This window comes from Silene latifolia, chromosome 8 (assembly GCF_048544455.1).
Source record: "Silene latifolia isolate original U9 population chromosome 8, ASM4854445v1, whole genome shotgun sequence".
NCBI lineage: Eukaryota > Viridiplantae > Streptophyta > Magnoliopsida > Caryophyllales > Caryophyllaceae > Silene > Silene latifolia.
In genome coordinates this window covers 18,299,581-18,371,669 of record NC_133533.1, presented here as the reverse complement: position 1 = coordinate 18,371,669, position 72,089 = coordinate 18,299,581, and the positions used below count along the sequence as shown (strand labels likewise).

Below are 72,089 nucleotides of genomic sequence, written 5' to 3'. Positions count from 1 at the left end.
TAATTGTTTGCTAATTACGTGTTTACCGACTTAGTATTAATTCTCACATGCTAGGATTAAGACTTGGATGTTGCATTGCATGCATATAGCCGACGATATATCAAGTACGAATAACTTCCCTAATCATTAGTAGAGGCCGCTATCGAGGCGGGCGGGATTAGGTGTTCGATCAAAAGAGCTTCCTAATACGTACCCTCACCCCTTACTCCAGATATCTGTGAACACCCGTGTTCATTGGCATCCACGAGAGTCATTCTAGACATAGAATGCTAAGGGTAACGATTGCTTAGTGTTCATGTCTTTACTTTGTGCCTTGACATGACACGAGGTACTCGAACGGTTCCAATTTCCCATAAAAATTGGTGGCGACTCCATACAAAATGCAAACGCTTGTTTCCCAAGCGCCCCCGTGGCCCCCGCTGTCCACATAATCAAGCATGGATTAAGAAGTGTTGAAGTTGTTAATCATCTCATTGTAGTGAGTCTTAGTGTCATCTAATGTACAAGCGAGAAAGTAGAGTATCTTAGAGTAATAGAAACAGATCAAGTCATTCGTTGCTTTAATTAGTAAATTTGCTTGGATTGTTGCCACAATTAATAACACTTGAAGTTTTTTATCTTTCAAAAATCTCTTCACGTGACTCTTATTTTTCAAAGATAAACTTCAGATTTTTATTAGGAGTTGGCCTTCAATAAAGAGTGGTTTGAATTATTATTATTTTCAAAATATTTCCTCTTTATGCAAATTCAACCCTTTGGTTCTTTAAGAAAACAAAAAATGCTTTTTGCCACTTTAGTGTTAACTTGTCATCATGTGACTTGTCTTTTCTCTCTTTGTTTTCTGAATTTGCATGAGCTTTTAAGGATATCTTTCAAACACTCTTTCTCTATTCTTGCCTTTGCAAAAGAGCCCTCTTTGGTGCAAGTTTTGGGTGGTTACAAATGTCCTTCACATGTGTGGTCTTTGACCCTTCAAAACCCTAGCAACCCCTTCACTCACCTCCTCTATATAAGACGTGTCATCCTCCTCATAAAATCTTAAGACTTTTCTGAAATAATTTTTCCAACTTTGCAAATTGTTTTTTAAAGCTTAAAAATCGTGTGTCTTTGCAAAAGCCTTTAAAAGTCTTCAAGTTGTTACAATCGTAGCTCTTTTTTACTTTATAATACTAAACTCTCTTGCTTAAGAATTGTTGATCTTGTAAAAATTGTCCATCTCTATTCTTTGCTAAGAATATGTTAGTGGAAACTTGATCCTATAACATTCTAAGTGTGTTAGTAGAGTTTAGGACGGAGCAGTCTTTAACTCTTGGCAACCGGAGTAGGTTGCGAGTTAGCTTGTCATAAGAACAGAGTAGTTCTTGTACTAGCTTTACATCCGGAGTAGGTTGGTGTCCTTTATTGTAAGGGTCTTCTAGTTGTCGGAGTAGATCACTAAAAGAAAGCAATAAAAAGGTAGATTGGACGTAGGCACTTGAGTTTCTTGCCGAACCAATTCAAAAATCTCGTGTTCCGTTGTCTTACTTTATTTCCGCTGGAATTTATGTTGTTTGTTTATCATGCTTTGCTTAAACCTTCGAAGTAACAGTTCATCATACTGTCACATTTGGTCTGCAGTCCGTATTCCACAAACTGAGACAAATAGCTACAGTCAGAACGATTGTTACTTTCATACTTCAGCAAACATTCATCGTGATACTTGTTTAGTCTTTCAATATTATTCAAAGTATCTTCTCATCTCTTTTGTCCTCGTAACTCACTTTAATTCAATAAAGTTGAAGTTATAAATTTTTAAATAGTACCTAATTCACCCCCTCCCCCTCTTAGGTACTTGAATCCATAAACTCAACTGTAATTTTACTTAGTATGGCCTTAGTTTTTAATTGGTATTTCCCGAAATGTATGGGAATATCGATTCGGTTGTAATTTTATTGTGATCTCGTATCACCGTTTTGTAATTTAATAGATTTATTTTATTTTAGTTACAAATGTATAATAGGAAATTATGTAATTTGCTATGTAATTTATTTTATTTCGGAGTTCCCAAAGACGGATTCCTTCAAGATGGCGATATATAAAGACGGTGTTACCTCGAGATGCGTGCCACAACCGAAGTTTAAGGGACCAATGGAGTTGGTTTCCGAATATGTAAATGTTAAATAGTTTTTCTATTTTAGGAAAGGCCATACTAGGATTTATTTATTTTATGCTTGCATTTTATTTTATGTCACATGCATCGCTAAATCACCATAACTAAAACATGCATCTTCTTTCATCGAGTTTAATCGACCGTGTCAATTAGAATTATCGTAGTTCACCGCTTTAGTTCACTTAAAACGTGATAGATAATAAATTGACATGACCTCTCGCTAAAGCAATTAATTGAGACATAGCCTTACCAAATAGTAGAAACCATGAAAACCTATTTCGCGAGGAGTGCACTCGGCCCTCTACCGGGTACAAACCTTGTTACGTAGGGGAAGTGGGTGATGAATGTTAATCCACCGAGTTCATGTTAATGAGGGTTTCATCGGCCATACCGTGCTTAAATTGATATGGATTTGGATCATGGACACATTTATTCGAAATTTGGATTGAACTCAACAAAAGTTTTTCGATAAGGGTTTCATCGGCCATACCGTGCCCTTGTCGGATGTGTTTTGGGCTATAGATAATTATTAGAGTAATTTTATCGACCAAGAGTTCTAAAAGTAGAATCGATTAAAACGTTAATCCACCGAGTTATATTGATAAAGGTTTCATCGGCCATACCGTGCCTAAGTCGATATGAATTTGGGTCTTGGAATCATTTATCTAGTTGGGTAGAGGTCACTAGAAAAATGCATAAAACTTGTTTAAATCATACATTTTTACGAGTATTATTAAAACGACATTTGTTTTACTCCTTCTACTTTGTTTTATAGACCACTTCTTTTTCTTATAACAAATGGGAACATCAACCCCTAACGCCACGCCTCTCGCTAGTTCATCATGGCTCCGATCCTTCATGGATCGATGTAAACTTGAAAAGAATGGGTCAAATTTCTCCGATTGGGATGCCCAACTCAAATTGGCCGCCCAAGGTCACGACAAGCTTCGTTACCTTACCGAGGCCTCTCCACCCGAACCTACTACTAGGTCGACCGCCGCCACTAGGGAAGCATATGAGGCTTACCAAAAGGAGTCCACCGCAATGAAAAATGTCTTGATATTTGCAATGGAGGCGGACCTCCAAAGGAGAGCCTTTAAAATGGGCAATGCTAATGAGATTTACTCCAAGCTTGTGACAATGTTTTCACAAACTCCGCGGATCGTCCAATATGAGGCGACGCATGCATTCTTTGATCTCGACTTCAAAGAGGGCCAAAAGGTTAGCCCTCATGTGCTCAAACTTATGGAGCTTGTCGAGACCTTGAAGATTCAAAAGGTTGAAATCCCCAAAGAACTTGTTGTAGATAGGATTCTACACTCCTTGTCCAAAGTCAAAGCATATGTTCAATTCCGGGTGAATTTTAACATGCAAGACAAGGATGTGTCTCTTGAAGAATTGCACAAGTTACTTGTGCAAGCCGAAAGGGACATGGGGTTAAATGTGAACCCACCCAAGGATGTGCTTAACATAAGCACTAAGAGTAAGGGGAAGTTCAAGAAGAATGGGAGGAAGGGTAAGAAACAAGCTCCCACATTCACCAAAGCTACGACTTGTGAAGCTAGCACTTCAAAAATCAAGAAGGGTCCTCTTGATAAATGCCATTATTGTAATGGTATGGGACATTGGAAAAGAAATTGTGCCAAATACCTTGGTGATATTAAGGCTGGAAAGATTACTCCAGTAGGTAAATGACTATCCTTTCTTTTATGTTTCTAATTCAACTATGGTGTTATGATACAAAGTTGTGATAATGTATCTCCCTTTTTATTGTAAATAGGGCCTCCACCAAGCAAAGATAAGGGAAAGGAAAAGCAAGCATAAGAAACCATCAAGGAGCTAGGAATAGCTTTCATGGAGCTTCGCTTTTTATTATCTTATTTTATTCATGTTTTGAATTTTAGAACCTTAAGTTTCCGTGTTCGACATGGAAAGGTATTTTGGATAATGGGTTGTATTTTGGATAATGGTGACTTGGTTTGCAACCCAAGTCACCCGTTTTATCATTTTATCCTTTTGTTCTAAAATTCATGTTTAAATGCTTGTTCTTAGAAACATATAACTTAAAGTGATCTAATAGACAAATATAATGACGGGTTTCATTATATGTCCACATGCTTAAGGCTTGTGTATGATCATTTACAAAGTTACCTTGAGTCTACGAAGTCTCTTAAAGGTATGTCAATCACCAAGTACACATATGAAATCTAAAACCATTAGTCAATCTATGAGATATTTCTCCTTATAACTTCAACATCATTATTTGTGTCTCATATGCTATCTTTGAATCTATAGTGTATTTATTCTAAAGATAGAGTGGGAGAAAAATGAGGACACAACACACGAGAAATTTGTGTACTTGTGTAAATGAGATCTACGCAAGGTAGAATGATTTGAATGAAGGGTATATCTATTCACATAGTATACCAAATAGATGAGATCTGTGGTCTCAAGTAAGTTCTATATGACTAAAGAGACCAAGTGAAGTAATCATAAGAGTATATTCTCAAGATAACTACACGAGGAGACCAAAAGAAAGTTTTGGAACAAAATGACTAATGTAAAGTCTTAACAAGGTTTTGACTAGTTTGTGATAAATTATGACCAATAGTTTCAACCTTGAGATTTACTTAAGAGTCTAAATGAATCAATGTAACATCCTAGTAATAAGCGATATTTATGACTAGAGGTTGCAAGGATTGATATACCGATATCTTCAATAGCCAAAGTTTTAAACCACGCAGATGTCATTACTTAACCTCATTATGAAAATGAATTGGTTAAAACCTCCTTCTAAAAGGGATATTTTGAAGGATGTGTATTAGATATTACTTATATTTAATAAATGACATTGCCACACATCATTATGACATGAGTGTGTTAAAGATTTAAAATCTCTTTCCATAAGGTTAAAATGAGACCTCTTCGAAATAGGAATTTTGAAAGGATATGATGGGAACATATATGGTTTCATCTTAATAACTTTGCAAAGCAACATACATTCCAACTTTTGAAATGTGTTCAATTGAGTAATCAATTTCGAAACATGTGGAATTAAGTGGGAGCATTAGAAATTATCATGTGAAGACATGGAATTTAGTGGGAGCTATCATCCTTTGAATGTTTACAACTCATTACTCATTAGGAATGACGAGCTAATATCTTCTTTCACAAAGAAGTATTTGAGTTTTCAATTCTGGATGAATTTGGACCATGATGAATCCAATTACGGCAAGAAATATTGGATTAGTATTAAGAGATACACATCATATCAACATACACATAGGTTATTCATGTAGATGAAAATGGAATTGCCATTAGCAGTCATGGTCGTTCATTGAACCTATGAACGGTTGATCTCATGATTATTAGTAACTAATGTTTCCGCCATTAGAATAATCATGCACATGTCCAATGGTGAATCATGTGCATAAGAGCATGATGATTCATTGGTAAGCCATAATAGAAACGTCATGAATTCTCAAGTAGAGTCCGATGAGTGATTTCCATGTTTGACGGAATGCTCTATTATGTGTCAAGAGATTGCACATATTATAGAATATCCGAGCACATGCAAGGATTTATGAGAATCCTAATCCTTCCAAGCTAGAAAGAGAAATAAGAAGTTTTGGAAAGATACTTAGTTGAATAAGAAGTTACTCAAAACTAATCTTTCCTAACTATGCTAGGACTTGTAAGAAGTGCTAGGCTGATCATCTTGACAAATTGTTGCAAGACTCTACAAAACATGTACCTAGTACATTGTGTGTGGATGGAGTACTTATTCAGTACAAGTTATATCATTCACCACAAATTCGTTCGTTATGTGATAATAGATAAGGAAGTTCTTTCAAGATAAAGAACCAAAACCGAGGTCGGGAACCTTGATGTGTACTTGGTAAGATTCATGCTATGAGAAAGAACATGAATGTAAAGGAAAATGCAAGTAAAAGAAGTTTGAACACATGGACACATGGCATGTTAAACTTCTATTGCAATCAATAAGTGTTTACACTTACGATATGTATCACAAGGTTGTAATATGGTATTGACTATCCGAGTGTGATGTCGACATTTGTCGTTTGAGTTATTATTAACTCACCTTGTACTTTGTTACATCCAAACGGGTTGTGGAGACAATTGAACCCCGTTAAAGTGAACACGGATTAACATTGTATTTGCCCATAGTTACTTGTATGAGGTGACGTCTCGAAGTGACTAGAGTGTGATGCGATTGATGGCAAGTTCAAGTGCCATAGAGTCATGTGAGATGACTAGTCGATCACATAGGCATACTGTTAGGAACATTTTGTCGGGCCTAATGACCGCTTATAAAGTTCTGGCAAATTTATGTAGCCTGGTCGTGGCGAGAGCTGCTATAGTATTCTAATGAGTCGATTCTTTTTACTAAAGACTATTCGCCTAAGATGGCACAATTTCAGATTAACTTTGATTTATGTTACTACGACCTTCGTAAATGGGGTCAAATGGGCATATTTTGGGTTATGATGGCTGTGGCTAGTCGAAGGGAATGAGTGCGATAGGAATTGTCCACCCCTAGTCAGGGTTATAACAATATCTCAGGGCCACTCGAGGAGTAATGAACTGGAAATGCGTGGCCACGCTCGGAATGTATCCATGGTGGATAAATCCGGTCAATCAGTTATTCTCCAGATCGAGGAAACCACTCTCGATATGATCACTTGCAAGTACGACCTGAAAGACACCTTGCATTGAGTGGGAGATAGTAGTAGGACAAGAGAATTGGCGACGCACACTTGTCGAGGACAAGTGGGAGATTGTTGGAATATGTGTCCTTCGACAATAATGCGATCACGACTGTTGATTATGATGATCACATGTTTAAGTCTCATTATAAAGAATACAATTGGGAAGTAATTTTTACTGTCAACTGGTCAACATATATCGGTAATGATTGGCTGACTAGAGTTTGGCATTACTGTCGTGCGACGGTGGTGATCAGTTGACCCCCTAGGTCATACCTATAGGGCAACACTCTTAATTGATCATTTAATTAATCGTATAGCGTTACGAGTTAATTAAATTACTTGAAAAATTGACGTACGATTTTGGAAGTAAAATTTACGTATCTCATTGAAATTTGATTAAATGAGATACGGTCTGAGTAATTGAATTGTATCATTACTCAGATGAAATTATTGTTTAAAGAAACAATTAAATTTGAATGAATTATTATAAATACAATTTATTGTGATTTGTAAATTGGTAAAATATTTTGGTACAAGTAATTATGAATTACTAAGTCGATTTTTGTATATGACGTATTTTTATTAATACGTTGATTTTTAATATGTTAAAAATACATAACAAATTTATGTAACATTTGACATGTGACATAAGACAAAATTGACAAAAATAAAATGGATTCCATTTTATGTATGTACCGAAATTAAGGGGAAGTATTAGGCTAATGTTGTGTTGTTTAAGTTAGTGGAAAACATAATCATTCACTAATAGCCTAGCCATGCAACCCTAGTTTGCATTGTTAAGAACAACACACTCATGCATTGGCCCTAAGAACCTCCCCCCTTACCCGGTTTTGGCAAAAGAAAAGACCAAGGGTTTTCTCTATAATTTGTCCAACACATTACTTGTTTTTGTGTGCATTAGAAATTATTCATTCATCTTATCAAATAATTTTTAGAGAGATAAAAATTATTTTCTCCTTCCTTTCCTTTCTCCTACCCGGTTTTAGGAGCTAAGACCAAAATTATTTTGGGTCATTTTTCTTTACAAAATTAATATTGTACTAGTATTTATAATATTAATTTTAATTAAGAGTAAGCTTTGGGTATAAATCCTTGGGAGAGATCCTACACTTGGGTCTTTGTTCATCCAAAAGGAAAGCTCAAGAACAAGAGAGAAAGGTGATCTCTCTTGTGCCCTATAAACCGAAAATCACAATGTAAGAACAATGTTTCTTCCTTATTTTGTTTTAATGTTTGCATGCATAAGATCAATCATTAATTTTATGAAAAATTAAATTATAACATATATGAATATGTAAGTATATAGATCTACTTTTCTTTCATTTAGGACGTCTCCCAAGCCTTTGCATTAGCTCCTACAACCTTTACCCCGGGTTCATTTTAATTGACTCCCTATATTCATTAGTGTAATACTACGTATTTATGAGTCTTGGGGTACTCTATCGAGTAGGCCTTACTCTGTCGAGTAAGGGCGTGTTGCTAATTAAAATAGTTTCTGACCTGTTGGGTACTCGATCGAGTAACATGGGTACTCGATCGAGTAAGGGGGCACTCGATCGAGTACCTTAGCTACTCGATCGAGTAGCCGGTTTACGGGGGCTGTTTTCTCGGGTTTTGTTAATAATGCGATTAGAGTATATAATACTTCCGTCATTGTTCCTAAATCAGTTTTCAAAACCTAATCACTGTGAGAAGAGAAAGCAAACTACGTCATTAGCTTTAATCGCATTGTTGGCAAATCCCGGAGCTTGGAAGGTCGGATTTCACTTTCCTTTATACCGTAGTGATCCTTGCGTCGAGGGTAAGACCTATATACCATTTTTATGATGTTTCTTTAAAGTTGGTTAAACCCTAGTTTGGGGATTTGGGGGTTTTGTTGTTTGTATGCTTGGTAGTGATTATGTGTTTGTATATTAGGAGGAGGATTCGTAGAGGAAGCTTTTTGATATCAGCTGTGAGATCGTCTGATTGTTGTGCTTTCCAGGTAGGGTTTCCCTACTCAGTATTACCTACATAATGTGTGGTGATTGTGCTGTAGTTAGTGTGGTTGATTGATTCAGACGGTTGTGATTATACATTGTTGATAGATTCAGACGGTTGTTGATATTGTGATTGAGATTGTTTGTCTATGGTTCTAGAGATGCGTTCTCGGCTGAGTGGAGTCACTTGCGGGAGTGGCTTCACTCCCTAGTTTCGCCCTTCGTGGAACCCACCACGGAAGGGGATGTGCACATTAATGGGACAGGGTTATCGCTCCGTATGATGAGCGGGGATTTGGTAGGTACGGCTGCGGTCCCCCACCGGCGGTCTGGTCCGGTGGACGATCGGTGACGGAGATAGAGTGAAGTGGATGATTGTGTATGATTGTATGAGCCGTATTGTTTCTTTCTATTGGTTATATAATTTATGTAAATAAATCTTGACCCGATTATTGTTTTAAAACTGCGGTGATCCATTCGGGGATGGTGAGCAGAATCTTGAGCGGTATGAGTTGAGTCTTGGGATAGGCGGGATGTGCCACGATCTGATGGTAGAAGTCTTCCGCCGTAGCTTAGTAGTTTTTATAAACATTTCGATTAGATCGATGAAATGATCGGTTTGAGAATATGTATTTGTACTTTTGGTTTTGGTTTTGAGATTGTAACCTTTCACTAAGTTTTTCTATTTAAACGTTGTTTCATTATTGTTTATTTGATTATCATTGCCTCGGGTAACCGAGATGGTAACATCCTTATACCTGGGTGGTCCTGGTAAGGCACTTGGAGTATGGGGGTGTTACAAAATGGTATCAGAGCGACGATCCTGAAACCTGTAACCAATGAACCCAATGAATATAGGGAGTCAATTAAAATGAACTCGGGGTAAAGGTTGTAGGAGCTAATGCAAAGACTTGGGAGACGTTCTAAAGTCGCGAAATCGCCCTACAATTTTGAACCGGTCACATGGGGGTGTATGTCAAGTCGTATGTGTTGTTTGTTAGCTTGTGTATGGATGTGATGAAGTATGTCGTAATTGTTGGATGTTTGGAGTAGGAGGTTGAGTTTATGAATGAAAGATTGGTGAAGTATATACAACTGTTGTTGGAATAGAAAAGCATGTTGGGTGATTACTATGTGGCGTTTGATAATATGACATAACTGTTTCGTTGATTATATGAAAAGCTTGGTAGAAATTGCATGCCTAGCTATATCACATGTTGTGTTTATAATGTTGCTTAGTATGTTGGGAGATGTGAGATAACATGCGGGTAGTTATGCGAGTCATCGTGACTCGATCGAGTAGGGGGGGGGGGGTGGGGGGGTACTCGATCGAGTAGGTGAGATACTCGGTCGAGTGGGTATTTGACGATTTTGAATCCAGAATTGTGTTTTTGGGCACTCGATCGAGTACCTCGGGCACTCGATCGAGTAGGGGGTCACTCGATCGAGTAGCCGGGCTACTCGGTCAAGTATGTTAGAGGTCAGAAGGTCTGTTTGGGTTCTGGAGTCGAGGCACTCGATCGAGTATGTTGGGCACTCTATCGAGTAGACTCTTACTCGGTCGAGTAGGTTTGGGTACTCGATCGAGTGTGTTCTGGGCAGCCTGTTTTTGTGTTTTGAGGTTTTAGTGCGTGTGTTTATGTCTACCTTTTCTTATATAGTTTCAAGATGCCGCCCAAGAGAAACGCGTATTATGCGAGAGCTGAGACCATGAATATGGATGATATTGTTAAGATGTTGGAGCACAAGATGCTCTTACCGAGGCCTTAAAGAAAGTGAATAAGGATAAGGAGGTTGATCACTCTAAGATCAGTCTCTATATAGCGAGGTTTAGCCCAAAAGAGTACACGGGAACCGGGGAACCAAACCTTCTTGACAACTGGCATTGTGAGATGGAGAACATTCTGGACCTGGTTCATTGTCCTGATGAGATGGGAGTAAAACAAGTTGCGTTCTACCTGAGGGACGCAGCTGACAAATGGTGGGATACGGTGAAGGTGAGTGCTAGGGAGATGTATGCGAACCAGGGCTTACCTGCTATACCTTGGGACGAGTTTCGGAGAGCTATGAGCTAGGAAGGAGTTTGTACCGGAACATGTGAGGAGTAAGCTGGGAGAGGAGTTTGATGGGTTTAAGATGACATCTGATATGTCAGTTGCCGAGTATTACAAGCAGTTTAATGAGAAGTCTAGGTATGCTGAGGATATGGGTCTGAGTGAGGAGAACCTGGCGCTGAGGTTTGAGAGAGGGTTGACACCCAAGATTATGGATAAGTTTCCCGTGGGAGTCCTTACCGATGTTAAGGAAGCTTATGAGAGGGCTGGGAGAGCTGAGAGGCTAGTTGAGATGGCTCAGGAGAGAGTGAGTGAGAAAAGAAAGGCTGAGAGTGAGGGTGGAGGCCAATCTAGTCACAAGAAAGGCAACCACAATCAAACTAGAGGGTTTTCTTCTGGGTCAGGATTCAGTGCTGGGGCTTCCTTTGGGCGTGGTCGTGTGAGTGGTAGTGGTAGTTGAGGAATGACTTGTTATGGCTGTGGCGGTGTAGGCCACACGAGACATGAGTGCACGAGTGCACCGGGAGCTTTTCAGGGGCCGGCTCGGGGGAGCTATTCTCAGGGACCTGCACAGAGTTATGCGAGCAACAGACCAGGTGGGTCATGGTCTAACCGGGGAAGTCGAGCTATCGGGGTGGTGGTAACCGCAATGGCGGTAATTCTTATCAGAAACCAGCTACGAACAACAACAACAATCAGGGGTCGGGTGCTAAGCGACCCACATCGGCAATCTTGTCCAGGGAGGTGGACAGAAGACCAGTGGATGATGGACAAGAAAGCAGCTGAGGAGGATGCACATGTTATCACTGGTACCTTTCTTGTTAACGGTATTCATACCTTTGTTTTGTTTGATTCGGGGGCGTCTCAGTCGTTTGTATCTTCGAGTCATGTTAAACGGTTGGGTTTGAGAGTATATGAGTCTGTAAGTGAGAAAGTTTTTATACCTTCGGGTGAGTCTGTATCATGTGGGAGGTTGTTCAGAGATGTATCTATGATAGTTGGGCAAGTTGATCTGCCTGTAGACTTGCTAGAGTTTCCTTTTGATGGTTTTGAGATGATAGTCGGGATGGATTGGTTAGGAAAGTATAAAGCTAAGATAGACTGTCATCAAAAGAAAGTGTCTTTGAGAGGGCCTAAGGGTGTTAGTGTGTCTTATCGTGGGTTTCTAGTCAAACCCAAAGTTAAGTTGATTGCAGCTGTCACCTTGAAGTCTTATCTGAGGAAGGGGTGCCCTTTGATCTTGTGCCATGTGAGAGATGACCGGATAGAGAGTCCGACGATTGATCGATACCGATGGTGGGAGAGTTTACAGATGTTTTTCCAGAGGAGATTCCGGGGTTACCACCGAAGAGGGAGATAGATTTCACCGTTGAGTTGAAACCGGGGACGGGGCCAATCTCTAAGGCACCATACCGGATGGGTCCTAAAGAGATGGAGGAGCTCAGGATACAGTTAGATGATCTGATAGAAAAGGGATACATTAGACCTAGTGTATCGCCGTGGGGAGCACCAGTTCTTTTCGTGAAGAAGAAAGATGGGAGTTTGAGGTTGTGCATAGATTACAAAGAGCTGAACCGAGTGACAGTGAAGAATAAGTATCCTTTGCCAAGGATAGATGACCTGTTTGATCAGTTGAGTGGTGCATCAGTCTTTTCCAAGATTGATTTGAGGTCGGGATACCATCATGTGAAGATTAGAGAGATGGACATACCAAAGACAGCTTTCACGTCGAGATATGGTCATTATGAGTATGTGGTGATGCCGTTTGGGTTATCTAATGCACCGGCTGTGTTTATGGATTTGATGAACAGAATCTTCAGACGGTTTTTGGACAAGTTTGTGGTAGTGTTTATCGATGACATCTTAGTCTACTCTAAGACTAAGGAGGAGCATGAGGAGCATATGAAGATTGTGTTGCAGACTCTGAGGGAGCATGAGTTATATGCTAAGCTGTCCAAGTGTGAGTTCTGGTTAGAGAAAGTTGCTTTTCTGGGGCATGTGATTTCTAAGGAGGGAGTAGCTGTGGATCCGGCGAAGATTGAGGCAGTGACAAAGTGGGAAGCACCAAAGAATGTTGCTGAGATTAGGAGTTTCTTGGGTTTAGCTGGATATTACAGACGGTTCGTGAAAGATTTCTCCAAGATAACTAGACCTATGACAGCTTTGATGAGGAAAGAGAACAGGTTTCGTTGAGATGAGAGTTGTGAGAAGGCGTTCCAAACATTAAAGGAGTGTTTGACCACAACTCCTATCTTGGCATTGCCTGAAGGGATTGAGAACTTTGAGGTTTATACAGATGCCTCAAAGAATGGGTTGGGATGTGTGTTGATGCAGAACGGTAAGGTGATTGCCTATGCTTCTAGGCAATTGAAGCCGTATGAGGAGAATTATCCTACACATGATCTAGAGTTGGGTGCAGTGGTGTTTGCTCTCAAGATTTGGAGACATTACCTTTATGGGGCGACCTTTAAGGTATTTTCAGATCACAAGAGTCTCAAGTACATCTTCACTCAAAAGGAGTTGAACATGAGACAGAGGAGGTGGATGTAGCTGATTGGCGATTATGACATGGATATTATCTACCATGAAGGGAAAGCCAATGTTGTTGCGGATGCTTTGAGTAGGAAGAGTGTACATTCCTTGTGTACAACTCTATCTTTGATAAGGTTGAGAGATGAGGTGGGGAAGTTTGGTATACATATGATGCAGAGAGGAGATGCTGTGGGAGATTTGACAGTACAGCCTGATCTTTATGAGGATATTCGTGGTAAACAGGCTTTGGATCCTAAGATGGTTGAGTGGAGAGCTGGAGTAGAGAAAGGGAAAGTGTCTCGATTCTCCATTCATACAGATGGTAGTTTGAGGTTCGATGGTAGGTGGTGTGTCCCTAATGATGAGGAGCTGAAAAAGACAATCATGACAGAGGCACATTGTACACCGTATTCAGTACATCCAGGTGGTGACAAGCTATACAAGGATTTGACGAACACGTTTTGGTGGCCTGGGATGAAGAAAGAAACAACGGAGTTTGTGGCCCGTTGTTTGACATGCCAGAGAGTTAAAGGGGAACAACGACGATCACAAGGTAAGATTCAGTCTTTAGACGTACCTGAGTGGAAGTGGGAATCCATTTCTATGGATTTTATCGTGGGTTTGCCAAAGAGTCAATAGGGTAACAACATGATATGGGTAATAGTGGATCGACTTACCAAGTCAGCTCATTTTGTGCCAATAAAAGATACATGGACTAAAGCACAATTAGTTATGGCCTACAGGAAGAATGTGCTTAAGTTACATGGAGTCCCTAAGGACATAGTGTCTGACAGAGATGCGAGATTTATCTCAAGGTTTTGGAAAAAGTTGCAGGAATCTTTGGGAACAACTTTGAAGATGAGTACAACTTTCCATCCTGCGACAGACGGTCAGACAGAGAGAACAATCAAAACTCTTGAGGATATGTTACGAGCTTATGTGATGGACTTTGGTGGTAGCTGGGAATAGAGGTTGGATTTGATAGAGTTTTCTTACAACAACAGCAATTACACTAGTATTGGCATGGCACCGTTTGAGGCTTTATATGGGAGGAGATGCAGGAGTCCGATTTATTGGGACGACAGTGCTGAGGCAGTGGTTCTAGCACCAGAGATGGTACATGAGATGGTTGAATAGATTAAGATGATCAGGGAATGGATGCGAGCAGCTCAGGATAGGCAAAAGAGTTATGCAGATCTACATCGCCAGGATATAGAGTTTCAGGTTGGGGATAAGGTTCTTCTGAAAGTGTCTCCTATGCGTGGGGTTATGAGATTTGGGAAGAAAGGCAAGCTGAGCCAGAAGTTCATCGGTCCTTATGAGATCTTAGAGAGAGTTGGGGAAGTTGCTTATCGTCTGGCTTTACCGGCTGCGTTAGAGAGAGTGCATAATGTGTTTCATGTATCGCAGCTGCGGAAGTATGTGATTGACCCATCACATGTGTTAGAGGCAGAGAGCTTAGAGCTAGATGAGTCTTTAACGTATCTCTATGTACCTAAGCAGATTCTTGATCGGAAGGTTAGGAAGACTAGGAGTGGTGAGATAGTTTTGCTTAAGATCCTTTGGTCTAACCACGAGACTGAGGAAGCTACATGGGAGGCAGAGGATGCCATGAGAGAGCGCTACCCTTTCCTTTTTGATCAGGTATGTATGGTTACGGGGACGTAACCTTGTTTCTTTTAGGGGGGTAGGAGATGATCGCAAAGAGTTTTTATAAGTTTTATACCCTTTTTATGTTGTGTCGGCATGGTTATTGTCGTTGAGTCGGGTTGTGTTTGGGTTGCCAACATGTTTTATGTTGAGTTTTGTTTTGGTTGTTGAGTCGGGAATGCGTAGTGTGTGTCCTTGTTTTGTTGTGGTTTGAACTTCGGGGACGAAGTTCTTTTTAAGGAGGGAAGACTGTAATACTACGTATTTATGAGTTTTGGGGTACTCTATCGAGTAGGCCTTACTCTGTCGAGTAATGGCGTGTTGCGAATTAAAATAGTTTCTGACCTGTTGGGTACTCGATCGAGTAAGATGGGTACTCGATCGAGTAAGGGGGCACTCGATCGAGTACCTTAGCTACTCGATCGAGTAAGCCCAAATTCGAGGGCTTTTCTCGAGTTTTGTTAATAATGCGATTAGAGTATATAATACTTCCGTCATTATTCCTAAATCACTTTTCAAAACCTAATCACTGTGAGAAGAGAAAGCAAACTACGTCATTAGCTTTAATCGCATTGTTGGCAAATCCCGGAGCTTGGAAGGTCGGATTTCACTTTCCTTTATACCGTAGTGATCCTTGCGTCGAGGGTAAGACCTATATACCATTTTTATGATGTTTCTTTAAAGTTGGTTAAACCCTAGTTTGGGGATTTGGGGGTTTTGTTGTTTGTATGCTTGGTAGTGATTATGTGTTTGTATATTAGGAGGAGGATTCGTAGAGGAAGCTTTTGATATCACCGAGATCGTCGATTGTTGTGCTTTCCGGTAGGGTTTCCCTACTCGGTGTTACTTACATAATGTATGGTGATTGTGCTGTAGTTAGTGTGGTTGATTGATTCAGACGGTTTTGATTATACATTGTTGATAGATTCAGACGGTTGTTGATATTGTGATTGTGATTGTTTGTCTATGGTTCTAGAGATGCGTTCTCGGCTGAGTGGAGTCACTTGCGGGAGTGGCTTCACGCCCTAGTTTTGCCCTTCGTGGAACCCGCCACGGAAGGGGATGTGCACATTAATGGGACGGGGTTATCGCTCGGTATGATGAGCGGGGATTTGGTGGAGTGCGGCTGCGGTCCCCCAGCTGGCGGGGCTGTCCCAGTGGACGATCGATAGCGGAGATGGAGTGGAGTGGATGATTGTGTATGATTGTATGAGCTGTATTTTTTTGTTCTATTGGTTATATAATTTATTTAAATAATCTTGACCCGATTATTGTTTTAAAACTGCGGTGATCCATTCGGGGATGGTGAGCGAATCTTGGCGGTATGAGTTGAGTCTTTGGGATAGCTTGGGATGTGCCACGATCGATGATAGAAGTCTTCCGCTGTGGCTTAGTAGTTTTTATAAAGATTTCAGTTAGATCAATAAACAGTCAGTTTGAGAATATGTATTTGTACTTTCGGTTTTGGTTTTGAGATTGTAACCTTTCACTAAGTATTTCTATTTAAATGTTGTTTCATTATTGTTTATTTGATTATCATTGCCTCGGGTAACCGAGATGGTAACATCCTTATACCTGGGTGGTCCTGGTAAGGCACTTGGAGTATGGGGGTGTTACAATTAGGTTCATTGGTTACAGGTTTTAGGATCGTCGCTCTGATACCATTTTGTAACACCCCCATACTCCAAGTGCCTTACCAGAACCACCCAGGTATAAGGATGTTACCATCTTGGTTACCCGAGGCAATAATAATCAAATAAACAATAATGAAACAACGTTTAAATAGAAATACTTTAGTGAAAGGTTACAGTCTAAACCAAAATACGAGTACATGTTCTTAAATCAAATGTCTACTGATCTAAGTGAAATGTTTATGAAAACTACTAAGCTACAGCGGAAGACTTCTAGCGTCGGAGCGTGGCACATCCCAGGTATCCCAGTACTCAACTCATACCTGCTCAATATCTGCTCACCATCCCCGAATGGATCACCGCAGGTTTTAAAACAATAAACCGGGGTCAGTACTATTCACACAATTATATACAACCAACGATACAGTAATCAAGATAGCTCAAACAAATCACACACAATCACCCACTCCAATCAATCTCCATCACCGATCGTCCACTTGGACCAGACCACCGATGGGGGACCGCAGCCGTACCCATCAAATCCCCGCTCATCATACCGAGCGATAACCCTGTCCCATTAATGTGCACATCCCCTTCTGTGGCGGGTTCCACGAAGGGCAAAACTAGGGCGTGAAGCCACTCCCGCAAGTGACTCCACTCAGCCGAGAACGCATCTCGAGAACCAGAGACAAACAATCACAATTACAATAATCAGCAACATCCGTCTGAATCAATCAACAATCACTAACTACAGCACAATCACCACACATTATGTAAATACTACTGAGTAGGGAAACCCTACCTGGAAAGCACAACAATCAGACGATCTCACAGCTGATATCAAAAAGCTTCCTCGACGAATCCTCCTCCTAACATACAAACATATAATCACTACCAAGCATAACATACTACAAAACCCCCAATTCCCCAAATTAGGGTTTAACCAACTTTAAAGAAACATTATAAAAACGGTATATAGGTCTTACCCTCGACGCAAGGATAACAACGGTATAAAGAAAGGTGAGATCCGACCTTCCAAGCTCCGGGATTTGCTAACAATGCGATTAAAGCGAAGAACGTACTTTGTTTTCTCTCTTGACAGTAATTAGGTTTTGAAAAAGTGTTTAAGAACAATGACGGAAGTATTATATACTTTAATCGCATAATTAACAAAACCCGAGAAATAACTCCCTCAGAATGGCTACTCGATCGAGTACCTTAGCTACTCGATCGAGTGCCCCCTTACTCGATCGAGTACCCACGTTACTCGATCGAGTACCCAACAGGTCAGAAACTTTTATAAAACGCAACTCACCCTTACTCGACAGAGTAAGGCCTACTCGATAGAGTACCCAGAGACTCATAAATACGTAGTATTACAATATATGTTGTTGTCATTTTGTGTAAGAGTATAGAAAGTTGGGAGTGTGAATTGAACATGTGTTGGGTGAATATGTTGAACGAATATGGTGGATAAATATGTGGTATGATGAATGAATTGGTGGAAAAAGATGAACAATCGTTGTATGATAATGTGATTTCTGATAAAGCATGTTGTATGATGGAAGAGATTTTATAATGTTGTTATGCTAGTAACATGTGAATAGGAGACTTGATGTTATATATTTGTGATTTTGTTTACGTAAAGTTATAGAATAAAAACATGTAGGTAATACATGCTTGGTAAGTTGAATGATGTATGTGCATAATGGATGTTGTTGCTTGGCTTTTGAAGATAGTAACATGTGGTTAGGGATATTGATATTATGAGTATTGGGTTGTTTTTGTCTACCTTGTTGTTGTTTAAGTTGTTTGGAAGTAAAAATCAAGTAGTTATGTTTTTCGATTATAAAGAGGTTGTCTTTAAACTGTTATAACTTGAGATGTATAAATGATTTTAATGTGATTCCAATTAGAGGTGATAACTGTTCTGTTACGATTCTAACGATAGGTCACACGCCCAAAATGACCAAAAAATGAGTGAGTTACGACTGTTTTATGAAAAATGGACAGTGCTGAGAAATGCGTAGGGTACTCGATCGAGTGGCCCTCACTCGATCGAGTGCACCTCTTGTTACTCGATCGAGTAACCCTTACTCGATCGAGTAGCCCTGGTAATTTGTTATACGTATCTCTGACCTTCACCTACTCGATCGAGTAAGTCATTAACTCGATCGAGTGGCCTGTACTCGATCAAGTGACCCCTGTTTTGGGTCATATGCTTATCTTTTGACTTCGTTGCATATTATGTTTAATTCAAAAGTATTGGTCCTGATGCGTAAGTTACCCAATCTTATGATGTAAGGAGCGACACCTGTGGTGAGTGTGAGTTCGGTGGGGAGGACATGAGTTATATGCGGTTATGATAGGCAGTGGAAAAGAAAAGAAGGATTGGTAAGGCTTATTAAGGCATGGAGCATGTTTTGTGAGAAGAGATGAGTGATATGATTTTGTGTTGAGTAATGTAAAAGTAAGTAAATATGGGCAAGGGATGATGTGAGTCTAAGGAACGTGAGAATGAAAAGATTGAAAGGAAGGATGTGGATGGTGGCAACTTGAGATGTGTAAATAATTATGGAGGGAGATGATTAGGAATCGTGTGGGTTAAGAATATATGTAGTGAAAGGTCGTTTTAGAGAAATTGAGAAGAGTGGTATATAGTGAACTTAATGGAGACATGTCGTGACGTGGATTTGCAGATAGTGAGTGAGTTTGGGAATTTGTATTATCAAGAGGTGAAACTAATATGTGATTTTCTTGGGCAATTAACGTTATGAAATGAGTTTTGGGGTTCAAAAAAAAAGTGATTAGAGATCAGTGTGAGTGATAGCATGAGACGGTTTGGACTGATTGGTGATAAGTATGAGTAATGGCATGATAAGAGAGGATCCATGGTAAGAAAGACTGAGATGATACTGATATGAAATAATGAGATGAGAGTTTTGGAGCAATGAAAAGGTAACTGGGGCACTAAAGAGTTAGATAAAAGTAATAAGGAGTTGAGCTATTAATTGGTATTGTTGAGTGTAAATAGAAAAGAAGAAAAAGTAATCTGAGAAAAATGTTCACCGAGGTTATGTAATATAAAAGTAAGGAATCGTCGAGATGTATGGTACTATCATGAGGATGTTAGTTAGCGGTTATATAGGAGTTTCAGGACAACATGATTAGTCATGAATTTCGAGGAATTAAGGAAAGTAAAAAAGTTGGGTGAAGTATTTGCACGATACGAGATATTTGGTGGAGACCAGTTGAATGACAATACAATTGAGATAGTATTGGGAATAATGTTGAGTTAATTTTGTTGATGGGTTTGATGTTCGTTAGTTAGGATGTTAGCCAAAGATTGGAAAGAAATCGTAATGTTTTGAGATGGGTGTAAGAGGTTTGATGTCCGAACGGTGCTAGCGTTGAGGTGTTGTTGTTAGTGGTTAAGAGTGATGATAAATAGGAACGATGGTCATTCTAAAGAGGTTTATTTTGTAGAGATCGGATTTATATGTATGGTTGTGAGGAAGTATAAGACGTAGTCTTAGGAGGCGGTTTCTGGTAGTGAGCATTAGCTGTATGGTTATGTATAGCAGAAGGTGCTGGTTATGCGAATGGAAGAATGTGTAAGGAGGGGCATATGAGTTAAGCTCAGGTGAAAGGTAACCTTTATCAGGTGGTAACTTACGTGATCAGGATTGACTAGTTGGATGTAATTATGGGTCTATGATGTGTATAAATGTTTGTGAGAGGTTCTGACCTCACGAGAAGTGGTATGGTGTGATAGTTATAAAGTTGTTATCTGAATGTTCTATAGTTGAGTACGGTAACATAATTGAATGATATTAAAAAAGGTAATAATTTGATTGATCTGGCATGGCTAGTTATAATTGTATGTGTATTGATAATATTTGTTTGTTCCGTAGAAAGCTATGGATGATATTCATGAGATTCTTGTCTGTTTATTCCGTATAAGATGTTGTGTTATGATCTAGTAAAGCAGTTTTGAGTAAGTTGTCTTGTCCGGAATGTTATACTGAGTTAGTGTTTATGGGAATTATATGTGGTTGTGACGTTTATTGATGTGATTGATGTGCCTCGAGTGGTGATCAGGGCATAGTACTTCGTGTTGTGATGCGGGTATTTTCGCGTTGTTAGTGGCGGTGTTGTGATGCCGTCACTGGTTGTGGTGGAGGAGGCGGGGTGATTACGATACGAGTTTTCGAAAGTACATACCAGCTATACATAAATTGTTGTTTTGTTTGCTGTTGTTCCTTGTGAGTTTCGGTTGGACATGTAGACGGTTATGTTTCTTGCTAGTTTAGCTTGGGAGTGAGGGTAGAGTATGCTATGGAAGAGAGTTGTGTATATTTCTGTTGTTGTCATGGTATAATGATATTCTGTTGATGGGACACAGTTGTGAGAGGTTGTTACCGTAATTTTGATCTTGTTCTAGATGAGGCTTTGGTAGACATGGTAATGGCAAGTGATTCATAGAACATGTATGGTAATGATCTGAAAGCTGCAGGTGGTTCATAATCTTTCGTTGAGACAGTGAGTATAGGGTGTTGGGAATTGGTGTTATGTTGAGTTATGAATGAGTTTTGCGGTAATGAAAGAAAGGAACTTGAGGATCTAGTGTGAGTGTACGTAACAAGTGTGGATCGTGAGTTATGCTTTTGGCGATAGGAGTTTTATATAGTTTATATAGATAGAGGTATGTCGTGTTGCGGTAATGTGGAAGAGTTAGAGTGTCTATTATGATCAGGATTTTGTGGTATTGGTTAGATGGAGTGCAGAATGAGTTGAGGTATGAGAATTGTTTATGTAAGAGAGCCTTGGATATAGGAATGGTGAGTGTTTAGATTATAGGCGATTATCTTTGACATGTGCTGGTGGCGAGGATAATGAGAAGATAGAGCTAAAGATTTAGTATTAGTGAGTTACGAGGACGTAACATTTGTCTTAAGAAGAGTAGGATGCGATAAAAGAGAGTTTCATGGTTGTGCATGTTGTAGTATAATTGGAAGTAGAGTGTTGGTGTAGCATAAAGGATGGATCTTTGTTGTGGTTGATATTGTTAAAAGGTCATGGCCGTGCTTGTAGTAGTTCGATGTTTAGGAATGGGAGAATATTTCGATAGTGTTGACAGTTGGATGATGATGTTTATGAGTTCGATGGAGTTGACAGTTGGATGGTGATGTTATGAGCGTGATTAAACTTCGAGGACAAAGTTCCTTTTAAGGGTGGTAGAATGTAACATTCCGTTTGATGCTTATGAGTGTCTTGATATTGGATTTTCTAGTGGAAAATATATTAGTAAAACGGAGCTAGCAGCGTTTGTGGATGGTAGTTGGTAGTGTGCGGAGTTAGTGTCGAGAGATGTTATAATGTGGTGGATACGATGTAACACCCCGTATTTTATTAAGTTGGATAAAATTCTTTTAATTGCTATTTTGAATTTAATTACATCATTTAACGATTTATATATATATGCTTAGCTAATTAATTAATTTCATCATAATTCGATACGTTAATTTTAATAATCATTAATAAGTTTATTTAAAATTAGTCCGAGTTTATTTATTTAATAATTTCCGTTTCTTTACGAGTTCTTATGAAAGTTGTTTTAAGTAAACCCGAGATGGATTTTGGGAACAAAACCGTCCAATTAGCTATTTTGAACTTATTTCACTAAATTAGCAATTTTTATTAATATCCGTTAGTTTCGTAAAAATCGCTAATAATTTTCCGATTCAACGAATAACACACAAAATTAACATGTAAACATCCAATTCAAACAGATTATTCCATATGCAATAAATATGAGCAAGTAAAATTAACAGCAAGTATTCACATGCAACAATCAACCATTAAAAGAAAGTGTTAATTTACCCACAATCACCCTTCACAGCTGGGAGTAAAACAGTCCCTAAAGCTTGAGTCTCCCACCGGGTCTTCGAAACCTTTATCAAGGAGCAAGAAAAAGAAAGGATTGAGGCAAAAATCGAAACTTTTATAAGACGGCGAAAAAACGAAACCGTCACAAAAATAAGACTTTATTACCTTGAAAGATGAAGGAGGAAGTAAGGAGGAGGATGGTACAAAAATTACGGAATTTGGTTGAGAATGGAGGCGGGATCTGGGGTTTGAATGATCGGAAAATAGTGTACGGAGGAACTGTTGATTGTTGTTGCTGTTGTCGTCCGCGGAAGGAAGAAAAGAAATGAAGGGGTGTGGGGACGTGGGATAATAATAATAATAATAATAATAATAATAATAATAATAATAATAATAATAAATGACGAGCTTGCTTGCCTGCTATATATATTATACGTCGTTACTTCATCGTTAAGTAATTTCGCTCGTTTTTAAAACCGTCTCGAGTTAATAAAATCGGTTTTTAGTAAAAGTTTCAGTAATAAAACGGAATTAATAATAAATAAATTTAATGAGTGAAAATAAAATAAACTCAGCTAGTTAACGGAAATAATACGATATCAGCTTGAATCGGAATTATTAGCGATTTTTACGAAACTAACAGATATTAATAAAAATTGCTAATTTAGTGAAATAAGTTCAAAATAGCTAATTGGACGGTTTTGTTCCCAAAATCCATCTCGGGTTTACTTAAAACAACTTTCATAAGAACTCGTAAAGAAACGGAAATTATTAAATAAATAAACTCGGACTAATTTTAAATAAACTTATTAATGATTATTAAAATTAACGTATCGAATTATGATGAAATTAATTAATTAGCTAAGCATATATATATAAATCGTTAAATGATGTAATTAAATTCAAAATAGCAATTAAAAGAATTTTATCCAACTTAATAAAATACGGGGTGTTACAATCACCCCATCTTTTAAAAAGTTTCGTCCTCGAAACTTGAAAGTATAAATGGAAGGTTATGAAAATAAAACTGAAATTGGAATCGGTAACCAAAACATTTTAAAGGTTATTTATCGTAAGAATCAAAATTCTTTCAAAAGTTTCAAATAAAATTTTCCGACAAAACCAGATTCTCATCAAGGGAACGAAAGTGTTCTCGTTACGTATTCAAGAACATCACATTCCAAATCAAAGATAAGGTCAAAAGGCAAATCATTTGTATAAATCAAAAATCAAAAAAACCTTCAAAAACATTAATGAAGAGTTTTCAAAAATATAAGTCTCATTCATGGAACGGAATTGCTCTTGTCGTGCACACAAGAACGCTAACTTCCCAAGTCAGAGACAAATTTAAAACAAAAAAAACTATTCGCCGACAATCGTAGAACAAGTTATCAAACGTTTTCAATAACTAGTTCTAACATCCGATCAACGTTAAAATCAAAATAAGAGAAAGGTAATCTTCTCTAATGTTCTTTTGTAAAAAGCCAAAGTAGAAATAAAGGTTTCACCTTTAAACTAAAAGGGGAGTTAAATTCCGGAAATATAATATTAAACTTTGACAAAGAAGTCATAAATAGATCAAGGTTAATAGAAATTGGATAAAATTTAAAGAAATTTCGGGTCTAGTAATTAAAATTACGATAAATGAGTTTATATTAAAGGAAGGAATAGGGAACTAAATCAAATTTTCATTTTTCAAGTCTTCAAAAATAGGTTAGGTTTGCAGAAGTGACATAAACTTTTAAGAATGAATCGAAACTGGTAGCTTGAAAGTTTAGAAGTTGTACAAAAAGGAAAGTAACTTAGATAGCATAGAAACAAAGTATGTTAAGAGAGCTCAAACTTAAGCAACAAGAGAGCTATAATGAATTTCATAGGGTAGAAATTGAAGTCAAAATTACAAGGATGTCAAAGATAGAGTTTCACAAGATACGAGTGTCAAACTTAAAGGAGGAGTAAGATGAAGCAAGGAAAGGAGGTATGAACGGTAACGCTCATGATCAAGGAGAAAGGGAAATTAGACAACAAGGAAAAGTCAGATACTCAAATCTCAAACAACAATGTCATAAGGTAATATCAATTTATGTATGGCTATCAACATCCTAAAGGTATCTCTTTCCAAAATCACATCGTAAACCTTACTCCGTGTTTACTCCTAAGGTATCAACTCTCAACCTAAGTCCTTCCAATATCACAACTTCTCAAAACCGGGGTTATAGGTCAACCAGAAACAACTCCACAAGCCAAATTATCCAACCAAGGTTAACACCCCACAAAAGAAAGAGAACTATCTAAAAGGCGTTAAGGGAGAATTAGCAAAGGTGAAAGGACAAGTTGGGAGGATACAAATGTAACTTCCTAGGAAGAAGAATAAAGAGTTTAAAAGAAGGATAGGCACCAAGAGATTAAGAATAAGGCGAGATACAAAAATAACGAGAAACATCTTCAAGGAAGTAGAAGCATTCTTCAAAGGTTGAACAAATCTTCAATCCTCAGCAATAGGCACTAAATCTTGATCTTTTTAAAATATTAGTGTCCTTGCAATGGAACGGAGATACTCTTGGCGATCACTCAAGAACATCAATATTCCAATTCAAAGACATAAAAATACATTTTTACACCAACAAATGATAAAACTAATTATCAGACGTCTCCAATAACAAGCTTTAACACTAATTGACGTTAAAACCAGTGAAAAACATTAAAATATTTTCAAAACCTTTAGTTCAAATTTTTTTTTTTATAAAAAGGGTAATAACTCTATTAGCTATAGATAAGCTCACGGTCATTGATCCAATAACGCAACAATTATCAAATGACAATCAACAAACAGGTTAGTACCTAACAAAGAGCAAACACAAAGAGACTACAACATAAGGTCCTAAGTCTACCCATCTTACCCATCTCTCAAGTTTATTATTTTAAGGTCAAGTTATTTATATTGGGGTGCACAAACGTGCGTCGGGAGCAAATATGCTCTGATACCAACTGTGACACCCTCATTTATTGCGGAAAAGTAAACACGTAAATTCTACTGAGAAAAAGCGGTAGGATATGTTTGTAATTGGTTCAACTAGCCAAAAACCTGTAATTTCAAAAATTTTCTAAACCAATCACAACATTTCCAACATTCCCAAGAGGCGGGTGCCAAAACCTGCAATGCTAACGAACTACTTTACATGCCATAGCTAACGATAAGAAAATGTAATGATACAAACCCAAAATAGAAAAGGGAGACATATGTCCCTAAAATGTATGTGACATAAAAAGGGTTTACGGTCACAATGAAATAAAACCAGTCTAGGTCCCAAGGTTACTTTGCTCGCTAGCTCGTCCATGTACCCCATATATGCATCACCTACCTGTCATTCGCATTTTATACAAATACGAAAGCCACAGTCAGTGGGGAGTAACTCCGAGTTCTCCCAGCCACGAAATGTCATAATTAATATAACATGTAAACATAAGAATATGAATACGAATCACACAATGCCTTAGCATATAGATGCTAGACAATCGTGCTTATCATGTGAACAACAATATAATAACACATAGTCCTAGCATGTGAATACTAGACCGACTCAAGCTACACTATCATGTGAGTCACATAACATCCAGGAATCCAAACTCTATCAACCATAGCCGGCTTGCATCTCACCTTCTATGATTCATAGAATCATCAAACAAGAAAGGGCAATATATCAAAGACAGGCATAAGTTCTTAGTCCCGTCAATAGTCACTTTGTAACTCAAGTCTATACCACGAGGTAGGGAAGGTAATCGAACCGGTATCTTGGCTCAGCGGTTACTATTAAGAAAACATGGCCAAGAGACAACACAACCCTAGCCTAAAATCTGCGCAGACCTAGACATGCGGATACACACCACCGCACCCAAGACTCACAACTTTTTTTAAAACAAAGTGAAGTGAGTACCCTAAGGACACCACCGAAGGGTCGGCTAGTACTTAAGCTGACCCCATACTATCAAAATTAGTACCTGAGGTCATGCCCCAACTTGGATAAACATCCACTAGTCAGGAACACAAAGGCTATCAAGCAAAGAACATATACTCGTCAGAGACTATAAAGACCTATCTATGATGAAGGCCGAAATACTCACCTAGGACCTAGTCACAAAATAGTCCCGGCTTGAATATTTTAGCCCACACCACCCAAGACTCACCACACAAGTCAAGTAAGACACCCACTTAACCTTAAGAGGGCAAAAAGTCCTACTTACCAATATAAATTCTAGCATTCTATCATGTGAAAGGCTTATAAGGTCTATTTACAGCATACAATCCCAACAGAATCCTCAATAAGTATTCAATACTAATTTATAATTCTAACAATAGTAACCATATTAAAGGCTTCAGGGGAAACTAGGGCCATTTCTACAATACAAGTCACTATTAAATTCAATAAGCTATACATGTGAACAAAAGCTTGATAAATGGCCTAAAACAAGTAAAAGGCCGATTATCTAAATCATTCAACCGAATTTTTACCCGCAACCCCAGCCCTGCGACAGGTACGGGTCAAATTGCGGCTGACCAATCACTCAATTAACTGACATCGCATCAGTCGAAGGGACTAAGGCTCAGTTTTCGGCACAATCAACAAAACATTACAATTATCACCATAAAATTCATTTGAGCCTATTATTTACAATTTCATTTTGTAAACGATCCTAACATTATTCATTCACCTAAACACTTATCAAACAACAGGCACACATTAACTACTAATGTGACATTAATTCGTCGAGTAACTCGGAATAGTTACCTTACGCTAGCAAAGAGACAAGTAAAAACTTGAGAAAGCTTCTAAAACCCCAAAATTACTCTTCATCTTCAACCCCATATGAGCCACCTAAAATAATTATGTGAAAGGACGATATTAACGAATTATCTTTATATAAAATATGAGACGTAAACTAATTTAATTATATTTTAAATAAACCAAACTAGCGTCTTAGCCAGGCCACTGCCTAGGCCACGGCCAGGCCACTGCCTAGGCCACGGCCAGGCCACAGCCAGGCCACGGCTAGCTACTGCTAGGCTGCTGCCAGGCTACAGCAGGCCACTGTCCAGCCGTCTTAGGACGGTTTCCTAGGCCAAACCACGACGGATACCACCCAAACAAAAGACCCAAACCCAACATGTACATGTACTTGAGACGTTAGCAAAGAGGTTGGTTCAAAATAACATAAAGAAACCCGTCAAAACAGCCCGCTAAAACTGCTCGACAAAACCCATTTTCACTATTAAAGAAGCTCATTTGTGACCGTCTTAAGACGAAATTTTAAGCATTAAAATGATAGTATTCAACCAATTAAATTACCCAACATAATCACCCACTTCACCATGAATCCAAAGGTACCAACTTTTCTCAAAATGGATAAATAAAACTTGTATAAAACCGTCTCAAACCAACACCACATGAACATTCAATTATGAAAATTTCCCCAAATAATGACCATACGAGTCTTAGTCAAAGAAATCGACAATTTAAACACAATACTAGAAATCCAAACTTATACTCCGTACCAAACATTACTAAATTTTTCTCTCTTAGTAAAAATTGAAACCCATATGACCATTTTTAATGTAATCGCCTCATTTAATCAACAATATAAGCTAAGTGTAAAGATAGTAATGAAAACTTACTAAAGTTATTAATATATTCCCTAACTAATTATATTATTAGGAAATTATTCCAGAAAATTTAAATACCATCTCCTTTACGATACTATACCTCTCGGTCCATCCTTACTCCAGCCCATAATAAATTTTCCGATTCAACGAATAACACACAAAATTAACATGTAAACATCCAATTCAAACAGATTATTCCATATGCAATAAATATGAGCAAGTAAAATTAACAGCAAGTATTCACATGCAACAATCAACCATTAAAAGAAAGTGTTAATTTACCCACAATCACCCTTCACAGCTGGGAGTAAAACAGTCCCTAAAGCTTGAGTCTCCCACCGGGTCTTCGAAACCTTTATCAAGGAGCAAGAAAAAGAAAGGATTGAGGCAAAAATCGAAACTTTTATAAGACGGCGAAAAAACGAAACCGTCACAAAAATAAGACTTTATTACCTTGAAAGATGAAGGAGGAAGTAAGGAGGAGGATGGTACAAAAATTACGGAATTTGGTTGAGAATGGAGGCGGGATCAATTAATTAGCTAAGCATATATATATAAATCGTTAAATGATGTAATTAAATTCAAAATAGCAATTAAAAGAATTTTATCCAACTTAATAAAATACGGGGTGTTACATACGATATCGTGAGTCATGTTGTGGAGGTATACATAGTTGGTGGAGTTGGTGTTACGAGTTCATGTTTTGTAGGTTGGAATTTTGTTTTAAGTTCTTAGTTACGTTGTTGTATCTTGATCGAGTTAGTATGTTTGTTTTGAGTATGGGTTGAACTTCGGGGACGAAGTTCTTTTTAAGGAGGGAAGACTGTAATACTACGATTTTACGAGTCTTTGGGTACTCTATCGAGTGGGGCTTACTCTGTCGAGTAAGTAGTTTTTAACGCAAAATAGTAGTTTACCTGTAGGGTACTCGATCGAGTAGGTTGGGTACTCGATCGAGTAAGGGGCACTCGATCGAGTAAGTGCCTTACTTGATCGAGTAAGTGGGTTTACGGGTGATATTTGACGGGTTTTGTTAATAATGTGGGAATGATATATAAGGCTTTCGTCACTTTTCTTAAAACACTTTTACAATCTAAAAACCTTCAAGAGAAGATTTGGAGTTACATTGAATCATCCTCGCCGCATTATTAGCAAATCTCGGAGCTAGAAATGTCGGATTTCGTCATTCTTTATACCTTTGTGATCCTTGCGTCGAGGGTAAGCTTTACATATAACTTTTATATTGTTTTTTTAATAGGGTTTTTTGATAAAAATAATCCAACCTATTGCTGACCTGCTCAAATTAACCCAAGCTAAACATAATCCCAAATTAATCCAACGTTTTCCTTAATTTAATTTTTTTTGCTCTCCCTCATTAACTTACCTGTTGTAACCGGTATTATGCCATTAGTTCTAGGTTACCTTCTTCTTCCTCCAATTCACTTTATATACTCTTCATAGCTTCCCAGATTTCCCCAAATTCATTTCTTCAAAAAATTTCATCTTCTTTATTTTTACTCTTTCCCCAAATTCATTTCTTCAACCAAATATCCCAAATATTATTATCTAATCTGATGTCTTCTTCATCTTCTTCATACTCAAGGAGCACAAATGTCAGAAAAGAGGTGTTATGCAAACACCAATTACCCGCGGTTTTGAAGCGCGTGAATAATGGGGCTAATGTTGGAAAAATGTTTTACGGTGTTCTTTGTGGCTGTAAGTTTAAATTTTTTTCCGATTTGATTATTAGATTTATACACAACAATAACACATAATAATTTTGATGGTGATTTCTCTGTATTTGGTCTGTGTAGCAAGGTTGTGGGTTTTTTGTATTTGAAGAGGAGATGGATATACGAATGAATTCAATGGACACGAATTTGTATGAAGAGAAAATCAGTACACTGAAGATGAAGAATAAAAAATTGAAGGGAGAGTTGATGGAATTAAGGCATGAAGTAAGAAAACATTGTAGCGGCGAGAAATTAGCTATGAGGTGTTTGATATGTTCCTGGGTTTTCTTTGCTTTGTGTTGTTTGATAGAACATATGTAATCCCAGCAAATGTAATGAAGTATTGGGAATGCTATGTAGAAAGTGCTTGATTTATATGAGAAATTGCAATAAACTGAGCATTTGTTCCAAATTTGCCATGAGATTACCATTTAAAACAGTCACTGTTTATCCAAATTTGCCATTACATAACATTATAAGTTTGACAATATTGAAAGACATAGCTAAGTTAATCAAAATAAACCATAAAATACTGCAAGTGCCTGCAATTCATAACGACAACAACAGTCATTCAAACTAAACATTCAAACACTCTGATTGCACTTCAAAATGGCTCATGCTTCAAAATAACAACATCAAGGGCAAGAGTGGCTCCTATGTTGGCTGTAGGTTTGTTGAAACTTGGGTGGAAGGCTGACTGGTTGATCCAACTGGTGACAAAATGCTTCTTGGTCCCCTCTGACTTCCTGGCAGATTTGTGAAAGCATATCCATGATCATCAATAAGGACACCAAGGCCTTGAGGTGCCTGCAAGTGAAACAGTAGCATCAATATTGGCGTACACTATAACAATAACATAAACAAAATAACTTCAGAATAACCTTACCCTTCCACCACTGCCTCTCCAACCACCTCTGCCTCTTCTACCTCTTGTTCCACCTCCTCTGTTATCCCCTCTTGCAGCACCCCTACCTCCTCTAATTACCCGTCCACCCTTTCCTGTCCTACTGGGTTGTGCAGTTACATCATGATGGAGCTGGGAGGTTGAGGCTTGTTCTTCTCTATTTCCCACATTAGTAAGCCTAGGTCTGCCTCTTCCTCTTTTAGGTGGTGGTGGAAGAACTTGGTCTTTTTGAGGACATTTCCTCTTGTTGTGAGCTTTTGATTTGCAAATAGAACATGTCATCTCAAGCCCATGTCTGGTTAGTTTTCCACTTCTTTTTGGATCCTCATGTGGATCTCTTCTTCTCTTCCTCCTGGGTCTGCCAGGTCCAATCTTGATAGGTGGAGGGATCATAGGCTGCTCAACTTTTGGCCAGTGTCTTTCTCCAGGACATGGAGCTATGGAGTAGTGGTATGATCTAAGGTAAGCTTCCCTCCTATACATGGGGTGTACATAATCCTCTGCCAATGCATGGATGTCAAATATGGCAGCCACATCATGGTAGCAAGGGATTCCAGTGGCATCCCATTTCCTGCATGTACAGGTTCTCTTTGCCAAGTCTACTTTTACTTCATCTAGACCATCCTTTACCTGGTACTGATTTACGTTTGACAACAGAGGTGTGCAATATGCAGCCTTTTCTTTCTCTTTCTCTAGCTTTGCCTGAATATTAGGGCATACTATTGATGTTGATGCCTCCATCTCCATTCTTTTCTTCACCAATATTTGCATCAACATAGTCCTAATATCCTCAAGCATGTATAGCAAATGCTTTGATCTAGCATTAATGATAAAAGCGTTGAAGGTCTCAGCCATGTTGTTCACAATCACATCATTTGTTGTGCTTGTGCTGATGAAGGCTCTGCAAAAAAGGGTAGGATTACATGCTAGGAATGATTCTGCTGCTCTTGGATCTACTTCTCTCAATGCTGCTATTGCTTCATCAAAATCAGCCTGATTATAGGCTTTGGCACAGTTCCAAAACAGCATCTTCATCTCCTCTCCCTTGTAAGATTTGTGCCAATTAGCAAAGATGTGTCTGGCACATCTCCTGTGTTCTGCCTTTGGAAACTCTTTTGCCACCATTGTAATGATACTCTACAGTTAATAAAGAGCATTTAAGAATCAAAAAACAAGAATAACTTAATAAAGAATAACTTAATAAAGCATAAGTTAATAAAGAGCATTTAAGTACCTGATGTTCATCAGAAATGATGGTCCAACCAGCACCATCTTCTTCTCCCACTGCATTCTTCAACTCTTTGAAGAACCACTCATAACTCTCATTGTTCTCCCCTTCCACAACCCCCCATGCTAATGGGAACATCTGATCATTACCATCCCTGCCCACTGCACTTATCAACTGACCCCCAAGAAATGTCTTCAAGAAACAAGCATCTACACACAAAATCTTCCTACATCCTTCAACCCAACCTTGTTTCAGTGCCTCAAAACAGATAAATAGTCTATGGAAAACTGGTACTGAACTTATGACATTAGGGTTTGTTTTTAAAGTGAAGACACTCCTAGGATACTCTTGCTCAAGAGCCTTTAAATAACTTCCAACTTTGCTATAGTGGTCTCTCATAGACCCATGCAAAAGCTTATGAGCAGTGTACTTAACCTTGTATGCAAAGTCTTTCTTAATTATGACCTTATATGCCCTCCTAATCGTGTCTATTATATCAGCAGCAGGCCAGTGAGGTCTTGCTTTGGAAACTTCAAGTAATTGCTTGGCAACCCAGCTTGACTTCAACTGTGTATTGCTCTCCATGGTCCTCTGACAGTTATGAACTGCTTTGACAGTCTTCACCATAAAACAAGCCAATTTATTGTCCCAACTACCATATAACTTGAATGGGCAGCCTTGTTTACACCTCACACCAAGTCTTCTACCTCTATTCTTATCACTGACCACAAATGTCAGATTTCTACCCTGTGTTATGGCACACCTTGCTACACAATCCCTAAAAACCTCTCTTGTAGAAAATCTAATCCTTACTGACCATTTGAACTTTGAGAAATCTGTTTTTTCATTAACTTCTGGGACTGAAGATCTCCTCCTCTTACCAGGTATAGGGTCCTCATCACTCTCACAAGGGGTATCTATCTCATCCCCACTCCTGTCATAATCACTCAAATTTCCATTCACTTCTTCAACAACAGTGCAATCAGTTTCTTGACCAGGCAATTGTGTTGAAGAGGCTTGTAGTTGAAGTTGTTTTGTTGTTTCAAGAGCTTTTGCATTCCATTCCCTCACTTTCTCGCCTTCTTGTCGCTTTAGTCTCCTCATCCCCCGACAACCCATCCGACTCATATTGTTCTTCAATAAAATTCTCTTCATTCGGATCCTCGCCTCACTTTCGCCTCATCCACTAACTCTACCTCACTATCTTCATTATCACTTAAAGACTCATCATCAGGGTTATAACCAGGGTCCTCTCCCTCACTTAAATCCTCCCATTCTTCATCATTAGCATTCAAACATGCCAAGTCCGCTGTTCCTCATATTCCTCAAATAGATCTCAACTCTTATATCATTAACATCATAAGATGATTCAACAAAGGGTGTGATTGAGGTTATTTGGTGAGGTTGTTTGGACAGCTTTTTTTGATGTTATTTGGTCAATCGTGGTAACTTGGCTCTCATGTTCAGTGGCTTTAGGAGATGATTATTTTAGGGTTTGTGTGGTAGTCTTTGTGAGAGGCATTTTTTTCTTTTCTTTTGTAGTAGTATTGATTGAATAATTAATTGGTTCACTTGGTAGTGGTCCCCGCTTTTGGGAGGAATCTTTTGGGTTTGTTTTCTATCATGCTTTTCTTCTAGGAGTCAACTTCCTAGAGCTTTTGACAATTGTTGACCCATTACCCTCACCCAAGTTTATCAAATGCATTAAATGTGCAACATCACCAAAAACACAATAAAGCACTCAACTACTCTCTCTTTCACAAAGAAGGTTACACATAACCTGGGCACCACACATCATCTATCACTCTTTCCAACCCAACACCAGGATTCATGAAGAAGATGGCATCAACATTCCTCTTGAATGACCCACATTTCTCACACTCCTCCAATAAAGTAAACCAACAGAATTCATCACACTCAATGATAGTCCTATATAATGTACCCGTATAAACAAACCCTAATTCATTACTGGTAAAAGACCCTCCATACCATATTTTCAGGGTAACACTTTCCCACATATTACCCTAAACAAATGAGATGACAATTATTCAATAAAAATGATGAAATAATTAGGGTAAAAGAAGGAAAGCATAACAATTTAATTGTCGGTCTCTAATTAACAAAAATAACAAATATAGCAAATATATATAATCAAATTCACTCCAAATCAAAACTAATTGACGAATTAATACTAGAGAATATACAATATGAATTGAAAAAATTAAATCTGTAAATTGAAATTTACCTTATTCATTAACATTGTAACAATGGCGATGAAGATAAGTGAGAAAGACGATGGAAAAATTGAAGGATGATGAAGGAAAGTGACGGATGATGATGAAAAAGGGTAGATGATGATGATGAAAAAGGGTAGATGATGAAGACGGTGAATGGTGGAGTATGAAGGAAGATGAAAGATTAAAGAGAAACTGGTGATTTGTAATGAACTTAGTTCAAGGGTGACCTGTTAAACAGGTTGCCCTTTAATTAAGTCAATAAAAGTTAAATTAAGGAAATTGTTAGATTAATTTGGGATTATGTTTAGCTTGGATTAATTTGAGCAGGTCATCAATAGGTTGGATTATTTTTATCAAAAAACCCTTTTTAATATTGGTCAAACTCTAATTGGGTGATTTGGGGTTTTGGGGTGATTTATGTGAATATGGTTGTGATGGTATGTATGTATGTGATAGGAGGAGGTTTCATTTAAGAACGGTTTTAATTAGCTGCTTGACCGTCTGTGGTGGTTGCTTTTTCCAGGTAGGGTTTTCCTACTCGGTATTAATTACATGATTTGTGGTGATTGTGATGTAGTTAGTGATTGGTGATTGATTCAGACGGTTGTGATTTTATATTGTTGATTGTTTCAGACGGTTGTTGATGTTGAATTGTGGTTATTGTTTAACTGTCTGTGTTCTTCGGGATGTGTCCCTGGCTGAGTGGAGTCACTTGCGGGAGTGGCTTCACGCCCTTGATTCGCCTTCTGTGGAACCCGCCACAGAAGGGATGTGCACATTAATGAACATGGGTTTATCGCTCGATGGAGATTAGCGGGGCTTATGTGGGAACGGATGCGGTCCCCCACTGGCGGCGTGGAGTATCTGTTGCGATGGGTACTCTGGCAGGGCTACACACTTTAGTGTGTAGTCAATTGTGTGGAGATTGATTATGGAGTTTGGAGGATTGCTGTGTTGTTGAGCTGTTTATATACTTGTTCCATTGTGGATGCGTATGGGATAGCTGGGATGAGTCATCACGTTGCAGTTAGAAGTCTTCCGCTGTGTCAGACGATGTCTAGTAGTTTTGATGTTTTATCAGTGACCGTTTTGAGTACTTGTATTTCAGTTTAACAGTTTTGGAGTTGACATGTAATCACTTAAAACCGTTTTTACTTTTAAGTATGTTTCGTTATTGCCTTATGATTATCATTGCCTCGGGTAATTGAGATGGTGACGTTCCCATACCTTAAGTGGTCCTGGTAAGGCACTTGGAGTATGGGGGTGTCACATTTACTAGTAACCAAAATATCTACGATTATAATTGATCTCGTGTTCTGATTTAAGAAAAATTAAAACTTGAATTGATTATTGAATTCCTTTTTTTCTAAAATGAGTTTTCTTAAATAAACAATTGACTTTGATCTCGTATTTTAGCATTCATCGTATGATTCAGCAAAATAATCTAGCAATTGCAAATGAGAAAAATATATAAACGAATTTGCTAATCCCAAGAGTCGAACTTTGGCCAACTAGCGGGAATGCAATAGTGTGCTAACCACCAGGCTACCAATCATTTAGCGGACAATCTAACGCTTAACTTATTTAACATTATCTGTAGATGAAGATTTTTTGGGGCCGCAAGATCTAGTCTTCATAGCCATTTTTTTTAGTTTAGGGTAGCATATGCTACTCCTTGCTCCTTAATAGCTACGCCCCTGCCTACGGGTACCAAAGTGATCGAAGACAAGTTGATGAAATATGGAGACGAAGCTAAACTTTGTAAATGACTTCAAAGTGCCTTCATCAAACTTTCGAAAGCTGTTATGATTTTTTACGAGTTGTGAGCATGTAAGATGCGCTATTCGGGAAGATATATTTGAAGGAGACTCAAAATAACTTTTAGAGGATGAGTTAATACTTAATACTCGCTCCAAATAAACACAAGTTCTCACTAATAATGGTACTCAAAACTATTAGAATATCATATAGAAGAATTCGGGCCTCGTCTAGGGCGGTGATACATTATGTAGGGAGAGCGTGGGGACGTGAGCTATTTGCAGGGACAACTGAGGCACTTCTATGGCTCGGGAGTTGACTTGGGAGCCATGTATTGCGGAGGCGGTTGCAGTCTTGAATGGCCTACAAGAAGCGTTGACGGGAGGACATCGAGATGTGATCATGGAGAGCGATTGTCTCCAAGTTATTGAGGCACTAAATAGGAAAAGCAAAGAACGAAGTATCTTTTCGCTGGTTATTGATGATATATTTGTGTTATGCAGACATGCAGTGGGTTTCAGTCTATTATTTGGTCACATATGAGTTATGTGTAAACAATTATGTAGCTCATGCTTTGGCTCATGTCTTGCCTAGGGCCCTAGGCTAACTGGTAAAACTTATTGGTCGGATGTGTTTCCACCGCCCGTGAACTCTCTTGTTCTGTTCGATTTGTCATTAATGAAGTGGGGTCTTTTTCCTAAAACAAAAAAGTGGAAGATGGTGCAAGACCACGTATGTTCACTCGAAGCATCCGGCTTGATTCCTTTTTTCACAAGAGTTCGCTAGGAATCATCATGTCGATCGTTTGCGTTGGGTAAATCAATAACGTGATTAATATTGTGTCTGGTGAGATAGGACGTTTTTAATTTGAGTTAAAACATGCGTTTTGCATTTGAGATAGAAAGTCTTTTTAATTTGAGTTCTTCATACTTTTCCTTTTTTTTTGTTAATTGAAATTCGTCGCTCCGTGTGCCTCTACTTCAATGGAATCGGATCTTAAGCCTTTCCCTATCCTCATTAATCTTGCCTTTACATAATAAACCCTCGTTTACATCACCTAGACAAATTCATAGAAATGCTATAATCCATTAATTGTTGTTTTTTGACAATGAAGCAATACTTTCTTGAGTTATGATAAATACAACCTAGTGGGTTGTATTTAAGGAACTAAAAAAGGAAATAAATAGTTAATATATGCATTAATTGCATTGATTTATGTGTAATTTACTCTCTAATTTCTAAATTAATGCCAAATATAGAAGGGTATTAAATGTTTAAATACAACCTAGTGGGTTGTATTTATCATTTCCCTACTTTCTTTTATTGTTTTCATATGTCAGATTTTAATAATTGAAAGTTTGAGACTAAGATTTCGACACATTATCGCGTGACCCTTCCAAAAAAATTAAAGGTCAGCAGGCAATCTGCCGATCTATTACTAATCGTAATAATTTAAAAGCTTTTATTCTTATCTTCACGAAAGATAACATTACGCTCTACTATTCAGGTCGAGTACCCGCCCGTGACACTCGAAACCTCGATGTGGGTTGGACTTGAGTAGTTAGTTGGGTCACTGAGTGTGACAAATTTATTGTTATAAGTGATCATTTTTATTTATGTAAAAAGTGACAACTTTTTATTATTATAACTAGTTTTGTGACCCGTGAAATTCACTGGTTCGGTTTAAGGATTGTTCATGCATTTTCTCCTTTAATTTTTTGATGATTTTTCAATTTTCATTTGTGGTCTATCTCTATAATTATTTTAGCCGTTCACATTTTAGGTATGTTTTACTGAGCTAGAAAATGAGTCGTTTCTATGAATCGATAACAAAAATAAATTTGACACATGAGACCTTCCAGATATCTCATACTAATATACTCATATTTTATAAAAATAAAAAATTGGGTTTTTAAAGAGGATGATGAATTTGAATTTATGGCAAATTAATGAAAGAATTAAAAGTTAGGAAAGATGGAAAGACACGCAAAGCATTTGTGTAGGGTTCTAACTATTGCAATATTATGATAGGGAAATTGAAAGGATAGGGTGTGGTTTATTCAATACGAAGTAGAAGATAACCTATTGTGAAAGTGTAAGAGTTAAGCTCTAACTTTTCATTAATTTGTTGGCGTATATTTTTTTTTTACTACTTTTTGTAGTAGCTTGATATTCAGTTATTTACGATTTTACGTCATTCTTTAGTATAGTTTTTTTTTATTATTATTGTAACCTATTATTTTGTTATTCTCATTCTCATTACTTTTGTAACCAAATGATATCATTTTTGTTCAACGCCAAATTTGATATTTTTGTTAGTCAACTTTATTAAAATGATGATACTCCGTATTAATTAAAAAAATAATACTCATTTTCTTAGTTTATATACCTCTTTTTGTAGTATTAAACATAGTTTATATACCTCTTTTTTTTTAGTTTGGAAATAATGATGATATTTAAGACTTAAAATATTCTTCACTCATTTTCTCTTAACTATTGTAACGTTTAATCAAATAAAAATAATTTAAATAAGGTGGGTAAGTAGATAAAACATTCATTCTCACATTGAAAATTAAAAGTAAAAAAAGATATTCTACTCATTAGTATTATGTTGTTTTGGGATAAAATGTAAGTAATTATACTAAGATAATTTATATAAACAGATTATCACAAATCGATATATGCAATGTACTTTTGTCATCTTATCATCAAAGCAACAATAAGACAACAAAATCAAATGTATCCTATGTCATCTCATTAGTATTCAAATTATTAAAAAAATATAGATTTACCCATCTAACCATCTTAATTAAATATATAGAGAATACTATATTTACACCAACTTGCCATAGTCATATTTGTAATTTGTTGTTAATATCAATCTTAATAAATTTATAACACATTAACAATGATGAATATATTAAAAACATCCGCAAAACAATCAATCACCACTGACAAGAAATTAAAAAAAAACTAAAGTTACAATTTAGTCAAGTTATATTACTACGAAAACGCGGGTTACTGTCGGGCAAAATCCGTTAGTAACAGCCTTTTTCCGTCAGTAATTCGCTGATGATTTCCTTCACCAAAGTTTGAGCACCATTCGCTGATGAATATATTCAATCGTCGACGATCTCAAATATCTTTATATACATTCGACAATGCCTAAAACAAACTATATAATACAAATGCTTGTCAAATTCTTCACTTTTCTTCTACTTCTCTCTTATCTCTTCATTTATTGTTCATTTGATTCCTACACACCACAAAGTAAAGATATGAGAATTGTGTAAAAATAAATCAAATAAAATAATTTGGTGAAAATAAACAAACTTTTTCATTAATTTGTTTTTGCTAGAAATGTGCTATAATTTTATCAATTTATTTTCTTTTATAGGTGAAATATTTTCATAAAGGTAGAATATAAACAAATTAGCATTAAATTATGATTATTAAGTGGAATAATACATGATAAATGAAAGTGTTTAAATAAGATGAGTAATTAGTCTATTGATTACTACCTTGCCTTTTCATTTTCTATTTTTACTTTTTTTTTAAATAAAAAATAAAAAATTAATCTAACATTTAAATGTTGCGCGCCACGTATCATTCTATTAACTACTCAATCTAGGCTTTTTATGTTATTACTAGTTTTGTGGCCCGTGAAATTCACGGGATGTTTTGTTTTGAGTGTGATGTTTCTAGTGTTTTTAGTAATTGAAATTTTATAAAATATCAAAACATATAGTAAGCTCACCTTATGAATAAGCCATCATTGATTGCGAACTAAAATTACGGTCATTTACACGTTAACATAAAGATCAAAGTCGATAAATTAAATAAGCCAAACTAGGTGAATATTGCTATTTTTTCGAAGGTAAAATGATGGAAAAAAAAACAAATACCAAAATAAAATATACATTTGAAAAAAATGAAAAAAAAATATTAGTCATTCACGTTGTTGTCGTCAATCTTGTGGTTAGTCTCCAATATATAGTTATTTAAGCAATCCTAGTATTTTACTTCTCCATATAGTCTTTTTTTTTTCTAACGAATCGACCCTATAATAAAAAAAAGTAACTCAATTAGTCTGAATTAACCAATAAAATAGTGAAATTTGTTTTATGCAATATTATCGTTATTAACTTAAGTTTCCTCTTAAATAGTGAAAGAAAAAGGGAATGAGAATGAAGTCGTAGAGATGTAAGTATATTAACCTTTGAATAGCTCAACACCACAAATCTTGATAGCCCCTAAATGAGAACAAAACAAATACAAACGGCGAAATTGAAAATGTGATGAACATTTCATAACCTAATGGAATTTACATAAAAAATAAATAAATTAGATAATAATTTTAAAACCTTAATACCATTAGCTTGATGTTAATAGAATGATAGGAAAGTTTAGTGATACATTTAGTTCTACTGACGATAGAGATAAGAAAAATTTTGGCTTATAAATTTTGTCTTCCATCAAAAATATATAAAGAATTGAGGATGCGTTTTATGACTTTCGAGCATCCTTTTTTCATTATTATCAAAATTAATATAAGGATAAATATGAATCAAGGTTCATGACTTTTGAGCATCATTTTTCATTATTATGAAATTTAACATAAACATTAATAAGGAATAAAGAGAAATGGAATGTATAAGTTTTGCTTGATTATTATTATTATTATAATTTCTTTTTTTACAAGATCCACTTTACAGGAGATTGATTTAAGATGTCTTATTATGTAATTAAAATATGACATGTAAATGATGATAGTTAGTTTTGCTTGCCTTTTAATTAGATTTATATATATATTTTATATTTAGTTAAGTTATAGATTTTTCTCATTATTATGAAATTTAATATACATAAATATGGAGTAAAAGAGAAATGGAATGTAAAAGGTTTTCATTATTATTATTATTATTCTTTTTTTTTTTTTTTTTTTTTTTTATTCTTTTTTTACAAAATCCAGTTTGCATGAGAGTGGTTTAGAAATTATCTTATGAAACGTAAAATATGACATTGAGATAATGGTGGATAGTTTGGCTTACTTTTTAATTATAGATTATAGTTTTATAAATTCAATTATTATTCCATGCATGTCATATTGTCAATATAATTAAATAATCAATAAAAATGAATAAGAATTAATGGGGTGTGAAAATGTCATATGAAATAAAACTGAATGTTCCAAGCTACCCTTTTAATTAGATAGTATAGATAAGTTGATCACTTTTTAACACATTGATCACTATTTTTCATAAAATTGTCACGTTTTGTCCGCTACACACGTGTACTAACAACAGTCATACACAATAATCACTTATACAGTAAACTTATATTGCTTACGCACTTCTTTTACCGCTAAATACCATATTATAAAACCGTTGTACACCACATAACGACCTCAAGTAGACCTGACAAAACTCGATCTACATCCGAATCTGACCCAAATTCGAATTGACCCGACCCTATTCAACCCAATGTTTATTATCGCAAACTGATTATTATCCCGAAATAAGTTGAAAATGACCCAACAAAACCCGAATATTACAAAGCCCAACAACCAAAAATCGACCCAATTAATCCGTTTGCCAAGTCTACCCTCAAGTGAATAAGAGTTGAAATTTATTTACATCTTCAATTGACAAGAGTCCTTAGTAAATTCAACTACTAGTAAAGTCCGACACAAAAACAAGGTAGAAAAGTCTAGTTTCCCAAACGAATATTCCAACCTCTGGAGCACAAAATTAGGGTTAGAGAAGTCCACAAATCTTCCTACAACACTATATAAACCTCAGAATTCCTCGCCGTTGTTTTCTCCTCTCACCAACATTCTAATACATAAACCCTTTTTCTCAGCAAAACAAAAAAACATAACATAAAAATGGAGCAAACATTCATCATGATCAAGCCTGATGGTGTCCAAAGAGGACTGGTCTGTTCACTTTCTACTTATTTTTCTCTTAATTTCCTTAGATTGTAGTTGGGTTTTTATTAAATTTTAAATAATGAATTGGGTTTGGTTTAATTGCTAATGTGAGTTTGTTTGATTGATTTGTATAGGTTGGTGAAATTATCAGCAGATTTGAGAAGAAGGGTTTCTCCCTAAAAGGTATAATTTCCTCTGATTCATGTAGTTTCAGCAATTTTTTAATTGTATTTTAGATTTAGTATTTGAAGATTAGAATGGTAGTAAAGTTGTAATCTTGATGATTGACTCAATCTGAGTTCATTGTTTTTTTGAATTAATACAATTTGGTAAAGTTGTAATCTTGATGCATGTATTAATCTAAATGGATTTAGTATTTGAAGATTAGAATGGTAGTAAAGTTGTAATCTTGATGATCTACTCAATCTAAGTTCATTGTTTTTTTGAATTAATACAATTTGGTAAAATTGTAATCTTGATGCATGGATTAATCTAAAGTTGGTAAAGTTGTAATCTTGATCGAGTTAATCTAAGTTGATAAAGTTGTATTCTTGATGGGGTTGCTCTAATCTAAGCTAAGTTGTAATCTTGATGCTTCAGTTAATCTAAGTTCATAAAGTTGCAGTCTTGATGCTCGAGTTACTCTTATTTGATAAAGTTGTAATCAGTCGGTTAATCCGAGTTGATCAAGTCGCAATTTTGATGATTGCTTTAATCTAAGCTCATAAATTTGTAATCTCGATGCTCTAACATGCCGTTTTTTCCCTTATTCTGGAGTAATGTTATTTTGGTTTGGTCAAAGTCAGAAGCTTGATTTATTTGTTTGGTTCTTCAGCTTATCCTATGATTTATATGTGATCTGTATTATGTTTGTATTTGACTAAAGTTGAAAGATGGATCCATCACTAGTCATAGATGCTGGAATATGTTTCAAATTATTTTCACGCGGATTTCGCGTTACTCCCTAGATTTCACTCAATTAGCTACATTTTTAAAAACTCTCTCATAAGTAAGCAAATGGGATAGTGGGGTTAAATAGGAGGGTTTGAATAAATTTGTATTAGCTTTTGGTGTTCTGGAGTTGGATTATTTGTGTGCTGACTCGTGTTATGTGCACAATACAATGGAGTTAAATAGGAGTGTTTTAATTATACTTGTGTGCAGTTTGGGTTGGTCCATAATTTGATTTCTGGCTTTTGGTATGTGTGTAGGTTTGAAATTTATGAATGTCGAGCGCACTTTTGCTGAGTGTCACTATGCCGACTTGTCTGCCAAGCCCTTTTTCACTGGGTTGGTTGATTACATTATTTCTGGACCTGTTGTTGCTATGGTCTGGGAAGGCAAGGGTGTTGTCGCCACTGGCAGGAAGATCATTGGAGCTACCAACCCTCTAGCTTCTGAGCCGGGCACCATCCGTGGTGATTTCGCCATTGACATTGGAAGGTACTATTTATTTCTGATTGTTTCATGATTATGTTTACTAATGTAATCTAATCCATTCTGGTTAATCAAGTTTTTTTTTCTGTCGAATCCTTGAGTATCATGCCATTAGAAACTTTAGATCATCCACTATTTGACAAGAGTATTGTTTCATTAAGCAAAATCCAGCCGAGAACATGTTTTGATGATGTGCTCTTTCTTTTGTGCTTTAGTCCGAATTATCTCATTATCTTGAAGTCTTTATTCAGCAATAGATGGCATACATTACCTCCATCTACTCCACGTACAAACAACTGATAAACTAATAATTTCTGCAGAAATGTCATCCACGGAAGTGACGCAGTTGAAAGTGCAACCAAGGAAATTGCTTTGTGGTTCCCAGAGGGCACTGTCAGCTGGCAGAGCAGCCTCAAGTCATGGATCTACGAATAAATTTTGACGCACTAAAGCTTCTATAGTGGCCACCGATCACCCGCGGCTGTTTGCTCATTTATAGCTATGTTGCTTCTAGTTTTTTTAAAAATGTTTGGCAGAGTGAACTATGTTTGACTTGATTTACTTATGGTTAAAACTCTGGCTTGTTTCTTTGGTGTGACATTATCTATGGTCATTTGGTTGTTGCAATGAATTATGTTTTCTAAGTATAGCACGCCTTAGTTCTCAACTCCAAATCAGACAGGCCACTTCCCTGAGATCAGAGTCATCAGACTGCTTCAACGTTGCGTGTCTTGTTAGTGTACCCCCAGGACGGTCACATACATGATACATCTATAAAGCTATTGGATCCTTGATGAAGTTGGCACTTGGCCAGAGTGTTTGAGAGTAGACAACTTGACAGTTGACACTATACGAGGACGGAACTTCATTAAATCTTTGCTTGAAGGCTGAAGTATCCAAACTGTTTGTGGCTTTGGGGACTAATAATTTAATAAAACAGTATAGTGCTCTTATCTTGTGGCTTTGAAGAACAAGTCCACATTGACGCTTAATTTTAGCGCGGTTTACAAAGCCTTCTGTGTTGTCCCAAGCACTCAAACCTATGGTTTGTGTCTCAAGAATTCCCGTCGTGACTAAGACCGTAGTTGGCCACCTCTGGTACCAATGCGTAGAGGTGGAAAGTGGGTCAATTGGGTCGAGTTAGGTCATTTTGGGTTTCGGGTCACTTCGGGTTGGGTCACTTTCGGGTATGGGTCATTTTGGGTCGGGTCGTTTTCGGGTTAATGATTAAAACACTTTATATTGATTAAGAAATATTATTTTGCAAATTTAACTATTTATTAGGAAAGATGGTAATCAATAAAACTCTATTTTGCTGCATATAATATTAATATGACTCAGTACTTGTCATTTCGGGACATTTTGGGTCACATTAAGTCATTTTGAATCGGGTCACTTATGGGGTCGGGTTTTTCGGGAGAAGGTGGTCCTGGCCGAGAGAGCTAAGGTTGAGTCTGCCTTGGCCGATGCCGCTAAGCTGTGGGAGGAGAGAAACAAATTTGAGGGCGGTTATAAGGCCATGGTTGAGCAGAGGGAAAAATGGAAGTCCCTGCATTTGGCCGAGGCGAAGGAGCATAAGGGCACAAAGGCTATCCTTGCTCAGAGAGAGAAGGATATTGAGATGCTGAAACCGTCATCATCCCCGAGATGTGTGCCGATGCGGGACCAAGTCAAGATGCTACCAGGGATGCGATTAAAGAGCTCCTTCCCGAAGGCACCTTTCCGTGGCAAGATTTTGACAAAGCTTGGATGAGAAGGCGGCGCTGCGGAGGCCAAGGCATGCGGCCGAGGCGAAGGCGGCGAAGGTCGCTCGGAAGCTGCGGCCAAGGCGGCCCAGGATGCTAAGGTGAAGGAGGCTAGAGAGGAGGCTGAGAGGGCAAAGGCAAGTGAAGCTGCCAAGTCGTCCTCTGGGCCGCCCACCATTGGTGATGTTGCTCTCTGCTGGGGCGAACAAAGAACAAGCATAGGGAGACGGGCGGTCGTCACCGATTCACCCGGCCCTTCGGACGGCCCGGTTCGGGGCCAACTATCGAGCCTTTCCTCCCTGCCATCCTTTTGGCGCTTCATGTCTTAATGTTGTAATCTTTTGTTGTTCCTTCTTTTTTTGTTAAACTTTGGTAGGTTGTGTTTAGGCTATCCCTATGGGGACGGCCGTCGACTTTGTTTTGCCTCACTTGTAAACATTTTTAATAAAGTTTGTTTATTTGCCTTCGGCTTAGTCGAGGCTTTGATCTCATCCTCCATTAAGTTGTCTTCTTACGTTTTTAAACATATTGAGCGCTTTTTCGTTTTACCTTCGGCTTGGACAAGGCAGTTAGATTGCGTATCTCAACTGTACTTAAACGTTTTTAGCATATTGGTCGTGCCCTCCTGCTGCACCTGAACAGGCCGAGGTAGCAAGGTTCACGTTTCCCAATTTGCTTAGCAACATGTTGGCATGTCGGTCGCTTCCTCCTCCACTACCGGCTTTGGCCGAGGCAGTCAGATTTGCGCTTCCCAACTGCTGTTGTAAACATGTTAGCATATCGGTCATTTCCCCGTCACTCCCGGCTTTGGCCGAGGCAATCGAGGTTACGGCTCGACTGCATTCGTATCTATAGACATATTGATCGCTTCCTCTGCCACTCCCGGATTGGCCGGGGCAGTCAAATTTGCGTTTCTCAATCGTACTTATACGTTCTTAAGCATGTTGGCGCTTTCGAGTATCAATCGCATTTGTAGTGATTGCCGGCTTTGGCGTGGCGTCTACTAGTGATGTTGCCGGCTTTGGCCGTGGCGTCTACTTTGGTACGACTACGGAGAGGACAAGCATTTCGATGGAAAACTTGGATCACTCTTCATAAGATATAATCACGCGTTGGGGTGCCCACAACGGTCTCGGACACCTCCGCCGCTATACGAAATATTTCCTAAGGTTGTACGTGTTCCGGTGGCTCATTAGAGGCACACCCTCCATGTCCGTCGGGTATGTCCCCGACCTCATTTCCTCAACTACCCTGTAGGGTCCTTCCCAGTTGGCCGTCATCTTACCATGGAGGTTTCCTTTATTGGTTGCGGCCGACTTTCTCAGGACTAGATCTCCTACTCTTAAGTCCCTTTTGTGGACCCTACGGTTGTAGGCTCTTCTCATTCGGTTTTGATATCTTTTGCCAAGTTGAGCCGTGCCGTATCTCGACTTTCTTCGACCGTGTCTAGGGAGGCTCTCGGGCCTTCTTCATTTTAAATGCAGGTTAAAGGTTTGCGTTACGAATGCCGCACCGCCGCTTCAATTAGCGGGGACGGCCTCGGACCCATAGACTAGGTGGAATGGACTGCCACTGTTGCTTCTTTCTCCGTGGTTCGAAGGGACCACAGGACGCCGGGTAGTTCATCAGCCCATCTTCCCTTTAGATCTTCAACCTTCTTTTTCAACCCGTTCAGGATTGTTTTATTAGCTGCTTCCGCCTGCCCGTTGCTCTGAGGGTGGCAGACGGAAGAATATGCAAATTTGATACCGAGCTCCTCCAACCAATTCATCACCATGTCGCTCCAAAACTCTCGGCCGTGGTCAAATACAATGACTTGGGGTAACCCAAAACGAGTTATGATGTTCTCCCAAATCACCTTCCTTACGGCCACCGTGGTCTTGGCAGGTACCGCGACAGCCTCGACCCATTTGGTGAAGTAGTCAACGGCGACAATCAGGTACTTCCTTCCTCCGGAGGCCGTCGGAAATGGTCCTAATAAATCAATCCCCCACTGTGCAAATGGTAGGGGACTGAGTATTGGTTGCAGGTCTCGGGAAGGTGCATGTATTACCGGAGCATGCATCTGACAATTCTTGCACTTCTTGGTTTTTGCCCTGGAATCTTTCAGCATGGTAGGCCAGAAGTAGCCGGCCAGAGAGCTTTGTGGGCTAGCGTTCTCGCCCCCATGTGGTGTCCTCAGATGCCTTCGTGAATCTCTGTAAGTATAAGCTCCGCGTCGGCTGGACCGACACATTTCAAGAGTGGTCTTATTACGGACCTTCTGTACAATTCGTCTTCGAACACTAAGTATCTTGCAGCGATCCTTCTTATCTTCTGAGAGAGACTGCGGTCCTCCGGTAACTCTTTTGTCAGCTTGTATTTCATTATCGGAGTCATCCACGTCGTCTCGGCTTCGATGTCGCCCACCATGCCGACGGTCTTAGTGATACTTTTAGCATTTCTGATATCCACCAGCACGGTTCGACTGACATTTTTGGTGCTTGAACTGACAAGTTTTGAGAGAGCGTCGGCTCGGTTGTTCTCAGACCTGGGGATGCACTGTATTTGGAAGGATTTAAATTTTGAGGTGTCAGCTGTTACCCTCTCTAGGTACCTTACCATCCCATCGTCTCGAGTCTCATACTTTCCTCGGATTTGATTAGTCACTAAGAGCGAGTCTGTTTTCACCACAATATGCTCCGCCCCGGCAGCTCTAGCTAACTCAACTCCAGTTATCACCGCCTCATATTCGGATTCATTATTTGAGGCCGGGAAGGTAAACTTCAAGGCGTACTCAAACTCGTCTCCGTTAGGGCTGATGATAAGAATGCCGGCTCCTGAGCTGTTCGCCGTGGAGGACCCGTCGGTATATACTTCCCACACGCCGGGATGTGATTCTTCTTGATATGTGCACTCGGCCAGGAAGTCTGCAAGCGCTTGCCCTTTATCGAAAGCCTCGGCTTGTACTGAATGCCAAAGCCAGAGAGCTCCACTGCCCATTTGATAAGTCTGCCGAATTTTTCGAATTTTTCTAATGCTTTCTCCAATGGCTGGTCGGTTAAGACCGTCACGGGATGTGCGTCGAAGTAGGGTTTTAGCTTCCTTGCGGCAACGACGACGGCGAGGGCTGCCTTTTCGATTAAAGGGTAATTTCTTTCGGCGAGTGTATGGTGATAAAGTAAATTGGGTATTCTTTGCTTATTTTCTTCCTCGACGATTACGACCGATCGTGGGCGAGGTAAATGCTAAGTATAGATATAGCGTCTCCCCTAGCGTACGTGCGGGCGACAGTCGGTAGTGTCAGAAGGTGGGCTTTCAGTTGCCTGAAAGCCGTGCTCTGTTCCTCCCCCCAGCTAAAGTCTTTATTCCCCTTTAGCACTTTAAAGAACGGAGTGCTCTTGTCGGCCGACCGAGAGATGAAGCGGGCAAGAGCCGCCATCCTTCCGGTCAGCGTCATAACCTCTTTTCGATTTCTCGGCTCCGGTAGGTCTAGTATCGCTTGGACTTTCTCTGGATTGGCATCAATTCCCCTGGCGCTGACAAGCACGCCGAGGAACTTGCCGGCCCAGACACCGAAGCTGCATTTCTTTGGGTTAAGATTCATTTTATATTTCCTTAGTGAACAAAATGTCTCGCTCAAATCAGCCAAGTGCTCGCTGTCAGACTTGCTTTTTACAATAGCATCGTCGACGTAAGCCTCGATGTTTCGCCCTTTTTGATTTTGGAACACTTTGTCCACCAACCTAGTGTAAGTTGCGCCAGCGTTCTTCAAACCGAACATCATTTTATACATGTATGTGCCGTGAATGGTGATGAATGCGCACTTAGGCATATCTTCCTCGGCCATGAATACCTGATGATACCCTGAGAAGGCGTCTAGCAGGCTTAGCATAGTGTAGCCTGCCGTGGCGTCAATTAAACTATCTATTCGAGGCAAGGGATAGCATTCTTTAGGGCACGCTTTATTAAGATTGGTAAAATCAACACACATCCTCCACGCCCCTGACGATTTCTTCACCATTACAACATTTGCTAACCACTCAGGGTAAGTACAAGGCATGATAAAGCCCGCCGCTAATAATTTGTCTACTTCAGCTTTGATGGCCTCATCCTTCTCGGCCGAGGAGTTCCTCATCTTCTGCTTGACAGGCCGAGCGGTGGAGAGTACGTTCAGCTTGTGAACGATCACTTCCCGGCTCACGCCTGGCATCTCGGCAGCTGAGTATGCGAAGACATCTTTGTTCTTCCTCAGCAGGTCTAGGAGATCAGCTCTGAATTTTGGCTCTAGGTCGGCACCGACAGTTACGGTGCGCTCTGGGTCAATTTCCACTTCCTCGGTCTCAGCTCCTTCGACCATGCCGACATTAGTGTCCATCGGTTCGCGTTCCTGCTGCAAGGATGGGCTCTTCCCTTTCTCCGATTTCTTCGCCACTTTGAGGGATTGCATGTTGCACCCCCTGGCAGACACTTGGATATTGACGATTTCGTCTCTCTCGTCCTTTGAGACGAGCTTTTGTGCTTCCCCCCGGTCCGAGACGTACATCAATGTCAGGGCCCGGATGGACATCACTGCACCGGTCTCGCTCAAAATGACCCGGCCTATGAGGACATTGTAGGCAGACGAGCCATCAATAACCACGAACTCAGATAAAACATTTTTGGCCGCATCCGCTTGGCCGAACATCACCGGCGATCCCGATTGACCCCGGGGTACCAGGCCGGCCCCGGAGAAGTCAGTATAGCGGGTTAGTGCGAGGGCTCGGTCTCCAATCTTCAGACCGAGATTAAGAAAGCACTCCCTGAACATGATGTTCGTGTAGGCGCCTGTGTCAATCAGGTACCTTTTGACCAAGTGGTTGGCTATATCCAGGTGGACTACAAGCGGGTCGCTGTGCGGGGCGATGACTCCTTCATAATCCTTCTTTCCGATGGTTATATCGGGGATGGTGGATGCGGGGATCGCTGTTTTAGGCACAAAGTTGATGTCTTGGTACAACTCATTTAGGTGCCGTTTGTGCCCATTAGCTGACCCACCGTTCTCGTTTTCCCCGATGACAACCTGGATCACTCCCATCCGTTGGAATTCCGATTTTCTATTCGCCCCATCGGCGCTTGTTCCTGGGCCTCCAGCTACATACTTGATGAGGCTCCCCTTTCGGATTAGCTCTTCGATGGCGTTCCTTAGATGTCGGCAGTTGTCATTTTTATGGCCGGTGTGGCCGCGGTATTCGCAAAACTGGCTTGTGTCACCGTCCCCCCTCGCCTTGGGGGGCCTTGCCCACTTCTGTCCATCATTCTTGCTTAGGGTGAAGACCTCGGCTGGAGAGGCGACCAGGGGGGTGTGACTGCTGTACCGCTTTTGGTTGTACGGTCCCGAACTCCCCCCGGCGCCCGCCGAGTGCTGTTTCCTATTAAATCTCTCAGGTCGTGACCTATTCCCGTCACGGCGTCCTTCATCTACGTTGTCCCGGCGGCTCTTCCTCTCTGGGTGCCCAGCTTCACTGTGGCCTACCCAGGTTTTGTGATAGTCCTCCACCTTTACGGCTCGGTCGGCCATCTTTCTGGCGGAGTCTAAGTTGAGGTCCTCGCACTTGATCAGCTCGTTTTTAAACTCGCCTTTCGGGAGGCCTTTCATCAGCGCGAAGGCCGCCAGTTCGGTGTTCAGCTCACGGATCTGTTGAACCTTAGCGTCGAACCTTTTCACATAGCTTCGGAGGGACTCGTCCTCCCCCTGTCGGATAGTTAGGGGATCTGATGTTTCCACGGCCCTTCTCTTGTTGCAAGCATACTGGGCTATGAAATTGTCTCTCAGGTCGGCATAACAGTATACCGAGCCATTAGGTAGCCCCTTGTACCAACTCTGAGCCATCCCATGTAGGGTCGTTGGAAAGACTCGGCACCACACCTCATCAGGCTGCTCCCATACCGACATGTACGACTCTAAAGCCTCGGCATGGTCGGTCGGGTCACTATCCCCTTTGTATGATATGGGCGGCAGCTTCAGCTTAGTCGGCACATGGACCTCTAGGACATAGGTACTGAGGGGCTGTCTGACCACGTGTCGAATGACACGCGGCGATCGGCTCCTCGCAACCTTAGTCCGGCTTCTCTCCCTCTGGCGGGAAGGGCTTCTTGTCTGACTTTGGTGAGTCGGACTTCTTTCATTCCTTCGGGCGAGGCCTCGTTGTTGCCGCCGCGTGGCGCTGTCCTCCCGCGAGTGGGGGAAGGACTCGGAGTCTCCGCCACTGGCACCACGGGCTCTGCCGGCGTCCTAGCATGCCCAGCTCCTTGTATCGCTCCGGTCAAGTTGTTCGGAGTCACTTTATGGGCCCTGGTCACCTGTGGATGCGCTGCCGTCACCGTCGTCGTGACAGGGGTGATCGGCGTACTACCCATCAGGTCCAGGAATAGCTTTAACTTGGCCGCATCGACCACATGTCCCATGACGATGACTTGGTCGGTCGGCAGCGGTGTTTCTGGCTCTTTCGGCATCCCGAACATCACCGCTCGATGACTCGGCGGTGGGGGATCGCCGATCTCGGAATGCGGAACGTGTCATCCTGGAAGAATGCAGTTCCTTCAATCACAGTTTCTTGTTGCTTTGACATCTTCTTAGCTCGCTGAATGGTTTTTTTTTTTTGTAATGTAGGTGACTAACTTTTAGTACGCTTTCCCACAGACGGCGCCAATTGTTCCGGGTGTAATTCCGAAGCAGGATTGTGACCACTTAAGCTTGTAGAATGATGTCGTTGCTCGTCTCTTCCTTCCTCTCTTTCCTGTAAAGATAAACAAACTGAGGGCTCGGCTTGGGGCCGAACGTACTCACTCCGACGCTCAAGTCAGTAAACTTAGAGAGATAAGTTGTATGTTAACTTGGCAAAGTATATTGTAGAGAGATAAGGGAGTTTATACCAGGTTTTCCAGTTAGTTTTGGATCGTTTTCTCAATGAGAGATGTGGAGTATTTATAGACTTTCACCTTTTGTCACGTAGTGGCCAAGTGGCATAGCAGGTGGAAAGACTGTCTTGCCCTCGGCCGAGGGACCCATGACAGGCCGGCAGGCCTGGTTGACTCCATGCCGAGGGGACTGGATGTGAGTACGCGGATATGCCTCTCGGCCGGCTAGTTGCCTAGCCGAGACCCAAGTGACAGGCCGACAGGCTTCGTCGGTTAGGTCGCTTTTCCTTTGACTTGTTGTCTTTTGGCTTTGACCTTGGTCAATATGTTGACTCGGTCAGCAGGTGCAGAATATGCCCCATCAGTAATATACCGTAATTAGAATAAAATAAGTTATATTATTATGGTTTCCTATATAAGGAGATGTTAGAACACATTTGGTTGATGATGCCAAGTTTCATTTGTTATTTAATTGTTTGTCTCTTAGTTAAGTTGTTTAGCAAAATTGAAGCTATTGATGATCAATCAAAAAGTCCACGAGCTAATCAAAGTAACAAGATGATCAAGATGAAAGACAAGTCAAGAATGACCATTGCCTAGAATGAATGTTGTAAACGAGGTAGTTTAACATATCCTCTTTTTCGCATTAGTGATTGCAAAACCATGCAACAGTCCCTGTGACTGTTGCATCACGGTTTCTGGTACTAACGTATGGAGAATTTTCGGAAAAATTCACAAGTGTTCAAAACCTTTCAAAAGCTTTATTGTGTTATAAAGAAATATCATTTTTCAAATCTGAAGAACAAATGAGAACAAAAAGGATATTCTTGCAAGCTAAATAAAGATGTCAATCCTATTAATGCAAGTGGATTCTCATGCTAAAAATGGGTCTTTTGCTTTTTCCATTTTGGGCGAAATTGTGAGTTCCCATAAATTTTATGGGAAACACTCTTTGCTTTGGAAAAATGCAGCTGCCTTGAGCCTTGCAACTTGATTGTTCTTCTTTATTTTTAAATGATAAACAACTTACAAACCCATGGATATTAGAGTGTAGAAGTGTTAAATAAAGATCCTTCTCTTACACACTTCTTCCTTCTATAAATAACCATCTCATTTATCATTTATTGCTAAGACTTTTCAGAACACTCATTGTAAAACATTTGCAAAATCATTTCAGCATTTTAAGCTTTGTTCTTCAAATATTTGCAAAACCGTTTTCTGTTTTCAAAAGTCTTCACTTGTTTTTCAAAGCTCTAAAATCTCCAAGTATCAGTTCGCTTTACTGTTGCATAAAAAATATGTTCAATGATTTTCGTATTTAGGTCTTAATTGTAATCTCCATGTTCTTAAGTGAACCACTGAGATTCTAACTCTATAAACCGTTGAGATAGAACTTTAAGTCTTGAAGCGGAGTAGCTTTGAGTAAGGGAAAGTCTTGAAGCGGAGTAGCTTCAAGCAATTGCAACCGGAGTAAGTTGGCGAGTTATTTTCATTGTAAGGGGTTTAGTTAAGTTTGAGTAAATTTCTAAACAAGCAATATAATAAAATAACTGTTGGACGTAGGCTCCGGAGTAGGAGCTGAACCAATTTTTTAAACATCGTCTTGTTTGTTTATTTACTTTTACATTCGTTTATCCTTTGCATTTTTATCTACCTATCTCGTTGCCAGTGCTGTGCAACAGTCCATCATACTGTTGCATAGACCTGCTGTACCGCTTGTGAACTTACTATCCATTAAGTTTCTCAAGTTAGTACTTAATAGTTTTTACTTGTGTTTATTTTTAACCAAGTAAACGAGAAATTTTTTAAAAGGTACACTTAATTCACCCCCCCCCCCCCTCTTAGGTGTTCAATCGTTCTTAACTCTTCAGGAGATCTTACGAGTACTATAAATACGGTACGATTGTAATTGTGAAAACACGAACAATTATCAATAATATCACAACCGCTTTAAGAATTTCTCCCTTCTCCGATTCTATTAAAAACAATTCAAAAAATAACAACCAAAATATCAAAAGATAGTATTCCCTCTGTCGTAGTCAATAATTTTCCTCTGACTTTACGAGATGATACTGAGCTTATGGACCGAAATGGAGGGAGTAGTCCATAACCAGCTAGCACGGTGGGGTGGTCTCGTTAATTGAATTTACTGCAGACCTTCCTGATGTTTCCATCAAGTCCAGTTTTGACATCAACGGCTTGCAATTTCACCATAGCTTGTGCCAATATAGCATTAAACAAGCCTTGGCTACCGGCGAAGCTACGCACCGTGTTTGCTGTACTAGGATCACGAGCTAGGGCTTGGTCGATTGTGAGGACTCCCCTTTGCTGTAATATTTGATGGAAGAAAGAGACGTCGAATTTATCGTCACTGTAATAATTTGAGTACCCTCCACTACCTTGGTCGAGTAAAACCGCTTCAGTTGATGTTTCGTATTGAGGACATTTTTCACTCAACTGCCATCGTAGGCTCCCATCCATCTCAGGGTCATATTCAGTATTACCGGGATAGAGACGGTTTTGGAATGTTCCGCAATGTGCAATCCCGACTGTGTGACAACCTACGCATTTTGTGTAATCATCAGTATTATGTTATTCACCACGCGTAGATTTCAGCTATCTTAACTAGTCGGGTACGTACCTATAAGAGCAACCATTTCCTCCAAAGAAAACCCTTTGGCCTTGAAGAATTCAAAACTTTGTTGCACGTTTACAGACGGTCTTGGAAGTTTCACATCTCCTGCATTTGATCTAGTTCCGTCCTTTCGCCCTGTTTGTACGGGGTAATTCGGCCCTCCTCCCTGTAAATATTATACTTACGAGTTAAATTATGAAAAAAAAGGGGATATTCATTCGTGTACGCCTGGATTTTTTCGTTTTTTAAGGTGTACCCTCGTTTTTCACAAAAAGACATTGACCGACAATAATTCTCTGTTACGAGTTCAGAAAACCGTAATTTTTTTTCAAACCAATTATCTCGTCAAGGTCTTGAATTTTAGAAAAAAATTCACCGCTTTTTGAACTTGTAACCGGTAGTTATGGTTGGTCAAACCTTTTTTAACGAATAAACTTTGACTGACCATAATTCCCGACTACGAGTTGAGACGTCGGTGAATTTTTTTTCAAACTGAAGACCTTTTAAAGACGGTCAATTTGAAAAATAAAATTATCGTATTCTAAACTTGTAGCCAGGAGTTATCAACGGTCAAAGTTTTTTTTGCAAGAAAATTAAAAGTTGAGGAGTACACGAGAAAATATCCCAAAAAAGAAAAGAATTTAAATGAACATTACCAGCTTGAGCACAGTAGTTGTAGCAATAGCGATGAGATCAGCGCAAGAGACGGTGTCAGGGCATATGGTTTCGACTTTAGCCTTCAAATCATCGAGGAAATCGTATTCCCTCACTCCGGCGTTAGCAGCATGGACTCTCTCGGTTGCACTTCCATATATCAGGATCGATGCATCACATCCCTTTCAAAGTCACATTACTAAATTAGTACGGATTCCGTTTTAAGGGTCGGATGTACGTACACGTTCTTATATATATATATCGACTGATCGAAGAGATTATGTTATAACAAAGAAAACAAAATATAGACAACAAATAAGGATGATGCTCACATTAACAAAACAATCATGGAATTGCATTCTGAGGAAAGCAGGAAGTGTAGTTTTATCGCTATAGAAATGTTCTTCGACAATGTGTTCAATAAACCCCTGAATGTCGATACTCTTATCGGGGCACTTCCCGCGGTAATACCCGACTTGCAACCCTGATATGGGTAGCTTATTAGTCAACTCACTCGGATCTAACCACCCGAACACTCCGACTTGACCCATTGCCAAGATTAACCCAGCAACTAATGCAAAACTTGTTACACTCGTCATTTTTAATTTTTTGTTTTGTTTTTTCGATTTTTGGTATAATTTTGAGTCGATTTGTGTCGATATATATACATGTTTGAGTTTAATTTGTTTATTACAATAATATGTATGGATTACTTGCTGTTATGACAATTATGTCTAGTATAGTAGTGGACAATCACGTAGTCGTTTAAATATGTGGAATGCACGAACCAGTAATTAGAATTTCAGATTATTATTATTAGTATTAGTATTATGGCCGGCTAATCAACCCTCAAGAACATACGTTTGACATTCGCATAACCCAAAGGTCATAAATCATAAGCATCTGATCGGATGAATCATTTTATCGACATTGGTAAAGTCGTGACAGACAAGAATTCAATTCCCGTTATTGTTATATTTTGTATTAGGGAAGGCATAGACGACGGATAGATGGAATAATGCAAATGACTAGGTAAAGTGGCTGCGTTTCTTTCTCTTGTGAAATTTCAGTCCCTTGGATGTAATTCTTAAAGCAATTTTCATCTTAGGTCATTCGGATACAGTTTTTTTGTTGTTGTTGCTAACACAAGGGTAAGGATGCGCACATCCGAAATCTGACACCCCTCATTCCACCCCAGCTCGCAATTTGCTGGAGGGCTTTATTGGGATAATGTTGTTGTTGTGTAGACGGATAGAGGATGTACAGGCAGAATAAAGGGCACATCAACAAATACCAAAGTCAACAACGAAACATTCCTTGATCTAACTCAAAATAGTTGTTAGTTTAAGGTTGACATGACAATGGCAATTACAAACAGATAATTGCAAACAAGGGTTTCCTGGTCAATCCTTTATTCTTTGCTTTAATTTGTTGCTTTAAAAATGGTTAGGGACCGTCTATGCTAGTCCCCATTAATCTTGGAGCGAGCAGGGTTTATATACCCGGAAACTTCCCAATCGGGTGCTTACCCATTTACAAAGCCACATTCGAAAAATGATTTTGATGGGTAAAACAATGATCAGTTTTTTTTTTCGCAACGGTAAAGAAAGGTTTTCATACAAGTGACATTTTGCATTCATTCTCGATCTATCCAACACAGTAGCTTTCCTGGCAAACAAATCACTACAAAGGATCCCATAGCCGGTTTTAACCGTGTATTCCCCAGTTTGCCTGGACCACAATCGTGGAAAATCTTTGTGACACCTTCATTCATTGCGGAAAAGTAAACACGTAATTCTAGAATGAAACTGCATGGATATGTTTGTAATAGGTTCATTTGGGTAAAAACCTGTAATTTTTAAAACCTGAACCTGTTATAAAGATATCCAAATTAAAAGGTGTCAAAACATACAAGGTCTAAATAGAAGTTTCATAACATAACCATCGCTAAAGTCGCGAATAACAAAGTTATACAACCAAATGTAAAGAGGGAGACATATGTCCCTAAAATGTATGTGACATAGCATAAAAACTCGTATAAGAGTCTCTACAAATAAAACCAAATCTAAGTAAGTCCCAAGGTTACTTTGCTCGCTAGCTCGTCCATGAACCCCATATAAGCATCACCGTACCCGTCGATCGCATTTTATACAAATACGAAAGCCACAGTCAGTGGGGAGTAACTTCGAGTTCTCCCAGCCACGAAATGTCATAATTAATATAACATGTAAACATAAGAATATGAATATGAGTAACACATAGCCTTAGCATATAGATGCTAGACAATCGTGCTTATCATGTGAACAACAATATAACAACACATAGTCCTAGCATGTGAATACTAGACCGACTCATACTACACTATCATGTGAATCACATAACATCCGGGAATCCAAACTCTATCAACCATAGTCGGCTTGCATCTCACCTTCTATGATTCATAGAATCATCAAACAAGAAAGGACAATATATCTAGAGACATGCATAAGTTCTTAGTACAGTCAATAGTCACTCTGTAACTCGAGTCTATACCACGAGATAAGGTAAACACCCTAGTCCTAAACCTGCGCAGACCTAGCGACATGCGGAAAACTACCGCATCCAAGACCCATGATAACCACACATGAGTACCCTTAAGGAGTCCACCAAAGGGTTGGCTAGTACTTAAGCTGACTACATACTTCTAAGAGTACGTCAGGAAGTCATACCCTAACTTGGATATAAACCCACCAAGCTAAGACACAAAGGCTATTAAGCGGTGAACATACACTCGTCAAAGACTATAAGGGCCTATCTATGACGAAGGCCGAAATACTCACCTAGGACCTAGTCCCAGCTTGAATACTTTAGCCCACGCCACACAAGACAAGTAGGATACCAAATTAACCATAAGAGGGGCAAAAAGTCCAAACTTGCACACACAAATGATCATACACACCCTAACATATGAAAGGCTACGCAGGAGCATATTCAGCTGACAATCCAACAATATCTCCAATATCAATAATAATCCAAATTCTAGCTAACCAACAGTACCATAATCCATGAGAACAAGCTAAAATGGCAAGGAGGCAACAAGACTCAAGCATAAGGCATCCAAAGCATCCAACAACCAATATGTGAAAAGACAATCATACTCAAAGACAAATCCTCGACCCTAGTCCCGCGACGGGTCATCGGTCAAATCGAGGCTGACCGGTTTAAACCTAGCTTGACCAAACTCATTTGGTCAAATTGGCCCAGCTCAGAGTCTTGGTCCATTTTGGCCCACATCACGGAATTTACCACAATGTCATACTCTTGCCATTTTTAATTTCTATCATGTGAAAACTATTGACATAGAGAAAATATGTCAACTTATAAAATAACCAATTCAACGGAAACATTAGCTTAAATAATTTCCTACATGCCAAAATACCAACATACTTCAAAACATGAACCATAGGCCCAAAACATCAAACAATGGACCCAAGACCCGACCCAAAGTGACGGGTCAAAATCCGGGCCGGACCCACCGGGCCTGCCGGGTCAGCCGCGCCCTTTTCCGGGCTGTTTTGGGGTTTTTTTTCCCTCTTTTTCCTTTTTCCCCACCAAAATCCGTTTCAAGATCAATTTAATACCGTCTCAAGCAACAATCAACAATATTCATTCCGTTTCAACACTTAAACATGTGAAAAACAACATATTTAACAACAACAATTCATGTGAAAATTAAAGTTAACATGTTATTAATCACATAAGCATCCAACACATCATAAACAACACTAATGTGACATTATTTCGTCGAGTAACTCGGAATAGTTACCTTAAGCTAGAAAGAGAGCAAAATAAACTTGAGAAAGATCCTATAGACCGAAATTATGCATCATCTTCCACAATATACGAGTCTCCTAACTCATCTTCATATTCTTCACCTATCAGAACAACAAAAACACATAAATTAGTCCTAAATTCGAAACCCTAAAAAGATAAGACCCGAAACGAAATTGGGGGAAATGAAAATAAAGCTTACTAGTAGATGAGGATTGAAGAGAGGATTCCAAATATATAAGTTTTATGCAAATTGGTGGAGAAATGAAGGATTTATGGTGGTTTTAGGGATTGTAAGAAGGTTATTTTGAGAGGAATTTGGTGTTTGATGAAAGGAAGAGAGAGAGTGAATTATGGAGGAAATAAAAATGGAAAGATGAGGCAATTGGAGGGGATAGGGCCGGTCCAAATGGGCATGGGGAGGGGGTCAATTGTTTACGTTTTGGGTTTGCTTCGACGGTAATTAGAAATATTTGTCGAACGCGATTTCCGAGAATATTAAAGTTCTTAAACACGATTTTACTAAAAGATTAAGTACTCATATGCCCAATATCAAACTCGTTTACCCAACGACCGTAAGAAATGGGAAAATCCCAATATTACGACTTTTATCAGAAATCTATTTTATCAAAGTAAAAGGTTTAAATATAGTTTAAATTACTTTTAAACATTTCTAAACTATCAAAAGTGATTACATTACTTCAAACTAAAATAAAATTATATTTTATCAAATTATTATTATTTCAAATAAATTAATATTAAATTAAATTGGATTAAAATATTAGTTTTAAAATATAATAAATGTCTTCAAATTTACGGGGTGTTACAATCTTGGTTTGGAAGATTCTCTCAAATTCTCTACCAGTGGGAGAGGAATTTGAGAAGCGACACATAACATGGAGCTCATCATGTTGCCTGTGCAGTAGCAACTGTGATATTGTTGAATCTATTGACCATATTTTCAAAGATTGTGAGGTGGCGGCGAGGATTTGGGCCGGTTCACCGCTGGGAGTGAACACTGCACAGGCGGGAAACATCAGTACTGCCGATTGGATTATTAATTGGACTCATTACCTACGAACTCTTGAGGACTGGGAGGTACCGACGATACAATTCTTAGCTATCATAGTGTCTATATGGAATTTGCGTAATGATGTTAGATTCAGGGGGGAAGGATTCTTTCCTGAGGCTTTTTTCAGGATTTATAACCGTTTGATTGGGGTGGCAATGGAGGCTAGGACCGAAGCTAGAAATGCGTTGGCGCGGGGATCTAGTGGGACTCAAGATGATGGGGGTACCGACCAGGGGCTGGGGATGAGTTTGATCCGTAATGGAAATCCAATTTACGTTACGGGTACGGTGGGCTCATGCTCTATGATCAGGCTGATGGTCGATGCAAGCTGGCGGAAATCGTGTGAAGCATCATGGGGGTGGATTGCTCTGGACATGGGGGGGCCATGTGATCAATAACGGTAATGGAAGGGGATTTGCTGTATTACCATTACAGGCGGAGGCACTAGAGGTTGCGAAGGCACTTAAATGGGCGAGAGATTGCGGATTCCTTCATGTGGAAGTCTCTTCGGATTGTTTTCAACTTCTGCTCCAGTGGGCAGGGAATGGAGCAAGACATTACCTAATTGCAGGCATCCTTGACGATATTGCCCTCTTGTCGACTAATTTTCACTGTTTATGTTTTAGTTATATCTGTAGGGACCGGAATGAAGCGGCTCACCAACTTGCACGGCGGGCCATGACAGTGGCTTAGGAATCTTTTTCATCAGTTGCCAAAAAAAAAATAGACTCATTTGGTCAAATGTATTTATCAATCAATACTATATATTAGTTCCAGAACCAAGGGACTTCCATGTAATTAAAGAAAGTTATACAAATTAATTATACTATATAGTTTTAAATCACTAGCACCGTTTGATGGACCCGATTAAGGGATCTCAATGCAAATATTATATAGTTTGGGTTAAAATTAAATTATATAGAAGTTTGGTAATTTTCCTAAACATTTGTTATAAGAGACTAAAACATGATCAATTTCCTTAAAATAAAATAATTAATTAAGATGGTCAATTTCCTTAAAATAAAATAATTAATTAAGATAGTCAATTTCAAGGAGACTAAAACAAAGAAGATGCTTTGGTAATTTTCCTAAATATTTATAGAAGACGAGAATATGGTCAATTTCCTTAAAATAAAATAATTAATTAGTATAAACATGCACACTTATGATATTAATTATTATCATCATAAAATTATATATTAAATTTAAAATCTATGCAATTTTATTAAACTTTATAGTTTATTAGATGTATAGAAATGTTAATTATTTAACATACAAAAATATAATATAAGTAGGTTATAAATAATTCAAGTTAGATTCCATAATATATAATATTGCATAATTCTTTCGATTTGATTTAATGCATATATGTAATATATTTATATAAATATATAATCATCTTAAAATTGTTTGCCTAAGTAGTAAAAGTAATTTCGTCAGTAAAGAAAAGAATTGTAGTAACATTGGATATAGTTATATGATAGTAATCACTCATTTGAATAGTAAAAGTAACAATATTATCAGCGAGATTAGTGAAAGTGGTAGAAACAACAACAGAAGTAGTGAAATAATCAATATTAATGCGACAATAGTGAAAGTAACAATAATTACGGCGGGAGTAGTGAAATTATCAATATTAATGCGGCAGTAGTGACAGTAACAATAATAATTACGGCGGGAGTAGTGAAAGTAACAACTTACGGGCAAGTAGTGAAATGTTATTACTATTGTTTCATTAATAAGAGTAGAATATTAATAGCAGGAGTAGTGAATTTGTCTCAAAATTTATTTAATCGTAATTTTAGGATATGTCATAGAAAAATATATTAATGATATATTTATGGGTTATGCAACTTTAAGTAATTTTATTTAATGAAAAAAAAATTAATGGTAAGTAGAGGTAGTCCGGGCGAAGCCGGGCACCAATACTAGTGTTGTATTAATTTTAGGACAATGATATGACACCATCGGGTGATACACAATTTCGATGTCACCCTGATTAAAATAATCAAATAATTACAAATGTTAAAATCGGTTCTGATTTTTGCGCTTATTACGGAAGGGTAGAGAAGTCGAATATTTTGGTTAATGAGTGTTCATTAGCAAGTTAATTAGGGAATAGGTGTTAGTTTCAAACTATTTTGTTTTATAGTGTCCACGTCATCACTTTTTATTTTTATTTCAATTTTTATGCAAACCGTACCGCTAAGAAACCTAGCGGCTTTACAAAATGTCATCGTCCAAATATTTGTATCTGTTTTATTAAAAAAAAAAAAAATTAAAAAGCAATGCCGCTGAGAACTTCAGCGGCTTATCCAAGCAATTTCCAACAAATCCAACAAAGTACACTATAAAATGACAAAACTGGTATGGTAAGCCGCTAAAATTCCTAGCGGTTTTGCCTTTTGTATATAAAAAAAAAACTAAGTGAAGCCGCTAGGTTTCTTAGCGGTTTCATATAAAAATTGGAAAAAAATAAAAAGTAATGACGTAGACACTATAAACCCAAATAGTTTCAAAAGAACACTACTTACCTAATTATTTTGCTAACTAACGCTAATTAACCAAAAAATTCAGAGAAGTCAACTATTTGTCTCCAATATCAATATTTGCGCCTGAATTTACACAGCCGTGGCCTCGTGCATCTTTCTTTCTCATACAATAAATGTTTATACAATAATACCCACTTAATCATGGGGTTTAAATCTCGACTACGAAAAGAACTATAGTTAATTAGCTAATACAAGCAAACAATTCTTCGGCCAAGAATTCATTGAAATTGGTTTCTCAAACAACCATCCCCGTTCAACTTTATTAAATAATTTCACTTTGAATTGTGACTTGATTAGGGTAATTAGAATCGTGAGATACATGTGTCATTATCACATTTCGGTTCAACAGTCGGGTGTATTTTGCATCATTGTGCTCGGCTATGGGAAAAAATTTAATTTATGTATTATTAGCTTACGACAGTGGCATCGGAGATGATATGGCTGTCGTTGGCACGAAGCGATGCTTAAGTTGAAGGGATCAAACACTAACATAAGGACGTAGTATACCAGTTTTGCCCTTGGCTAAATAATTTGACCAATCTTTAAAAAACATTAAAATATCAATAAATTTACAAAATTACCCTTGGTGGTACTCAAAATCTGCGCCACCGGATAGCGCCATCTCATTTTCTTTAATTTTAACTATTCGTGTTAGGATTTTGTGTTGCCTATCTAATAAATTGAGAAATTAGTGGGGGTAAACCCGTTAAACGGATTAAATTTGATTTGGATCGATAATGTTAAATTACATTATGTATTCTCTATCCCACTTTTATTGTCCGTTTTTTGTGTGTGGAAGATTTAAGGGAAAATGGTCAAATACGTACTAACTTAATTACCCCTTAAATGAAAGAAGAGTTGAGATCCCAATTTTATGGTGGTTATAGTGGTAATAGTTTGAATGCCCGTGCGTTGCAACGGGGTAATTAACCTATTTATAATGCAAAAAAAAAAACACGTTACAAGGGTTTAATGTTTACACTAGTTTAGATCCCGCTCATAAATGCGCGGTATTTATAGAGTTTTTACTTTTATATTACTTAATAATGCTAAAGTAATACCTCACTAATTTTTCATATTTCATGTCATTATATTTTGATATAAGAAAAAAAATTGAACTGTAAAATTATTCAAGAAAACCGAGTAAAATTGAACTTCAAAATAATAATGGTATTTAATTAATTGTTCATTTTCTCGTTATTATATATTTTTTCGAGGAAAATAAAAATTAAAACTGAAAATTATTCAAAGAGAATTGCATAACATGCTCAAATGTATTTTTTAAAAACATTTTTTATACCACAAAGCTAATGATTCCAATTTATTAATTCTCTCATTTGTTTTTGTCATGTAAGTAATCAAAACGATTTATAGTTTTGTTTATACATAATATGAGTCAAGTCATTCTCAAATAATAACATCAATAAAAGATTTAATAGTTTATAGCTTTATAATATTTATATTTTAATTAAAATATTATAGTTTAGTGTTTAGTGAAAATTATAAAATTTGATGAAAAAGTTAATATTAAATGAAAAAAATTATATAATGAAATACATTATAATTACTAATTACCTTATTTAGTGAATATAATTAAATTATCAATACTTTCCTTATTTAAAAAGATGCTTTTTGGAGGGAAAATTTTGGAGTTCACCTATTCATTTAGTAAATAGGGGATTCTATGTCTAATGATTTGTTTACATATTATTAAAATATCTCTTTCAAAAAAAATAAAAGATTAATATGTACGTGGGTTAACTCTTATTTATAATCATATAATCACCCAGTGAGGATCCTCTGTCCCACTTTTGTGTCCCATTGTGTGTGCCACACCACTTAGCTTCTAACACCTTATACTAATCTTTCGATGTGGGATAATTCTACTATTTATAAGTAATATATTCACCAAACTTGAAATTTTTTTTGATGTGGGACAATTCTACTATTTATACGTAATATATATTCATCAAACCTGCATTGTTTTTCAAAGTGGGACAAATAACATACTCAGAATTACACCATCTTTTTTGCACTTAGTTCGACATCCAATCAGATCTCGAATACCGAATACAGACAATTGCTACTCATTATATCTAATAGTTATATTTAAATTTAATAATATGATCAAGTACTCTCCATTAATATTTGTACGTTGTTTTTCTTCAAAAAAAATTGAACATAATTTAGATACGGAAATTTTCCGTGGTACCCCTTAATTTTCTCAGATTTTCTATGTTACCCCTACTTTTACGAATCTGCCTATGGTACCGTTGAGGTTCCATTTTTTTGCCTATGGTACCCCCTAATGTAAAAGCTGTTAAATGGACATTAAGTTTGATGACGTGGCAATAAAATAACAATTAAAAAATAATACCCCCTTTATTGTTTTATTGGTACGGATATCTCTCTCTTTTAAATGAAAATTTAATTAACTATATCATTATAATATTGGAAATTTCTCATGGTAACCTCACTGATAGATTACACATGCTACCATGGACGTTTGTTTTCTATTTTTTTTTTATCATAATTAAAATATGTGCAAATGATAGGAACTTATACTCTAATGATAGAATATTTTTTAACACAATTCTAATTATATTATTTAAACATAGTATATTTACCATACCTACATTATTTTTCAATATGGAACAAATAAAATCTATAGGTAGAAAATATAATGATATGAACTTTTAAGAGTTCTCCAAGACAATACTTAAGAGACTCAAAAGATTTTGGGTTGATGCCTAAGTTCCAAGGTTGCCTCTTATTTATAATCATAGAATCACCCACCTTATGCTATATTTCGATGTGGAAAAATTCTATTTTTTTATATGTAGTATATTTATCACACCTATATTATTTTTCAATGTGGGACATATAACATACTATGAAATACACCATCTTTAATATGTGCAAATTATATGAAATCTATATATACTCTAACGATAGCATTTCTTACCATGAATCTAATAATATTATTTTCATAATTTTTTTACCGACATTATTTTGCCAAATGAAATGTAAAAGTTTTTATATAAAAATTAGAAACATCACTTGAATATAAAATAAGAAATACAGAGTATATATTATAATAACTAAAAGATTTTCCAAAGATTAACTTAGGTTAGAAATCATTATTGTAGAGACAGTAATACAAACTCTTTTAAGATCTCTCTCTGACAATACTTAAGAGAATCAAAAAATTTTGGGTTATGACTTCTATTTATAATCATAAAATCACTCTGCCTTATGGTAATCTCTGATGTGGAACAATTCAAATAGTTATACATAGTATTAGTATATTTACCAGACTTACATTACTTTTCAATGTAGGGCAAATAACATACTGAGTACACCATTTTTTTTTGCACCTACTTTGACATCAACCCCATTTAATAATGAGAAAATACAATACAATACAATCTACACTCTAATGATAGCATTTTTTTTGTCACAATCTAATTATATAATTTTCATACGATACTTTTTGTCAAATGAAATATAAAGTTTTTATATCAAAATTATAAACATCACTTTAATATAATACAGAAAATGTATATATATGGGACAATTCTATTATTTATACATAATATATTCATTACACCTACATTATTTTTCAATGTGGGACATATAACATACTAAAAAGTATATATCTTTTATATTAAAAAAAATTGGGTTAATACCTAAGTTTCAAGGATGCCTCCTATTTATATTTATAGAATCACCCTACCGTATACTATTATTTCAATGTGAGATACATAATTTAATTATTTAGACGTAGTATGTTCATCATGCCTACATTATTTTTCAATGTGAAAGATATAACATACCAAGAAATACATGTCTCTTCTTAAAAAAGCTACTATTGTATACATATTATTTTTCTTTAAAGATAAAATCACTTAGTCTCGATCATTAGATAGGGATCTCTACATCGTACATATAACGATTCATTAACGCTCTATTACTGCATTCAGAAGACAACCATTAGTAAAATCTTTAGTTTTGTACTGTGTCAGAAGACTACCATTAGTAAAACCTTTAGTTTTGTATTTTTTGATTTTCTTGTTCATGTTCTTCACTCTTTCCCGGGTAGTTCCCTGCAACGATTTCCACTTTATTTTTTATATCATATCGTAGATAATGATAGAAAATCTTAAGAGCTCTTTAAAACAATATTTATGAGACTCAAAAATTTTTGGGTGGATACATAAGTTCCAAATATGCCTCCTATTTATAATCATAGGATCACATCACCTTATACTAATCTTTCGATGTGGGACAATTCTACTATTTATATGTAGTATATTCACCACTCCTACTTATTTTCCAATGTGGGACAAAACATACTAAAAAGTACATAATTTTACGTATTAAGAAGTACACTATCTTTAATATGTGCAAATAATATGAAATCTATACTCTAATGATAGCATTTTTATCCACAAAGCTAATTATATTCTTTTCATAATTATTCACCACTCCTACTTATTTTCCAATGTGGGACAAAACATACTAAAAAGTACACAGTTTTACGTATTAAGAAGTACACTATCTTTAATATGTGCAAATAATATGAAATCTATACTCTAATGATAGCATTTTTATCCACAAAGCTAATTATATTATTTTCATAATTTTTTTAACGATATTTTTTTGCCAAATAAAATGTAAAAGTTTGATGTAAAAATTGGAAATATCACTTGAATATAATTTAGGAAATATACATATTATAATAATTAAAAGACTTTCCACTTTATTTTTTACATCAAAAATTATACTTTCCTAAATTGATTTTTGATGATGTGGACGCTCTCAGATCGCTCGAAAAAACTCTCTTTTATATATATATATACTAGATTTAATGCCCGTGCGATGCACGGGTCTAAAATAATGTTTGTCTCCCTATACTTTTTAAAGAACTCACATTAGAATATGCAATAGAAAAAAGATAAGTGAATTAGCTGCCCTATAAAGCCATATGAATTTTCATTTGTTAGAAGAAACAAAAATAACATTGGCTTGATATGCAATTCAAATAAACCAAAAATTCTTAAACACTTCGTATGAACTTTTGTACTTCCTTCGGCCCAGCTATTTGTTTACTTATTTTATTTTAAGTGTCTTTGTCAATTGTTTATCTTTACAAAATGTTTTTAGTGGACAAATTGATTCTCTACACGCAATTCAGTCCACTTGTCCTACACTTTTAGTAATTTGTCCCTCTTTCTTTAGGTTTTGTGTCAAAAGTAACGATAAACAAATAACTAAAATTCAGTTTCTTATCTATATTATATCTACGGCATTTCATAGGATAACAATGTCAAGGAATAAGTTATTTCTATTTTTAACAGGAGGAGTTGTTTCACATTCTCTTAGTATTATGGGAAAGTGCCATATACTATTACTATTGTGAGATTCTCAAGTATAAATAAAATACTTATCTTGAAACTCATGTCGTGTAATTTGTATACCGTAGTAATAATTAATAATAGTTTGAAGTTAAGTAGGAGAATGGTTATTATAGCTTAAAATTAAACTCGCAACATTTCTTATGGTCAAGAGTATCTTCATTTGAGGCTAAGATCCCTTTTACGGATATTAGAATACGTCGTCAATCGGACAATCAATCTTTAACCTTTATAATATCGATTCATCTAACTATAAGTCGGCTAATAATCATAAAATTGTGATAACGTGTTATATAACATTATTTTTTTTACATCTATATTATTTTATTATGTCATACATTGTAGCAACTGTGAATTGTTGAAGTATATATTACGAATAATGCAACAAACTCATAATCTTGAGTCATAAAGATTACTTTTTATGTTTCAGCTTATAGAAGTCCACTAACTACTTATGATTGATGAAGTAAAATGACTTAGGCTAATCTACTCGTATTCCATATCGAAGTATCCATAGAACAATACTGTATTAATTTGATTTTGTTATTTAGGTTTTTCTCGATCACTTATTTGTTGGAAACTACCATGTCGCTTAAAAGCCCAAGCGCTAGAAAGCAATTATAAATATCTCGGATTAATCATGCTTTCTAATAGTGTAGCAATAAAGTTGAACTCAAATACCGTTCAAACAATATCATAAAATCCAAACATTAACCAAGGCCAATAGATAAAATCATGTCATCAACATGAAATTTCATGCACATGCATATCAAATACGCTTACTTCTTCCACACATGTATATACATTGTTTGAATTAACTCCAAATCTTCAACTTATATTCCTGCATAAAAAAAAGCAATGGAAAAAGTAATCTTTAAAATTTATAAGTTAGACATTGACAACATGAAAATCTTGAAATCGAAATTAATAGCATGAAAAAACCTAAAATTTCATAGTGAAATAGTATGCATCATATGTAAGCACCAACTAATCGTAAGTTGTAACAATATCCAAATAAGTACACCGTCAAACTATAAAAGTTAAGAAATAATGCATACAAAGACCTAGATAAGATTGGTTGGGGCATGTTTAATGTATATGAATACGATTCAAGAAAATTTGCTTCCTTGGTGGTAGACAAAGGAAAGGTTTCGTGTTAATTCGACCAATCTTCATACACAAGTGCACAACCATGGTATCTGTAAACAAAACAATAAAATATAAATAAGCGTTCTGAGTTCAATGAGGTGAAAAAAATAAACTATTAACATGCAAAGCTCATAAATGAAGAAACAATACTCATGATACAACAAAAAGGCAAAAATTATTTTTGTGGAAAAGGGAATTAAAAAGGATATTTATAGCCTAGGAGAAAGTAATCCTATAATGACCAAAATTCTTATTAGAGTTTGTCTTGAACAAACGATATATATAAAAATATTATGCATGAAAAGATGGTATAAATATATTAGTGTTTATCTTTTAGGCAATTTACAGATATATTTATAATATACAGAGTAGTATTTTAGTATGGTACTACTCCTTAAGAGAGATACGTATTGTTTGTTGGAGGTGGAAACCTTAGAGTTTGTGTTCATGTACAACGACTCTCTACTTTAAAACTTTTTTTTTTTTTTGTATATTGTATAATTTTTAATTTAATTCTAATCCTATTTTTTTGGGAATATAATATTGCTCGAAAGTCTTCTGCTTATGTTGGACTCTCTGTAATCGCTCGAAAAAAGCTTCCTTTATTAATATATATATAGATATAGATAGATATAGATATAGATATAGATAGATATAGATTAGTTCTCTAGGGCAACATTGGATAATTAATGGTTTTCCTTACTTAATTTTGAGAGGGGACGATAATTACAGGATAAAATTTGAAGAGAAAGGGGACGCTAAAAGTGGGATGGGAGTATATTTTTTGCGGAGTACTTTTTTTAGGAAATCACCGTATTATGTTTTACTCCCTTTTATTCAAGCCATTGGTAACATTTACTTTTTGGTGGTCTTCAACCAATACTACTTAGACTGTGTTTTTCTTCATTTATATACGTTTTTTTTCTAAAAAAAATATATATTTTTATCCTTTCCTATTTTTATAATAGACCTTTTCATTGCAAATTCAAATATATTAGTTTCGTCTTTCACAGTTTCATAGTTTTTTAGGAATTTAAGGGCAAAGTTTTCCAGGTTTGACCTCCAAAAGGTAGATATTACCAATGGATTGGATAGGACTTAGGAGGAAGTATGTCTTAATATACTCAATATTTTTGCTCATTTTATGTTGTTGATTAACGTTACATATTAGTTCGTAATGATTAAGACGGAGAGAATATAATTTCTCGATACACGAACATGCTCAGATTAATAAGGTTCAAAAAAGTTAGTAACATAAGCTCATCTTTAATTTATGAATGGATAAACTTCTCAAGGCTACACAAAATTTGGTAGATTGCCTGGATTATCAACCAAATTTATACCATACGGTATGTGTCTCGATTCGACATAGACTCGATAAGCTAAACTAAGTCAGGTTTCATCGATCGACTCATGAGATTCTAAAACTAGCTATAATAGTGCTCCGATATGAGCTCGTTCAAGATCAATTATCAAAGTGTAATAATACTCCCTCGGGCCAATTAATTACATACCTTTTTATTCTATAAGAGTAGTATTTAAATCAAAGCTAAATAAATGATTAAGACGGAAGTACTAGAACCAAAAACTCCTTGTCACGCCATAACAATATAACATGCACGCAAGTAAAGATAGATACGTCATACGTCAAAGAAAGTAACAATGTAAAATATGAGCCCCAATATCTAGCAACAAATCTTTATTACAATTCCATAATACCCTAGGCATCTTAAAACTCGACAGTCTCGGGTTCAAGTGGAAAGACAAGCTCAACCCCGAAAGACGACTCATCCTCATCAAGCAACAAATCTTTATTTCGCGGTAATGGTCGAAGTTTATATGTGTCTTGACTCGAGATAGACTCGATAGGTTAAACAAGTTAAGTTTGATTGACTCATGAGATTCTAAAACTAGCAAGTAGTAATTCTATAATAGAAGTGTTTAACTAAAAATAAACAAATGATTGAAAATTTGAGACGGAGGAAGTAAAACCGAAAACTCCTCATTGCGCAATCACAATATAACATGCACGCAAGTAATAAAGATAGATACATCAAAGTAACAATGAAAATTATGAGCCTCAAAAACAAATTACAAATCCATAGTACCATAGGCATCTTAATTAAAATAATCAATTACGAGTACATTTAACTTAATATAAACATAAACTAAAAAATAAAGAAAAATAAAGAACGAGTTTCGATAATATTAATCTAGAGCCTTCATCCATCTACAATAGGCGATTAGCTATTCAAATACGAAATACGAAGATTTGATAATTTTGAGTACGTCTTCAAAGTGATGATCAGATCAGCAACAAGGAATGTCAATTGTCAAGGGTAGAAAAGTTAACATCAGCAACCATCTCAAACCCTAACTTGCCATCAAAATCAGCATGCCTTAACACGTATTCCGACACCTTCTCCTTAACAACCTTCCATACTTGAGGACACACAAAATCAGGCCAATCATCCTCACCCATCTCAGCAAATACAACGTAATACTCGACTCTCTCGGGTTCAAGTGGAAAGATGAGCACAGCCGAGAAAGACTCCTCCTCGTCAAGCTCGAAAGGAGATACATCGTCTTCAACAAAGTGGTGGATTTCGCGGTAATGGTTGAAATTGAAGCGTACTGCAGCGTTAGAGGGAGA

At 37.4% G+C, this 72,089-nt stretch overlaps 2 protein-coding genes and 1 long non-coding RNA gene across 3 annotated transcripts; 1 reads left to right on the top strand and 2 right to left on the bottom strand.

Moving 5' to 3' along the window:
* Window positions 1–25,688: 25,688 nt before the first annotated feature.
* LOC141594176 (uncharacterized) lies at window positions 25,689–28,816 on the bottom strand. The gene is made up of 4 exons (XR_012522033.1): window positions 28,748–28,816; window positions 28,577–28,647; window positions 27,423–27,509; window positions 25,689–25,997 (listed from the first exon to the last, which is right to left on the bottom strand). It is a non-coding gene; the product is annotated as an uncharacterized LOC141594176 (long non-coding RNA).
* Window positions 28,817–41,872: 13,056 nt separating this feature from the next.
* Window positions 41,873–44,170, top strand: LOC141596528 (nucleoside diphosphate kinase 1). The gene is made up of 4 exons (XM_074416728.1): window positions 41,873–42,092; window positions 42,221–42,269; window positions 43,298–43,529; window positions 43,844–44,170. Exons 1-4 carry the CDS (start codon window positions 42,042–42,044, stop codon window positions 43,956–43,958), a joined length of 447 nt encoding a protein of 148 aa, XP_074272829.1. The 5' UTR covers window positions 41,873–42,041; the 3' UTR covers window positions 43,959–44,170.
* Window positions 44,171–54,283: 10,113 nt separating this feature from the next.
* Window positions 54,284–56,035, bottom strand: LOC141594800 (peroxidase 57-like). Its single transcript, XM_074414789.1, has 4 exons — window positions 55,769–56,035; window positions 55,439–55,618; window positions 54,789–54,948; window positions 54,284–54,708 (listed from the first exon to the last, which is right to left on the bottom strand). Exons 1-4 carry the CDS (start codon window positions 56,033–56,035, stop codon window positions 54,284–54,286), a joined length of 1,032 nt encoding a protein of 343 aa, XP_074270890.1.
* Window positions 56,036–72,089: the final 16,054 nt, after the last annotated feature.

What these genes read in the sequence shown, in the direction of transcription:
- LOC141594800 (XM_074414789.1), bottom strand. Translation starts at nt 56,035, where the DNA reads ATGACGAGTGTAACAAGTTTTGCATTAGTTGCTGGGTTAATCTTGGCA. An exon ending in TCCATGATTGTTTTGTTAAT is followed by an intron (nt 55,619 to 55,768) that starts GTGAGCATCATC and finishes TGACTTTGAAAG; the next exon opens with GGATGTGATGCATCGATCCT. An exon ending in CAACTACTGTGCTCAAGCTG is followed by an intron (nt 54,949 to 55,438) that starts GTAATGTTCATT and finishes TAATATTTACAG; the next exon opens with GGAGGAGGGCCGAATTACCC.
- LOC141596528 (XM_074416728.1), top strand. Translation starts at nt 42,042, where the DNA reads ATGGAGCAAACATTCATCATGATCAAGCCTGATGGTGTCCAAAGAGGA. An exon ending in GAAGGGTTTCTCCCTAAAAG is followed by an intron (nt 42,270 to 43,297) that starts GTATAATTTCCT and finishes GTATGTGTGTAG; the next exon opens with GTTTGAAATTTATGAATGTC. An exon ending in TTCGCCATTGACATTGGAAG is followed by an intron (nt 43,530 to 43,843) that starts GTACTATTTATT and finishes TAATTTCTGCAG; the next exon opens with AAATGTCATCCACGGAAGTG.